General features: G+C 43.6%; 2 protein-coding genes, 1 long non-coding RNA gene and 1 pseudogene across 3 annotated transcripts; 2 read left to right on the top strand and 2 right to left on the bottom strand.

The window, feature by feature from the left end:
- The first annotated feature begins 3,202 nt into the window (after nucleotides 1–3,202).
- Nucleotides 3,203–10,200, top strand: LOC116354519 (uncharacterized). The gene is made up of 2 exons (XR_004203854.1): nucleotides 3,203–3,746; nucleotides 9,371–10,200. It is a non-coding gene; the product is annotated as an uncharacterized LOC116354519 (long non-coding RNA).
- A 62-nt stretch (nucleotides 10,201–10,262) lies between these two features.
- LOC109884583 (probable acyl-CoA dehydrogenase 6) lies at nucleotides 10,263–16,589 on the bottom strand. The gene is made up of 5 exons (XM_020476541.2): nucleotides 16,580–16,589; nucleotides 16,354–16,527; nucleotides 14,800–14,961; nucleotides 13,501–13,651; nucleotides 10,263–10,876 (listed from the first exon to the last, which is right to left on the bottom strand). Exons 1-5 carry the CDS (start codon nucleotides 16,587–16,589, stop codon nucleotides 10,786–10,788), a joined length of 588 nt encoding a protein of 195 aa, XP_020332130.2. The 3' UTR covers nucleotides 10,263–10,785.
- A 22,928-nt stretch (nucleotides 16,590–39,517) lies between these two features.
- On the bottom strand, nucleotides 39,518–40,856 carry LOC109884584 (guanine nucleotide-binding protein G(T) subunit gamma-T1-like). The gene is made up of 3 exons (XM_020476542.2): nucleotides 40,761–40,856; nucleotides 40,360–40,461; nucleotides 39,518–39,964 (listed from the first exon to the last, which is right to left on the bottom strand). Exons 2-3 carry the CDS (start codon nucleotides 40,456–40,458, stop codon nucleotides 39,836–39,838), a joined length of 228 nt encoding a protein of 75 aa, XP_020332131.1. The 5' UTR covers nucleotides 40,459–40,461; nucleotides 40,761–40,856; the 3' UTR covers nucleotides 39,518–39,835.
- A 7,823-nt stretch (nucleotides 40,857–48,679) lies between these two features.
- Nucleotides 48,680–54,586, top strand: LOC109908428 (tissue factor pathway inhibitor 2-like; annotated as a pseudogene).
- Nucleotides 54,587–72,089: the final 17,503 nt, after the last annotated feature.

The raw sequence follows: 72,089 nt of genomic DNA, 5'->3' as shown, positions 1-72,089 counted from the left end.
TTCACAAAAAATTACAGTTTTATATCTTTATGTTTGAAGCCTGAAATGTGGCAAAAGGTCGCAAAGTTCAAGGGGGCCGAATACTTTCGCAAGGCACTGTAAATAAATAATAATAGTCAGACAAACCATATCTCCCTGGTCTATAATGGCCAGACAAATTATATCTCACTGGTCTCTAATGGCCACACAAACCATATCTCCCTGGTCTCTAATGGTGAGACAAACCATATCTCCCTGGTCTCTAATGGCCAGACAAACCATATCTCACTGGTCTCTAATAGTCAGATGAACTATATCTCCCTGGTCTCTGATAGTCAGATTAACTATATCTCACTGGTCTATGATAGTCGGATGAACTATATCTCCCTGGTCTCTAATAGTCAGATGAACTATATCTCACTGGTCTATGATAGTCGGATGAACTATATCTCCCTGGTCTCTAATAGTCAGATGAACTAGTCTTGTCTTATCTTGATTATTGTCGTGTGGTAGAGTGCTGCGGGTAACAGAGCGGCACGTCTTGCTCTTCGTTGTAATCAGAGGGCTGATATAAATCCTATGCATGCCAGTCACTCTTGGCAAAGAGTTGAGGAGAGACTGACTGTATTACTTCTTATTTTTATAAGAAACATTAATGAGTTGTAAATTGCAAATTGTTTGCATTGTTAACTTACACACAGCTCTGACCAACAAACTTATCCCACCAGACATGCCCCCACAGGTCTATTCACAGTCCCCAAATCCAGAACAAAGTCAAGAAAGAGTACAGTATTATATAGAGCCATTTTTGCATGGAACTCCCTTCCATTTCATATCCCTCAAATGAACAGTACACCTGAGAAGCTGGTGAGAAAGCACCCTAGAAGTACGGAATAGCCGCGGGAAGAAGGGGTGCTGAAGGTGATGAAGCCCAAAACAAAACCCAAACAAGAAACAGGTGAAACTAATCAGACAAAACTAACTGAAACAGAAAAGGGGATCGGTGGCAGCTAGTAGGCCAGCGACAGGAAGAGGCACCATCTTCGGCAGGATTCGTGACAGTACCCCCTCCCCCGACGCGCGGCCTCGAGGGCGAGGCGCAGGGAGATGGTGATGGAACTCCCTTAGTTGCGATGGATCCAAAATATCCCCCACCGGTACCCAGCACCTCTCCTCCAGACCGTACCCCTCCCAGTCCACGAGGTACTGCAGGCCCCTCACCCGGCGTCTCGAGTCCAGAATAGCTCGTACCTTGTAAGCCGGGGACCCCTCGATGACCTCTGGCACCTCACCTTCTTGTAGGGGACCAGCTACCACCGGCCTGAGGAGAGACACATGAAACGAGGGGTTAATGCGATAGTAAGAGGGGAGTTGTAATCTATAACACACCTTGTTTATCCTCCTCAGGACTTTAAAGGGCCCCACACACTGCGGCCCCAGCTTCCGGCAGGGCAGGCAGAGGGGCAGGTTTCGGGTCGAGAGCCAGACCCTGTTCCTTGGTGCGAACACAGGGGCCTCACTGCGGTGGCAGTCAGCACTCTTCTTCTGCCGTCCACTGGCCTGCTTTGAGAGTGTCCTGGACTGCCCTCCAGGTCTCCCTAGAGCACTGCACCCACTCCTCCACCGCAGGAGCTTCGGTCTGACTCTGATGCCACGGAGCAAGAACCGGCTGGTAGCCCAGCACGCATTGGAATGGCGACATGTTCGTGGAGGAGTAACGGAGTGACGGAGTGAGTTCTGGGCCAACTCCACCCATGGGACGTACCTCGCCCATTCTCCTGGCCGGTCCTGGCAATTTGACCGCAGAAACCTACCCACTTCCTGGTTCACTCTCTCCACCTGCCCATTACTCTCGGGGTGATAACCAGAGGTCAGGCTGACCGAGACCCCCAGACGTTCCATAAACTCCCTCCAAACTCGGGACGTGAACAGGGGACCTCGATCAGATACGATGTCCTCCGGCACCCCGTAGCGCCGGAAGACGTGGGTAAATAGAGCCTCCGCAGTCTGCAGGGCCGTAGGGAGACCAGTCACCGGTCACACTCCATCACCACCCCCGAGGTGGAAATGCGATAACCCAGGAAGGAAACGGCTCATTTGGAGAACACACATTTCTCAGCCTTGACGTATAGGTCATGCTCCAGCAGTCGCCCAAGTACCTTGCGCACCAGGGAGACATGCGCGGCGCGTGTGGCGGAATAGATCAGGATGTCATCAATGTACACCACCACACCCTGCCCGTGCAGGTCCCTGAGAATCTCATCTACAAAGGATTGAAAGACGGCTGGAGCATTCTTTAACCCATACGGCATGACGAGGTACTCATAGTGGCCCGATGTGGTACTAAACGTGGTTTTCCACTCGTCTCCATTCCGAATACGCACCAGATTATACGCACTCTTGAGGTCCAGTTTTGTGAAAAAACGCGTTCGGTGGAATGATTCCACCGCTGTAGGGATGAGAGGTAGCGGATAACTAAACCCAACTGTGATCGAATTGAGACCTCGATAATCAATGCATGGACGCAGTCCTCCCTCCTTTTTTTTCACAAAAAAGAAACTCGAGGAGACGGGTGACATGGAGGGCCGAATGTACTCCTGCCTCAGAGATTCCGTGACATATGTCTCCATAGCCAACGTCTCCTCCTGTGACAATGGGTACACGTGACTCCTGGGAAGTGCAGCGTTCTCCTGGAGGTTTATCACGCAATCCCCCCATCGATGGGGTGGTAATTTGGTCGCCTTATTTTTACAGAAAGCGATAGCCAAATTGGCATATTCTGAGGGAATGCGCACAGTGGAAACCTGGTCTGGACCCTCCACCGACGTGGCACCGATGGAAACTCCTATATACCTACCTGAACACTCCTCTGACCACCCCTGAAGAGCCCCGTGTCTCCAGGAAATGAGGGGATTGTGAATAGCCAGCCAAGGAATCCCCAACACCACTGGAAACGCAGGTGAATCGATAAGGAAGAAACTGATCCGCTCCCTATGATCCCCCTGCGTTACCATGTCCAGCGGAACCATGGCCTCCCTGTGTTGTAACTTTAATGTGTTACAGAGTTCATGTTTAAGTTTATTCTTTGAGCTGTATCTAAAGATATTTCTTTAGATTTATTTGCATATGTAATTGTATTGGGTTGTGTTTAATTACGCTTTTTGACTGCAAGTCCCAGAATGCCTTGCGAGAGGAATGAGAGAGAACGCGCCAATTATGTGCAGGTGCTAGTGATTGTGGCTGACTTTCCGACAGCATTTTACCTGCATTGCTCTGTACCCAAACAAAGTTGTTAAATGTAACGTGAACAAGTATTCTTACTAAAATAAGCTTTCGTATCAAACCCGTCGTCCCGAGTAATTACTTTGACGTTAGTTAATCTACAATTTTGGTGCCGAAACCCGGGATATGAGCTGCGACGAAGAAGTGGCTGAAATGGAGGAGGAACGTCGGCATGAAGCAGAAAGAATGAGACGAAAGCGGGGTACCATTCAAGGCGCAACAACGCGGATTTTGAATCAGATTGACGTGGAAATATCCCAGTCAAATCCGGATACCGATCACTTGAGTACATTGTTGGAATTGTTATCAGCTAAGGAGGACAGTTTGTTTGAACTCGATCGTGGGATTGAACAGTTAACGCCAATGGACGGATTGGAGGCAGAGATTGCATGCACGGAGGATTATAAAGACGCATTATCATGCTGAAGAGCCGTGCACAAAGAGTGATAACGAAGAAACAGGACGTCAATCCACTACCAGCCCGGGTGAGTGACGCTAACTCAGTAAGGCTACCGAAGTTGATTATTGAGAAATTCTATGGAGATGTCAGTATGTGGCAGGAGTTTTGGAGCCAGTATGAGACTGCTATTCACAACAATGATTCACTGTGTAATAAGAAGTTTATCTCTTGGACCAGCTGCAAAGGCAGTAGCAGGACTGATGTTAACAGACAGTAACAGACAGCAACTATGCTAATGCAATCGCTCTACTCAAGAGCAGATTTGGAAGGAAAGATCTTGTGATTAGTGCTCATATGTCAAAGCTGCTGAATCTCACACCTGTGAAGAAATCCTCTGATCTAAATGCATTGAGGCAGCTATATGATGAATGTGAAATTCAGATTAGGAGCCTGGAATCACTGGGTGTAGTGTCAGAATCCTATGGAAGCCTACTCTTCCCAATTTTACTGCAGATGATTCCAGAGGACATAGCTCTTGACTATAGTCGTCAGAGGGGAGTAGATGATGAATGGAAAGTGTCTGAGATTATCAGTTTCCTACAGAAAAAGGTTCAGAGCAGGGAGAGAGCGCTACAAATGACAAGATCATACAACCAACAGAAAGAGGGCAAACCATGGAACCAGTCATGCTTCTCCAATGAAATGAAACCAAAAAGACCCAACATGCCCTCTGCTGCAGCACTGCATACAGCCAGCCAGAAGGAACAACAAACGTGTCTATTTTGTGACAGTGCAGACCACAAATCAGAAAACTGCCCTGACTACAATATTGCTACACGCAAAGAGAAACTAAAGAACATGGGAAGATGCTTTGTATGTTTAGGACAGAGACACATAGCAAAATTCTGTAAAGTCAAAGATGTGTCATGTGCAACATGTGGAAGCAGACATCACATTGCGGTGTGTACCAGTAAGAGGAGTGAGGTGCAACCCCCTACTGTTTCTGTAGATGCTGCTGTTTCCTCAGTTATTCCCCATTCAGTGAAGATGAAACCAGATGGACAGAACACTGTGTTGCTACAAACGGACAAGGCATGGGTAGAAGGCCCATCGGGCAGGAAGATAGCTTGTTGCTTACTAGATGGAGGCAGTCAGAGAAGCTTCATACATGAAAACCTTGTGAAGGCCTTGAAGCTATCAGTAATCAGACAAGAGGCACTCCCTCTTCACACGTTTGGCTCCTCTGCCCCAGCAACATCCCAACGCAACACAGTGAAAGTCATCTTGGAGAATGTCTGGGACAAACAGCAGAGAATAGAGATGGAGGCAATTGAAAACCCACAGGTGTGCACAGCTGTGATGAAGGTTCCTGGTGAACGGATTCAGCATGAGCTCAGTAAAAGGGGACTGCAGCTCGCAGACTTTCCAGGAGATGACAATGATCCTGAACTCTCTGTCCTGATAGGAGCAGACTACTACTGGCAGATAGTATCAGGCAGAGTGGAGCGACTGACGGAGACGCTAGTTGCTTTAGAGAGCACCTTTGGATGGTCGGTGCAGGGACCCGTGTCCATGTCAAGTGTCGCCAAGGCAACCTGCATGTTCATCCCACTTGATGAAGACCCATTAGTCTCCAAGCAACTGCATGAATTCTGGGAGCTTGAGTCTCTGGGTATTCTAAGCGAGAAAACACAGAACTCAGAGGAAAACGAGGCTCTACAAAGGTTTGAGGAAACAACCACCTTCAAAGATGGGCGATACCATGTGCAGTTGCCATGGAAATGAGAAATGCCAGAACTCCAAGACAACTATAGAATCGCCAAGAAACGGTTTGAAGGTCTGAAGAAAAGACTGAAGAAGGATGTGACGTTGTACAGCAGATACAATGAAGTAGTAGAAGACTACTTACAACAAGATATGGCAGAGGATGTGCCCAAGGACAACGCATCAAGTGCAGACAGCGTAAAATACTACTTACCTCACCATGCAGTACTCTCCGAGAAGATAAGGTGACAACAAAACTGAGAGTGGTGTTTGATGCCTCGTCCCATAAAGATGGCTGTCCATCTCTCAATGACTGTCTACTCACAGGACCGAACCTGAATCCGGATCTGCTCAGCGTTCTGATAAAGTTCAGACTACATGAGATCGCATTCATGGCAGACATCAAGAAAGCTTTCCTGCAGATATCCCTAGCAGAGAGAGACAGAGACACCGTGAGATTTCTATGGCTCACTGGCCCACCAAGGGGAGAAAATGAAGAGGAGCTGCGTGTGCTGAGGATGAAAAGAGTGGTATTTGGAGCTTCCCCAAGTCGATTTTTGCTGGCAGCTACAATCAGGAAGCACCTGAAACAATATGAAACAGAACAACCAGAAGTTGTAGAGATACTGAGAGAGTCACTCTACGTAGATGACTTCATTGCAAGTTCACGCAATGTTGAAGAGGCTTACCTTGTGACAACAACTGCAAAGCGAATGCTGTCGATTGCAGGCATGGACCTCTGCAAATGGATGACCAATTCTCCTGAATTGAAAACAAAATGGGAGGAGAGTACGACAACTGACCCCCCGTTGACGCTAGAAACACAAGGATTAGTGCGGAAGGTTTTAGGTTTAGTATGGAGGCCGGAAACTGATGACTTTGTTTGAACTCAGGCCGTTACTGAGCATTCTAAGGCAAAAGGAGAACACAAAGAGAAGTGTTTTGCAGTCGTCTGCACGTATCTTCGACCCTCTTGGTTTCTCAACTCCCTTCACCATCAGGATCAAGTGCATGTTCCAGGAAATGTGGGAGAGGGGACTCAGTTGGGACGAAGAATTACCACCTGATCTGACACGAGAATGGCAACAGTGGTGTTCAGAACTACCCCAGTTACACCAGCTCACCATACCAAGGTGGTACCGAACAGACATGCGGCCACAGAATAACCACACCCTGAAACTACACGTGTTCTGTGATGCAAGTGAAAGGGCTTACAGTGCAGTAGCTTAGTTGCAAGGTGAGTCACAAGACAGGGAAACAACAAGTCCAGGGTAGCCCCACTTAAGAAAATGACGCTGCCATGCCTGGAGCTCATGGGAGCTGTGATTGGAGCGAGACTAGCAAACAACTTGATGACCACACTGAAAATGGAAGAAAAACAGATCAAAATGTGGACAGACTCGATGATCGTGCTGCATTGGATTTGCAGCTCAGCTCAGAAATGGAAACAGTTTGTTGCGAACAGAGTGACGGATATCCAATCCTGAGTCATGGTCACATATTGAAGGGAAAACTAATCCAGCTGACCTCCCTACAAGAGGACAAACTGTTCGAAACTTGACACAGAGCGAGCTATGGTGGAATGGAACCAGAATTCTGACATCACCCAATCAGTCCGAAGAGACTGATGATAACAAGGTTCCAGAAGAGGTGAATACAGACCTCAAGTCCAGTTGCCAGGTTACTGTACAACTCGCAGCAAACAGCACAGACAACACTGAACCTGTGTTGGAGCTTGAAAGGTACAGCAAACTGAAAAGAGTGTTCAGAGTCACCGCCTGGATAAAGAGATTCATAGCCAATGCTCGTACAACCATAAAGATGCAAGGTGAACTGACTGCTGATGAACTGTTCGATGCAGAAAAGTACTGGATTAAGGTAACACAACAACAGAGTTTCGGACAGGAGATCAAACTACTGAAGGCAGGAAAAAGCCTAAACAATGACTGTAAAATCAGAGAACTGAAACCTTTCCTGGACGAACACGAACTGCTCAGTGTAGGAGGAAGACTGCAACAGTCCAACTTCACATTCAGAGAGCAGCACCCATGGGTTCTGCCCAATAAGTACAGATACTCAGAAATGCTGATACAGTACCACCATGAGAAGGTGATGCATTCTGGAGCAAGAGACACTCTAGTACAAATCAGAGAGTGATACTGGATCTTGAGTGCTAGGCAGTTAGTCAAGAGCACAGTGGCAAGATGTATAGTGTGCAAGAGATTCAAGGCAAGGGCCGGACAGCAGGTCACGGCGCCTTTTCCAAAAGACAGAATAACTGAATCCCCACCATTCGAAGTCACAGGTGTGGATTTTGCAGGACCGCTCTATGTGAAAGAAAATGGTTCTGTGAAGAAGTCATACATTGCACTGTTCACTTGTGCTGTAACCAGAGCAGTGCATTTGGAACTGGTCTCAGATCAGTCAACAGACATTCCTGTTAGCTCTAAAAAGATTCATCTCAAGGAGAGGATTATACAAGGTAATCTACTCAGACAATGCAAAAATGTTCAAGAGAGCTGATCAGGACTTGAAAGAGCTGTGGAAGGCAATCGAAGAGCCCCAACTCTTGGCGTTCTTCTCAGAAAGGGGCATCACCTGGAGGTTCATCGCAGAGCGAGCATCCTGGTGGGGCGGATTCTGGGAAAGACTCGTCAGGTCAGTAAAAACATGCCTGCGAAAGGTTCTTGGGAGAGCATCACTTAATTTTGAAGAGATGTGCACAGTCCTGACAGAGGTTGAAGCTATCCTAAATTCTAGGCCTCTGACCTACGTGCACAATGAGGTGGATGAACCACAACCCCTAACCCCAGCACACTTCCTGGTGGGTAAAAGACTAACCTCTTTGCCTCCAAAGCCATTTCCAGCTGGCACTCAGCACCCATTGTTAAACAAGGGGGAAATGACACGCAGATGGAAGTACAGGCAGAGACTTGTGACCAGTTTCTGGAACAGTTGGCGAAGAGACTACTTGCTGGATCTAAAGTCAGCACACCGCTGTGATACACCACAGCCCACCCCACTGAAAGCGGGTGACGTTGTACTCATTGGAGAAGATAACCTACACAGACAAACCTGGAAACTAGGAAAGATTGAGGAACTGTTTCCAGGCCGAGATGGCTTAGTTAGATCATGTTCGGTTCATACTGCTTCAGGGACTTTGTTGAGGAGACCTATTCAGTTGATATACTGCCTAGAGATCTAGATGAACACAATTGTTCATCGGGGGGGGGGGGATGTTGTAACTTTAATGTGTTACAGAGTTAATGTTTAAGTTTATTCTTTGAGCTGTATCTAAAGATATTTCTTTAGATTTATTTGCATATGTAATTGTATTGGGTTGTGTTGAATTACGCTTTTTGACTGCAAGTCCCAGAATGCCTTGCGAGAGGAATGAGAGAGAACGCGGCAACTATGTGCAGGTGCTAGTGATTGTGGCTGACTTTCCGACAGCACCTTACCTGCATTGCTCTGTACCCAAACAAAGTTGTTAAATGTAACGTGAACAAGTATTCTTACGAAAAGAAGCTTTCGTATCAAACCCGACATCCCGAGTCATTACTTTGAAGTTAGTTAATCTAAAACCCTGACCAGCCCTGACCCTAAAGTTTTATTTTCAGGAAATGTAAAAAATAGTTTGACAACCCTGTTTCTCAACCATTTATATTTTCCAGTGATGAAGACATGGCTGTTTCATGTTATGCAGAATATAACTTTTAGTACTGTTAGCGCTTGAATGTTTTGGCACTCAGGTCCAAAGTCACTTTCTGAGCACTTCTACAATGGACAAATATGTATTGAAGGGTTCGATTCGATTCATAAAGGGTGCTGTCAAAGTGATTGAATTCAAATGGATTTACCTCATTACACATTTCAGAGCAATTCAAATCAGGATGGAAAAACATGTCACTGGATGTATTGTTTTGTTATTTTTCCTACTAACAGGACTCAGACTTTGACTCAACGGGAGGTTTGCTGGGGGCCACCATAGGGAGAGTGAAGCAGCTTTCCAGGGGAAGCCAGACCAAGCTCCTGTGCTACATGCTGTTCTTCTGCTTCTTGGTCTTCACCATCCTTTACTGGTTTATAAAACTGAGGTGATGTGTTACAGGAGGCCCCGGCTTTTCCCTCCCTGCCTCGTGTTTCCTTTCCCAGTCTGTGCCATGCGTGCACCTCTGCATCAGAAGACCAGGATGATGACAATGAGACTGTAAGAATGTGCTTAATGTTTGAGAAGACTCCCACCAAATCATCAATGACAATGTGCAATAGGGAATAATAAAAAATGTCTTAATTTTAGACAACCCTGATGGAATGAGTAGACACTGCCATACGTTTGTAATGTGACACTTTCGTACAGAGTCCCTTAACGATGATGCATATAAGTTGATGTACAGGATGAGTGATCTATTGCATCAACAAATCTGGCAAGGCTAAGCAGTAACGTGTTACACAGGCAGCCCAATTCTGATCTTTTTCCCCCCAATCACATTTTTCAGAGCTGATTAGTGAAAAAAGATTGGAATTGGGTTCGCTGTCAGAGGTTGCTTGATCCAATGTGAGACTGATTTAACATTTGATCAATAGTGTCCAACAATTGAGTTCCACTATAAACAAACATCTTGTTTTTGTTTTGAGGAATAAATTAGGGTGTGCGCTCACTTCAAACATTTCCTGTCCCATCTACAGAGACTGTTCATCTCCACTGCACACTGTTCTCCCGTTAACTGATGTAAAATGTTTTATGTAAATAAACATGGATGTTTTGGATTTGACGCTCCAGAGAGTTTGATTCTTTTCTCAACAATTGTTTTTCAAGAAGTCACAAAAGATTGAGGCGCTTCATTTATTTTACACCACGGTACATACTATTCATTGTATTCCTAAGACTATCTACAAAAACTTGATCTTAGACATTGATTACAAATCCTCTCCACAATACACAAACAAATTCACAACTACTGTAGGACCGCAGTTTTCAATTGTCATAAAGAAATGAATGGAACGAAATCTTAGGCATGTTTCCCCAGAATTGAAACATGGAGGCACTATTTGAAAAACTTTCCTGACTGGCCCTGTAGTACAGTACATGCATTTTCATAAGGTAAGTGCAACACAGTGGTTAAATTGATTAACAAATTAAAATCTTAAACTGCAATTCTGATGTGTTCATTAAATTCCAGAAAATGGTTCTGTTCCTTCTGTAACTCCCCTTCATGGACTGGATAGGTGTAAGCAATATGGCATAAACTAAGAGGTATCACTTCTACCTATCCAGTCATTATAGAGAAGCATAGGAATGGGAACAATGTTCTGGATTGAGGTGCAGCACAAGGGAAAGCCATACTGGCACTGTGACATCACTTCTTGGGTAGGGTGTCCATGTACTTGCAGATGATCGACAGCATGACCTCATCAGCGCCTCCTCCAATGGACAGTAACCTGGCGTCTCTTAAGTATTTAAACAAGACAAAAAAGAAAAGCGCAAAATCGACAAATGAACACAGCTCATTCAATGACAGCTATTACCTCGGCCGCATTCTTAAAAAGCATGAAAGCCACATTAATTTTGTGCGACAATAGGGACTCGTTTCTGATTAGATGCTTGAATTAGGTTTAATTTCTTGAGCAAAATTACCAATCTGAATATCCAGAATGTTTGTGGAATTAACTAGTATTGAAAGTCAACTCTTTGCAGTGAAAAAACAGCACCGTTGCATAACTGTATTGACTCAAATGGAAGCTCAACTGGCTATGAACTTACCGTACATGAATATCCTCCTTAAACCATCCATCTGCATATACATAGTATTTGTATATAGTAAGGTTCTGTGGATGTGATGAAACAGAGACCTTTTAACTGACCCATAGTGGCATTACGACCTGCCCTTTGACCCCCAGATGCCAGATCATAATATGTCTCAAATAGCACCCTATTCCCTATATAGTTCACTACTTTTAACCAGGGCCCATCAGGCTCTGGCCAAAGTAGTGGACTAATAGGGAGCCATTTGGGATGCAGGCCATCTAACGTCTTCATTTGCCACGCCACTGGGTGTCACTGTAATTAGACTACAGTAGTATCAACCGTGGTTGATTAGTGTACTACTACTGTAAGAACCGCAGTTTTGGCATCATGGCATCATCTGATCAGTGAAAGCACAACATATATACCAGTGGGTTAAATAAACTCCTTTTGAGTTTGCTAATACTTTATTTGCACATCTGCTTATAATACACTAAACAAAACTATAAACGCAACATGTAAAGTGTTGGTCCGGTGTTTCATGAGCTGAAATAAAAGATCCCAGAAATGTTCCATACGCACAAAAAGCTTATTTCTTTCAAATTTTGTGCACAAATTTGTTTATCATTTAATGTTTATTTCTCTACCATAAGCCGCCTTCAATGTCGTTTTAGAGAATTTGGCAGTACGTTCAACAGGCCTCACAAATGCAGACCATGTGTATGGTGTTGTGTGGATGAGCAGTTTGCTGATGTCAACGTTGTAAACAGAATGCCCCATGGTGGCTGTGTGGTTATGGCATGGGAAGGCCTAAGCTAGGTAAAGCTCCGCCTTATCTCAGCTCACTGGTCACGATGGCAACACCCATCCGTAGCACGCGCTCCAGCAGGTGTATCTCACTGATCATCCCTAAAGCCAACACCTCATTTGTCCGCCTTTCGTTCCAGTACTCTGCTGCCTGTAACTGGAACGAATTGCAAAAATCGCTGAAGTTGGAGACTTTTATCTCCCTCACCAACTTCAAACATCAGCTATCTGAGCAGCTAACCGATCGCTGCAGCTGTACATAGTCTATTGGTAAATAGCCCACCCTTTTTCACCTACCTCATCCCCATACTGTTTTTATTTATTTACTTTTCTGCTCTTTTGCACACCAATATCTCTACCTGTACATGACCATCTGATCATTCATCACTCCAGTGTTAATCTGCAAAATTTTAATTATTTGCCTACCTCCTCATGCCTTTTGCACACATTGTATATAGACTCCCCCTTTGGTTTCTACTGTGTTATTGACTTGTTAATTGTTTACTCCATGTGTAACTCTTTGTTGTCTGCTCACACTGCTATGCTTTATCTTGGCCAGGTCGCAGTTGCAAATGAGAACTTGTTCTCAACTAGCCTACCTGGTTAAATAAAGGTGAAATAAAAAAAATTAATAAAAATAAGCTACGGACAACGAACACAATTGCATTTTATCAATGGCAATTTGAATGCACAGAGATACTGTGATGAGATCCTGAGGCCCGTTGTCATGCCATTCATCTGCCCCCATCACCTCATGTTTCAGCATGATAATGCACGTCCCCGTGTCGCAAGGATCTGTACACAATTATTGGAAGCTGAAAATGTCCCAGTTCTTCCATTGCCTGTATACTCACCAGACATGTCACTCATTAAGCATGTTTGGGATGCTCTGGAATGACGTGTACAATAGTGCGTTCCAGTTCCCACCAATATCCAGCAACTTCGCACAGCCATTTAAGAGGAGTGGGACAACATTCCACAATCAACAGCCTGATCAACTCTATGTGAAGGAGATGTGTCGCGCTGCATGAGGAAAACGGTGGTCACAGCAGATACTGACTGGTTTTCTGATCAACACCCCTACCTTTTTTTTTTAAAGGTATCTGTGACCAACAGATGCATATCTGTATTCCCAGTTATATGAAATCCATAGATTTGGGCCTAATGAATTTATTTCAATTGACTGATTTCATTATATGAACTGTAACTCAGGAAAATCTTTGAAATTGTTGCATGTTGCGTTTAGATTTTTTGTTAAGTATATTTTATACATTAATAAATATATGAATGAATGATAAAATATACATTATATAAAGTTCATGAATAGTTAGCAAACTAAATATTTAGTAATGTTTATGACAAGTTTATAAGCAGAACTTGTAACCTTCACAATGTGTCGCAGAGTTTATTCCGTGCTTTAACGAAGGAGCTTGCTCCAAAACACATCTGCAATAAACATCATTGAAAGGAACTAAGCTGCTGACCTGAACCTCCTTTTAGGAGTTTCTTCTTCTCCACTCACCTGTAAAACCTGCTGACCAGGACATCGCTGGTGAAGCCCATCCCTCCCCAGTACTGCAGGCAGCTGTCCCCCACCTCCCTGGATAGACGGCCTGCCTTCAGCTTAGCCATGGACGCCAGCTTAGTCACATCGTTGCCCTTGATGTACAGAGCTGGAAACGGGAGACAGGCAAGAGGTTGATGCCAAGATTTAGGATGTGTTTCACTCAAGTCCTAAACTGATATTACTTACTGATATTATTGTCATTGATCTTTAATGTCAGATCAGTTCAGAGGAGGGAATGCGAGAATTGGGACGTGGACAGTGTCTATTTGTGCCAAACAGATGCCTCTAGTCCCTATCTAATGAAGCAATTAACAGCTGCACTAGTGCATTGAAGCTACTGTCTGGTAAAGTGGTTGAGCATTAGTTAAAACCACTCAAAGGCCATGGAACCTGGCCAGATGTGTCCAGTCTCCTGACAATGACCATTATTAGATGATGTGTTGTGTTACTGGCCTAGATTTGAAAGTTTACAGCTTATTATTCTGAATCATACATAGGCTGCACTTAACTGATTGTATTTATCTGGCAGTGTTGGAGAGTAGTGAACTACATGTAGTTCAACTAGTAACTTAACTACATTTTGCAGTAGCTAGTTCTAAATTCTAATCTTCGTATTGTTTTTAGTGTTAGTTACTTTTAGCATTGCAGCTAACTACTGGAATTACACACTACTGTTTCTGCCAAAATAATAGAAAATATGGGAACAGTAGGCAAAAATGTCCTTTCTTTTTCTGGCATCAGACCTTCCCAATTCACACTTGAAACATTCTGTTAACATCTGACTCCAAAGTGACCTGTTCTTGCAATTTGTAGTAGATTATATTTCATATATATAAATGTATGATTATTTGTCACAAAGTATGTCGTGAACTACTTATTCTAAATACCTTAAGTTAAGTAAACTATATTTTTCTTAAGGGTAGTTTTAGTTTAGCTTTACTTCTTCCAGTGTGAAGTAATTGATAGCATGGTAAACTGTATTTTCAGAGTACCTTCCCTAACACATATCTGGTTGCTATCTGTCTTATTTCCAGTGTTTATGTTTGATGTCTTTAATGTATCCACAAGGCCAAGCTGCAAACAACATTTCCCCATAGAAATCAGTACAGGTGTTAGTACCAAATAGCACCATATTCCCTATGTAGTGCACTACATTGACCATTGCTCTTTGGGCCCTGGTGAAAAGTGATGCACCACATAGGGAATGGAGTGACATTTGGGATGCAGACATGATCTTATCTTGAGTAGACCCACCTGTGGAGCGATGGAGGAGGGAACGCAGCAGCTCGATCTCTGTCTCCAGCTCAGCCAGTCTGAAGTGTACTGACTGGTGGTAGAGAACAGGCATCTTGAAGATCCTACTCTGTCTGGTGTACTGAATGGTCTCCTGGATGATGTTGTCCATCATGGTTAGAACTGAAGGGGAAATAAACGGTAGTATAGAGAATTATTTTGTTTACAAGCAAACGTCAAGTTCGAGTTATGTGTAACTACGCAACCCCATACCAACAAGCTCTGTAGTAGCAGGATAGCTAACGCTAAAGTCTGGACCTTGACAAACTCAACAGTGATTGAGTGATGACCATGAAAACATGCAAGACTGATGGCTATACTTATGTTTAACAAGTATATTATTCTTCTGGCTTTATCTAGCTCTATTTGTGATATTTTACCTTGGCTGGCTGGCTGGCTTGCTAGGTAATCAATCTATGATAACATCTGAGATGACCATCTGAATATGTGTTTGTTTACTTGCATGAGCTGCATTTGAAGTTGTGTGTGATCGTATCCACTGCTACGTTAACAAAGAGCTTTCTGATTCCGAACTGCACGTGCAACTTTTCATGCCGTGGCAGAGAAATGTCTCTATATAGATGCTGTTTGTCGTTTGTGTTACAGAGGGTGAAATGGGCAGAGGCTGTGAACTATTTACTGTGTGGGGAAGTTCATGTCCTTTTTTTTGCACCTCAAAGGGTATCACTAGTTTAACTTGGAAGTGGATGGATGATACAAGTTGATGGAGTCATATAGTGATTCATCAGTGTGGGTATGTGTATCTGTGTGTGTGTTTGTGTGACGACCCCAGGAAGAGTAGCTGCTGCTTTTGCAACAGCTAATGGGGATCCTAATAAAATACAACAACTGTAACGGTTTTCTTGAGTTGATGGAGAGGCGGACCAATACGCAGCGTGGTTTCTATTCATGGTTCTTTAATAAAGACTCTACACATGAACAAACTAACAAAACAAGAACCGTGAAAACCCAAAACAGCCCTATCTGGTGCAAACACAGAGACAGGAACAATCACCCACAAATACCAACACCAAACAGGCTACCTAAATATGGTTCCCAATCAGAGACAATGACTAACACCTGCCTCTGATTGAGAACCATATCAGGCCAAACACAGAAACAGACAAACTAGACACACAACATAGAATGCCCATTCAGATCACACCCTGACCAAACAAAACATAGAAACATACAAAGCAAACTATGGTCAGGGTGTGACAACAAAAATACCAAAAAGTCTAACAACCTACTCAGACTGACTGTTATCAAGCCCAGACTAAATTAACTGGGATATAACAAGCATGAAGCTTTCAAGAACTTCCCGTCACCATCAATGAGATATTCCATCTTATTTATTTGCTAAAGACCTTTTATTTACACTGGCTGACATGCAGAAACCCCTTTGAATGACTCATGATAAAAACACAAAATGTGTTTCAAGTCTTTGAGCTACAGAAATTCTTTGGGCGAGGGAGAGAGGAAGGGAACAGGACGGAATAGGAGAGGTGTGCTTACTGTTGCCACACGCCCAAAGTCTCTCTTCCTGGAATTGAAGCATTTGATAAGTGAAGCCCATCCCCTCCTGACCAATGAGGTTCTTGCAAGGAACGCGCACGTCATCGAAGAAGACCTTTGCTGTGTCAGAAGACCTCATCCCCATCTTGTCGATCTTGCGGGCGATGTGAACCCCTGCGAGGGACAGCAGAGAGAGGCATCATCATGTGTGTCTTGGCTGGGATACCAGAGGCCATCCGGTAGCTCCCTAATGGAGTCTTAACAAATTATAACACTGTCTGGAGATTATAATAATCCCTTGATCTTGGACATTGGCTTCTGCACAGAACACTGAAAATGTTGTGAGTAATCAGAGGTATTACTAAAATGTGAATATAAATGTAATCATCTATACTTGATAGATCCCAACTTGAGATCGGCTTAATGCATGTATCGATGTGAGATGGAGAGCAGCAGGTAGCAAGAAGCCCAAACATATTTAATATTTGACTAAAACATTTCAAACCCTGCTTACATTTGTATATGATCACATATACACTATATATGCACAAAAGTATGTGGACACCCCTTAAAATTAGTGGATTTGGCTACTTCAGCCACACCTGTTGCTGACAGGGGTATAAAGTCAAGCACACAGCCATGCAATCTCCATAGACAAACATTGGCAGTAGAATGGCCTTACTGAGGAGCTCAGTGATTTGTAACGTGGCATTGTCATAGGATGCCACCTTTCCAACAAGTCAGTTTGTCAAATTTCTGCCCTGCTAGAGCTTCCCCTGACAACTTTAACTGCTGTTGCAATACTTACTACTGAGTTCCAAACGGCCTCTGGAGGCAATGTCAGCATAAGAACTGTTCGCCAGGAGTGTCATTAAATGGGTTTCCATGGTCGAGCAGCCGCACACAAGCCTAAGATCACCATGCGCAATGCCAAGCGTCGGCTGGAGCGGTGTAAAGCTCGCCGCCATTGGACTCTGGAGCAGTGGAAATGTGTTCTCTGGAGGGATGAATCATGCTTCCCCTATTTGGCAGTCCGACAGACAAATTTGGGTTTGACAGATTGCCAGGCTACCTGCCCCAATGCATAGTGCCAACTGTAAAGATTGGTGGAGGAGGAATAATGATCTGAGGCTGTTTTTCATGGTTCAGGCTAGGCCCCTTAATTCCAGTGAAGGGAAATGTTAACTCTATAGCATACAATGACATTCTAGATGATTCTGTGCTTCCAACTTTGTGGCAACAGTTTGGGGAAGGCAATTTCCTGTTTCAGCATGACAATTCCCCCAGGGTCCATACAGAAATGGTTTGTTGAGATCGTAGTTGAAGAACTTGACGGGCCTGAACAGAGCCCTGACCTCAACACCCATGGAATGAATTGGAACGCCGACCGCGAGTCAGGCCTAATCGCCCAACATCAGTCCCCAACATCAGTGCCCGACCTCACTAATGCTCTTGCAGCTGAATGGAAGCAAGTCCCCGCAGCAATGGTCCAACATCTAGTGGAAAGCCTTCCCAGAAGAGTGGAGGCTGTTACAGCAGCAAAGGGGGGACCAACTCCATATTAATGCCCATGATTTTGGAATGAGATATTTGACGAGCAGGTGTCCACATACACTACAATACTAAAAGTCTCTCTCTAATTTGCATGGCAATACTTTGGAACAGATTTCCAAAATTAATTGCACTTGGAACCAAATTGCTGGTCTTTCTTCTTTGTCCAACAATAAAAAAAATATATATATATATTTTTCATGCTCAATAAACTTGGGGGGACAAATGAAATCACACGCGTGCCCGCCAGTTGGGGAACTCTAGTATAGATTAACAATTGATTGGTGCCCGATTAGAGCCTGTGGTGATATTACTCTAAACAGAACAGAAATCATTCTTTATTCTCCAAATCAGTGTAGGTGCACAGATAAGCATGCTTTTTCTTCCTGCTTTGAACAAGATGAAACAAGTGAGAAAATATATGTATTTATATTTGTTATTTTCATGCTATCATTTGCCATTAACAGTGTTTTAATCATGCCGGTGCTCTGATGTCCTCCCGCATTAGAAATATATTGAGCCTCCTTTTCCGTCCCAGATTGGTTGAGTGTTTACTGAGAATCTGCTTTAAATCAAATCAAATCAAATCAAATGTATTTGTCACATACACATGGTTAGCAGATGTTAATGTGAGTGTAGCGAAATGCTTGTGCTTCTAGTTCCGACAATGCAGTAATAACCAACAAGTAATCTAGCTAACAATTCCAAAACTACTACCTTATAGACACAAGTGTAAGGGGATAAAGAATATGTACATAAAGATATATGAATGAGTGATGGTACAGAGCGGCATAGGCAAGATACAGTAGATGGTATCGAGTACAGTATATACATATGAGATGAGTATGTAAACAAAGTGGCATAGTTAAAGTGGCTAGTGATACATGTATTACATAAAGATGCAGTAGATGATATAGAGTACAGTATATACGTATACATATGAGATGAATGATGTAGGGTATGTAAACATTATATTAGGTAGCATTGTTTAAAGTGGCTAGTGATATATTTTACATAATTTCCCATCAATTCCCATTATTAAAGTGGCTGGAGTTGAGTCAGTGTGTTGGCAGCAGCCACTCAATGTTAGTGGTGGCTGTTTAACAGTCTGATGGCCTTGAGATAGAAGCTGTTTTTCAGTCTCTCGGTCCCAGCTTTGATGCACCTGTACTGACCTCGCCTTCTGGATGATAGCGGGGTGAACAGGCAGTGGCTCGGGTGGTTGTTGTCCTTGATGATCTTTATGGCCTTCCTGTGACATCGGGTGGTGTAGGTGTCCTGGAGGGCAGGTAGTTTGCCCCCGGTGATGCGTTGTGCAGACATCACTACCCTCTGGAGAGCCTTACGGTTGTGGGCGGAGCAGTTGCCGTACCAGGCGGTGATACAGCCCGCCAGGATGCTCTCGATTGTGCATCTGTAGAAGTTTGTGAGTGCTTTTGGTGACAAGCCGAATTTCTTCAGCCTCCTGAGGTTGAAGAGGCGCTGCTGCGCCTTCTTCACGATGCTGTCTGTGTGGGTGGACCAATTCAGTTTGTCTGTGATGTGTACGCCAAGGAACTTAAAACTTACTACCCTCTCCACTACTGTTCCATCGATGTGGATAGGGGGGTGTTACCTCTGCTGTTTCCTGAAGTCCACAATCATCTCCTTAGTTTTGTTGACGTTGAGTGTGAGGTTATTTTCCTGACACCACACTCCGAGGGCCCTCACCTCCTCCCTGTAGGCCATCTCATCGTTGTTGGTAATCAAGCCTACCACTGTTGTGTCGTCCGCAAACTTGATGATTGAGTTGCAGGCGTGCGTGGCCACGCAGTCGTGGGTGAACAGGGAGTACAGGAGAGGGCTCAGAACGCACCCTTGTGGGGCCCCAGTGTTGAGGATCAGCGGGGTGGAGATGTTGTTGCCTACCCTCACCACCTGGGGGCGGCCCGTCAGGAAGTCCAGTACCCAGTTGCACAGGGCGGGGTCGAGACCCAGGGTTGCGAGCTTGATGACGAGCTTGGAGGGTACTATGGTGTTAAATGCCGAGCTGTAGTCGATGAACAGCATTCTCACATAGGTATTCCTCTTGTCCAGATGGGTTAGGGCAGTGTGCAGTGTGGTTGAGATTGCATCGTCTGTGGACCTATTTGGGCGGTAAGCAAATTGGAGTGGGTCTAGGGTGTCAGGTAGGGTGGAGGTGATATGGTCCTTGACTAGTCTCTCAAAGCACTTCATGATGACGGAAGTGAGTGCTACGGGGCGGTATTCGTTTAGCTCAGTTACCTTAGCTTTCTTGGGAACAGGAACAATGGTGGCCCTCTTGAAGCATGTGGGAACAGCAGACTGGGATAGGGATTGATTGAATATGTCCGTAAACACACCAGCCAGCTAGTCTGCGCATGCTCTGAGGGTGCCGTCTGGGCCTGCAGCCTTGCGAGGGTTAACATGTTTAAATGTTTTCCTCAAGTCGGATGCAGTGAAGGAGAGTCCGCATGTTTTGGTTGCGGGCCGTGTCAGTGGCACTGTATTGTCCTCAAAGTGGGCAAAAAAGTCATTTAGTCTGCCTGGGAGCAAGACATCCTGGTCCGTGACAGGGCTGGTTTTCTTTTTGTAATCCGTGATTGACTGTAGACCCTGCCACATACCTCTTGTGTCTGAGCCGTTGAATTGAGATTCTACTTTGTCTCTATACTGACGCTTAGCTTGTTTGATTGCCTTGCGGAGGGAATAGCTACACTGTTTGTATTCGGTCATGTTTCCGGTCACCTTGCCCTGATTAAAAGCAGTGGTTCGCACTTTCAGTTTCACGCGAATGCTGCCATCAATCCACAGTTTCTGGTTTGGGAATGTTTTAATCGTTGCTATGGGAACGACATCTTCAACGCACGTTCTAATGAACTCGCACACCGAATCAGCGTATTCGTCAATGTTGTTGTTTGACGCAATACGAAACATATCCCAGTCCACGTGATGGAAGCAGTCTTGGAGTGTGGAATCAGATTGGGCAGACCAGCGTTGAACAGACCTCAGGGAGCAACAAAATGGAGTCGTGGTCAGCTTTTCCGAAAGGAGAGCGGGGCAGGGCCTTATATGCGTCACGGAAGTTAGAATAGCAATGATCCAAGGTTTTTCCAGCCCTGGTTGCGCAATCGATATGCTGATACAATTTAGAGAGTCTTGTTTTCAGATTAGCCTTGTTAAAATCCCCAGCTACAATGAATGCAGCCTCAGGATATATGGATTCCAGTTTGCAAAGAGTCAAATAAAGTTCGTTCAGAGCCATCGATGTGTCTGCTTGGGGGGGAATATATACGGCTGTGATTATAATCGAAGAGAATTCCCTTGGTAGATAATGCGGTCGACATATGATTGTGAGGAATTCTAAATCATGTGAACAGAAGGACTTGGGGGATGAGAAGAAGTTAGGCTACAATAAAATACTGGTGGGATACTAAATGAAGGCAACGTACTAGCAACATCTGAGCCGGCTCTGACTTCACTCACTCCCAGACAGGCCACTTTGTCTCCCATTATGGAGGGCAGCAGAAACTCCTTCTTCAGCTCTGTAGAGCCAAACCTACAGTATATACAAACAACACACAGAGACAATGTGGTTAAAGAGCTGATCAAGTAACTGCTCTGTTAGACTTCCAGTCAATGAGCTAACGCTAGTTAGCTTCTTTCAAACTGCACATAGAAACATAACAATGGAATTCATCTGACCCTGGGCAAGTAGAAAAAGGGCTTAGTTGCCAAAACCTTGCACTTATTTTGCTATGTATAATGAATAGCATACATACAGCTGCTTGACTCATCATCAACACGATATATTCTGAAGTATTTAAACATCTGTCAAGTATTACTTATAGAAGCCACTAAGTCCTAGTTTTGGTTTGTTGGTGTGCATATTGAAGCGGAGATGTCAGAAGAGTGACATTACAAATGTTTCTTGTGTGTGTGTGTGTGTCAGTGGGAATCAGAGACTAATTTATGCAGTTTAGATATAAAATTACATTGGGAAGGGTGGGGTGGGAGACAAAGGGGGGGGGGGTTCCAAAGGGAAAAAGCTATGTGATTGTGCAATTAGTTTGTGATTGTGCAATAACATGCACCAGCTGTTATTTACAAAAATACATGGTCCGACGCCCCTTGTCTTACCAGAAGCCGATGTTCTATCCTGCCAGTACAACGTATAACCAGCCAGCTGTATGTTGATGGTGTCGTCGTTCAGCCACGTCTCCGTGAAGCATAAGATATTACCTTAGCCAAATACATTTAATCTCAGTTTTTCACAATTCTTGACATTTAATCCTAGTAAAAATTCCCTGTTTTAGGTCTGTTAGGATCACCACTTTATTTTAAGAATGTGAAATGTCAGAATAATAGTAGAGAGAAATGTTTATTTCAGCTTTTATTTCTTTCGTCAAATTCCCAGTGGGTCAGAAGAATACATACACTCAATTAGTATTTGGTAGCATTGCCTTTAAATTGTTTAACTCGGGTCAAATGGTCCAGGTAGCCTTCCACAAGCTTCCCACAACAAGTTGGGTGAATTTTGGCCCATTCCTCCTGACAGAGCTGGTGTAACTGAGTCAGGTTTGTAGGCCTCCTTGCTCGCACACGCTTTTTCAGTTCTGCCCACAAATGATCTATAGGATTGAGGTCAGGGCTTTGTGATGGCCACTCCAATACCTTGACTTTGTTGTCCTTAAGCCATTTCGCCACAACTTTGGGAGTATGCTTGGGGTCATTGTCCATTAGGAAGAACAATTTGCAACCAAGCTTTAACTTCCTGACTGATGTCTTGAGATGTTGCTTCAATATATCCACATGTGCTTCACGGTTGGGATGGTGTTCTTCGGCTAGCAAGCACCCCCCTTTTTCTCCAAACATAACAATGGTCATTATGGCCAAACAGTTCTATTTTTGTTTCATCAGACCAGAGGACATTTCTCCAAAAAGTACAATCTTTGTCCCCATGTACAGTTGCAAACCGTAGTCTTGCATTTTTATGGTGGTTTTGGAGCAGTGGCTTCTTCCTTGCTTAGCGGCCTTTCAGGTTATGTCGATATAGGACTTGTTTTACTGTGGATATATATACTTTTGTACCTGTTTCCTCCAGCATCTTCACAAGGTCCTTTGCTGTTGTTCTGGGATTGTTTGCACTTTTTGCAGCAAAGTACGTTCATCTCTAGGACACAGAACGCGTCTCGTTCGTGAGCGGTATGACGGCTGCGTGGTCCCATGGAGTTTATACTTGCGTACTATTGTTTGTACAGATGTGTGGTACCTTCAGGCGTTTGGAAATTGCTACCAAGTATGAACCAGTCTTGAGGACGTCTATCATTTTTGGGCTGATTTATTTGGATTTTCCCATGATGTCAAGCAAAGAGGCACTGAGTTTGAAGGTAGGCTTAGAAATACATCCACAGGTACACCTCCAATTGACTCAAATTATGTCAATTAGCCTATCAGAAGCTTCTAAAGCCGTGACATAATTTCCTGCATTTTTCCAAGCTGTTTAAGGGCACAGTCAACTTAGTGTATGTAAACTTCTGACCCACTGGAATTGTCACACAGTGAATCATAAGTGAAATAATCTGTCTGTAAACAATCGTTGGAAAATTGTTTGTCATGCACAAAGTAGATATCTTAACCGACTTGCAAAAACTATAGTTAGTTAACAAGAAATTTGTGGAGTGGTTGAAAAACGAGTTTTAATGACTCCAACCTAAGTTGATGTAAACTTCCGACTTCAACTGTATATATGTGTATTTATGTATATATACACTGCTCAAAAAATAAAGGGAACACTAAAATAACACATCCTAGATCTGAATGAATTAAATGTTCTTATTCTTATTTCTTTACATAGTTGAATGTGCTGACAACAAAATCACACACAAATTATCAATGGAAATCAAATTTATCAACCCATGGAGGTCTGGATTTGGAGTCACACTCAAAATTAACGTGGAAAACCACACTACAGGCTGATCCAACTTTGATGTAATGTCCTTAAATCAAGTCAAAATGAGGCTCGGTAGTGTGTGTGGCCTCCATGTGCCTATATGACCTCCCTACAACGCCTGGGCATGCTCCTGATGAGGTGGCGGATGGTCTCCTGAGGGATCTCCTCCCAGACCTGGACTAAAGCATCCACCAACTCCTGGACAGTCTGTGGTGCAACGTGGCGTTGGTGGATGGAGTGAGACATGATGTCCCAGATGTGCTCAATTGGATTCAGGTCTGGGGAACGGGCGGGCCAGTCCATAGCATCAATGCCTTCCTCTTGCAGGAACTGCTGACACACACCAGCCACATGAGGTCTAGCATTGTCTTGCATTAGGAGGAACCCAGGGCCAACCGCACCAGCATATGTCTCACAAGGGGTCTGAGGATCTCATCTCGGTACCTAATGGCAGTCAGGCTAACTCTGGCGAGCACATGGAGGGCTGTTTCGGCCCCCCAAAGAAATGCCACCCCACACCATGACTGACCCACCGCCAAAACCGGTCATGCTGGAGGATGTTGCAGGCAGCAGAACGTTCTCCACAGCGTCTCCAGACTCTGTCACGTCTGTCACATGTGCTCAGTGTGAACCTGCTTTCATCTGTGAAGAGCACAGTGGTGAATTTGCCAATCTTGGTGTTCTCTGGCAAATGCCAAACGTCCTGCACGGCTGGGTTGCTGCCCTCCTACGGCCTCCTCCACGTCTCCTGGTGTACTGGCCTATCTCCTGGTAGCGCCTCCATGCTCTGGACGCTACGCTGACAGACACAGCAAACCTTCTTGCCACAGCTCGCATTGATGTGCCATCCTGGATGAGCTGCACTACCTGAGCCACTTGTGTGGGTTGTAGACTCCGTCTCATGCTACCACTAGAGTGAAAGCACCGCCAGCATTCAAAAGTGACCAAAACATCAGCCAGGAAGCATAGGAACTGAGAAGTTGTCTGTGGTCACCACCTGCAGAACAACTCCTTTATTGGGGGTGTCTTGCTAATTGCCTATAATTTCCACCTGTTGTCTATTCCATTTGCACAACAGCATGTGAAATGTATTGTCAATCAGTGTTGCTTCCTACGTGGACAGGTTGATTTCACAGAAGTGTGATTGACTTGGAGTTACATTGTGTTGTTTAAGTGTTCCCTTTAATTTTTTGAGCAGTATATATATAATGTTAAATTTCCTCATCTCCCACTCCTTCTTATGCAAATATACCCAATGCTTCTCCCTATTTTTCTCCTGCCCAGCTAGAGTCCAAGGTGCTAAAGGAGCTCCTTAAACTTGACCCCAAAAAAACATCTGGGTCAGATGGTTTATACCCTTTCTTCTTTAAGGTTGCTGCCCCTATCATCGCTAAGCCTATCTCCAACCTTTTTACCGTTTCTTCTTTCTGGGAGGGTTGCAATTGCTTGGAAGGCAGCCACTGTTCGTCCTTTATTTAAAGGGGAGATCAAGCCTAACTGTTATAGGCCTATTTCTATTTTGCCCTGTTACTCAAAAGTGTTGGTAACACTTGTCAATAATCAACTGACTGGCTTTCTTGATGTGTATAGTATTCTTTTGGGTATGCAATCTGGTTTCCACTCAGTTTATTGATGTGTCAGTGCAACCTTAAAGGTCCTCGATGATGTCACCATTGCCCTTGATACTAAGCAATGATGTGCTGCTATTGGTCATTGTGTGTCATTGTCATTGTAAATAACAATTTGTTCTTAACTGACCTGCCTAGTTAAATAAATGCCAGTCACATTCTGTTAAAGGTCCCCAAAGCACAAACATCCCTGGGTCACTCCTCTTTTCAGTTCGCTGCAGCTAGCGACTGGAATGAGCTGCAACAAACACTCAAACTGGACAGTTTTATCTCAGTCTCTTCATTCAAAGCCTCAATCATGGACACTGTTACTGACAGTTGTGGCTGCTTTGTGTGATGTATTGTTGTCTCTACCTTCTTGCCCTTTGTGCTGTTGTCTGTGCCCAATAATGTTTGTAGCATGCAATGTGCTGCTACCATGTTGTCATGTTGTGTTCCTACAATGCTGTGTTGTCATGTGTCGCTGCCTTGCTAATTTGTTGTCTTAGGTCTCTCTTTATGTAGTGTTGTTGTCTCTCTTGTCGTTATGTGTGTGTTGTCCTATATTTATTGTGGCAGACCAGGAGGTTGGGTGAAAACGTTTACACAGATCAGACACGGACAAAGTAGGATTTGCTCAGTTTCAAAGGTGTTTATTAACCTAATAGTTCAAAAGAAAAGAATAGGTCTCCCCCAAGAGACCCTCTCCGGGATACCGTCTTCTGGGCTTTGCGTCTTGCTGTATCCTGTGGAGAGCAAAAACTGAACTCTCTCCTGTTACGTCTGGAACCGTCCCCAGGAGTCCTTTCTTCCCCCAGTCTCTCTCCTGTGTGCTACCCTTCTGTCAGCTTTATGGGACTCATACAGCTGGTGAGCTGACAGGTATACAAAGATGACCAGTTTACAGAGTATAGAGGTATACTTGATTACGCACAAGCCCCAATTAGTCCTGGCTGGAGAGCTGGCCCCTCTTTGGATTTTGTGTTAAATGCTCTACAAAAAAGCTTTCTTAGTGTCCAGCAAGCTTTCTCTGCCCTTAACCTTGTTCTGAACACCTTGATTACGCACAAGCCCCAATTAGTCCTGGCTGGAGAGCTGGCCCCTCTTTGGATTTTGTGTTAAATGCTCTACAAAAAAGCTTTCTTAGTGTCCAGCAAGCTTTCTCTGCCCTTAACCTTGTTCTGAACACCTCCAAAACAAATGTAATGTAGTGTGGTAAGAAGAATGCCCTTCTCCCCACAGGTGTGATTACTACCACTGAGGGTTTAGAGCTTGAGGTAAGTCACCTCATACAAGTACTTGGGAGTATGGCTAGACAGTACACTGTCCTTCTCTCAGCACATGTCAAAGCTGCAGACTAAAGTTAAATCTAGACTTGGTTTCCACTATTGTAATCGGTCCTTTTTCACCCCAGCTGCCAAACTAACCGTGATTCAGATGACCATCCTACCCATGCTAGATTACGGAGACGTAATTTATAGATCGGCAGGTAAGGGTGCTCGAGCGGCTAGATGTTCTTTACCAATCGGCCATCAGATTTGCCACCAATGCTCCTTTATAGGACACATCACTGCACTCTATACTCTGTAAACTGGTCATCTTTGTATACCTGTCGGCAAGACCCACTGGTTGATGATTATTTGTAAAAACCCTCTCAGGCCTCACTCCCCCCTATCTGAGATATCTACTGCAGCCCTCATCCTCCACATACAACACCCGTCATTGTAAATAACAATTTGTTGTTAACTGACCTGCCTAGTTAAATAAATGCCGGTCACATTCTGTTAAAGGTCCCCAAAGCACAAACATCCCTGGGTCACGCCCCACTCTTCTCTGACCTAGCTAGATTTATGAGCCAATTTCCCCATAGGGCCCACCACGACCAACAACACCCACTGCATTGTTCTCTGTAGTAGTTCACTTCAAAATAAAAGTTTGTTAGATGTTTTGACATCTAGGGGGACTAATGTCGAGATGAGTTGTATTTTCTAGTCATTGGGTTGATATGCTGTATTTGGATCTAGATTGGTGTGTAGTGTGACTTGGACCCATCTCGACCTCTTGAGGTCTGAAAACATCTTGACAAAATTAGACTTAGGAATGAATCACCACTTTAAATTCTGAAACGTGTTATATATGATTAAAATACGACAATCAAAGTTGTTCTAAAAAGTCTATTTTTCCCCTCAGTGATGCTGCAGGTGGTAGAGGACAGCATTTGAAATGGAAATAGGACTGACAGCTTTTGTGGAACGTAACTCCACACATTCAGAGTGGGCAAATATCTACACTCACCACAATATGGCCGCTACTCACATCCACATATTCAGTGGAGTGGGCCAAAGCCAGAATGACACTCTAAACACTCCTTAGGCCTATATCATCTTGAGTCTGGTATGCAACAACATTTCTCTACTTAATTTTCTCACGCTAGCCCTTGAGAGGCTCTTCTGTTGAGTTTTGATGAAGATCAGTGCCTAGTTGGACACATTGGACACTCAGGGGTCTATGAGGAACTCATTACCACTTGCTGCTGCTTTATCTTTCGAGACCCTTTTACGAGGCTACACCATTTTCTTATTTTCAAGCTGCTCCTCATCTCACTCTGATTCAGGTGATTGTTCATGAAAACACTAGATTAATTAAACCATCTTTATCATCTGAAATTAGCTGCCCTCTTCAAAGGGAAGTACTTTCAACTGACACAATTTTATAGTGAAATATGTTAAGCATAATTTCCCACAAATGAATCAGAATCAGGCAAAGAAATATCTCAGAAAAAGTCATTAACCGGGTGATTTTTTTTTTGACAATTCAATTTCACAGAGGAAGAGACAGAAGGCTTGTTGACACCCAGAAAGCCAGCATTTCCCAAGAGCTTGAAGACTTTGTGGGCAGGAAATATCCCCTCTGCCTCCCATTGGTCCACATAGGGGTTGATATCCTGGTCGATGATCTACAACACATGCAAAGACAGAGGGAAAGATGACAAACACATAGACTTAGGTGTGGTACGAGCTACGTGGCCTGGGCGTAGGTTGTCTGTGTGAGAATGGATATGTATGCCAATGGTGTGGTTGTGTGAGACTAACTTTTACATTACATTTTATTCTAATCTATTGAACGTTAAGATAAATAGCTTACTTTCCCCCTGACAATTTACTTGGAAATTGACTCACCATCTTGACAGAACCACATTAAGAACGGTCCATAGTTGTAAATAAACGGGAAGTTGTCAACTGTATTTTCAGCAGTCCTGTTCTGCCTCTACTTCAGTCTAAGTAACCTATCACTGGCAGACTGCTAGACTAAGGTCTACATATCAATGAATACAAAAAGAACACAAAACATACTGAAAGAACATCTCATATGGATGAATACATGCTATGATAAGAGGGGGATGCTATTGTGTGTGCTACTTCCCACCTATCTATTACACTCACTGTCAACAAGCCTTTATTGCAGTTTCACCAGACTGCCGATAGAGATCGGATTAGTGTATTACCATGTAGCCTAGCTCCCCAAACCCAATCCAAATTCTTGTCATTAAGAGGGAAACAATTATAATATAGTTTGAGACTAACAAGCCTACATTTGCATCTAACAATGTTAGCCAAAAATCTAATCTAATTTCCCTATGGAGTCACCATAATACTAACTGTACCAGTTACAGTATACCAGCTCCAGCACATGGACATAGAGATGTGCAGGAATCTAGAAGCATGAAGATGAAGTGATTCAGATTAAGTGAAACATTAGATCCTCCATGTAAAGCTACAGTAATATATGATGGATTATGAAAATCTCTGTTAAATCCACCTGAGGGCATTCCCTTCATATAGCGGGGCCACAGCCAAACTCCCCTGCGTCATGCTTGAAAACTGTTAGGGAGTGAAGGGATGAGGAGCGGAACACTCCCGTTCTAGAGATATGGGAGTGTCAAGAGACCATTGTTACGTCCCAAATTCCATATGTAGTGCACTACTTTTGAGCAGTGCCCAATACATTGTGTACACAAAACATTAAGAAACCTGCTCTTTCCATGAACGACTGACCAGGTGTATCTAGGTGAAAGCTATGATCCCTTATTGATGTCACTTGTTAAATCCACTTCAATCAGTATAGATGAAGGGGAGGAGACCAGTAAAATAAGTATTTATTTATCCTTGAGACATTTGAGACATGGATTGTGTGTGTGTGCCATTCAGAGGGTGAACGGGCAAGAGAAAATATTTAAATGCCTTTGAATGGGGTATGGTATTAGGTGCCAGGTGCACCAGTTTGAGTGTGTCAAGAACTGCAATGCTGCTGGGTTATTCCACGCTCAACAGTTTCCCGTTTGTAACAACAATGGTCCACCACCCAAAGGACATCAAGCAAACATGACACACCTGTGGGAAGCATAGGAGTCAACATGGGTTAGCATCCCTGTGGAACGCTTTCGACACCTTGTAGAATCCATGCCCCAACGAACTGAGTCTGTTCTGAGGGAAGGTGTTCCTAGTGTGTGGTACACTCAGTGTATAGGGAACAGGGTGTCATTTGGGACGCAGCCCTTGACTCATATGATTTGTGCATCCAATAGGTCTTCAGCTGGAAAACTACTTAAAAAGACACTATCAACATCCCACATTTTCTCTGCGAACTCAACCACTTCTTAGGGGGAGATGATGCCTACATGTGTATGTGCTAACCTCATTCGCAAAGATAAACAGCATGATGAGATGGATGGTGTTCTTTTTTGAAGGAGCATAGAGTACAGTAGAAGAGCTTAAACGTACAAGTACTATCAGCTTTTTAGTGTTTAACATAGCCTATATGCATTTAATCTACGATGCATAATTGGTTTCAACAAGCCACCTGAAATTGTTTTGCTAAGTCTACATCCTCATAAAAATAGACCTGTTTTTAGGCGGAAATGTTCAAAACAGTTAATACTGCCTATGTAAAATAGTTCGATTTTAGGCAACGACGTGTGCTTCCTCCCAATTCCATTTCGGTAGTTAATGTAGAGACCCTTGACAAACCTGTCCATAAATCTGCATTCAAGCATTGCTGTTGAGCACAACAACTCTCCAATGGCAGGTAGAGAGAAAATTAAAAGCAATTAAAACCACCATAATTATGCAGTTAAGTGAGGAAAAGGACTAATTTAGTGTAATGCAGCATCCTTCAGTGCATAAGCCACAGTCAGGGGCCACGAGTCACTGTTCATTATGGAGTTTGTTCTAAAATCTTAAAATTCAGTCTTATTAAATATGACTGAGTTCATAACCAGAGAAAAGCACAAGTTCTGGCTTTCCATGGGGGTTTGAAGGCATTTCAAGACAAACGAACAATTGCCCAGAGGAAAATGCCTCCCCAAAATGCCTGTTTTCATATTCCAAAAGATTGTGCAAGGAGGGATAGCAACATACACAGAACTGGCTCCTCTACCAGCCAAGAATAACAAACAGACCTATAACCTAAGAGTACAGGACAGCTAGGCCTACTGTATAACGTACGAGTACAGGACAGGTAGGCCTACAACCTACGAGTACAGGACAGGTAGACCTACTGTATAACCTACGACTACAGGACAGGTAGGCCTACTGTATAACCTATGAGTACAGGACAGGTAGGCCTACTGTATAACCTACGAGGACAGGAAAGCTAGGCCTACTGTATAACCTACGAGTACAGGACAGGTAGACCTACTGTATAACCTACGAGTACAGGACAGGTAGACCATACTGTATAACCTACGAGTGCAGGACAGGTAGGCCTATAATCTATGAGTACAGGACAGGTAGGCCTATAACCTACGAGTACAGGACAGCTAGGCCTACTGTATAACCTACGAGTACAGGACAAGTAGGCCTATAACCTACGAGTACAGGACAGGTATAACCTACGAGTACAGAACAGGTAGGCCTACTGTATAACCTACGAGTACAGGACAGGTAGACCTACTGTATAACCTACGAGTACAGGACAGCTAGGCTTACTGCATAACCTATGAGTACAGGACAGGTAGACCTACTGTATAACCTACGAGTGCAGGACAGGTAGACCTACTGTATAACCTATGAGTACAGGACAGGTAGACCTACTGTATAACCTACGAGTGCAGGACAGCTAGGCCTACTGTATAACCTATGAGTACAGGACAGGTAGACCATACTGTATAACCTACGAGTGCAGGACAGGTAGGCCTATAATCTACGAGTACAGGACAGGTAGGCCTATAACCTACGAGTACAGGACAGCTAGGCCTACTGTATAACCTACAAGTACAGGACAAGTAGGCCTATAACCTACGAGTACAGGACAGGTATAACCTACGAGTACAGAACAGGTAGGCCTACTGTATAACCTACGAGTACAGGAAAGGTAGACCTACTGTATAACCTACGAGTACAGGACAGCTAGGCTTACTGCATAACCTATGAGTACAGGACAGGTAGACCTACTGTATAACCTACGAGTGCAGGACAGGTAGACCTACTGTATAACCTATGAGTACAGGACAGGTAGACCTACTGTATAACCTACGAGTGCAGGACAGCTAGGCCTACTGTATAACCTACGAGTACAGAACAGGTATAACCTACGAGTACAGGACAGGTATAACCTACGAGTACAGGACAGCTAGGCCTACTGTATAACCTACGAGTACAGAACAGCTAGGCCTACTGTATAACCTATGAGTACAGGACAGGTAGGTCTACTGTATAACCTACAAGTACAGAACAGCTAGGCCTACTGTATAACCTACGAGTACAGGACAGGTAGACCTATAACCTACGAGTACAGGACAGGTATAACCTACGAGTACAGGACAGGTAGGTCTATAGCATATGAGTTTCTTTCTGGGATTGTACAGAACAATAACACTATACACACACTACACTCACTCCAGGGGAAGGCATGAGTAACAAACCTGTGAGAAACAAAGCACAGTATAATCAAAATGACCAACAGACAGATATGAGCAGAGTACGGGTCCCGCTCCTCCTCTGCAATAAATGCACAATTTGACAAAGTTCAAATCCTGAGGAAGGGAACGGGGAGGATCTGCTAGGTCTTAGAAAGGGAAATGTCCATGTCTACTGGGACTATAAATCATACATAAAGGTTATTTTTGACTGGTAAAGTTACATACCAGAACAATTTCACAACACAGAGCTGTGAATTATAAGTTGGGGTCAAGAGCACTGTCAAGAACACTACTTTCCCCTGACATGGCTGTGTTTCACACCTAGCTGGGCACAGTGCAATAACATTCCAGTAACATCACTTAAACATGTTTTCAGGGCAGTCATCATTTCATAACTGAGCCAAGGATTTGAAATTAAGTAATCTCAGAAGTTCTACTTTACTCTAAAATGGAACATAGGTTAGAACAGGTTAGAATATTCTGATTGGATTTGCAATGTGATTATGAACTTCTGACCTTGTAGTAATTCAAGGATTTTTTTGTGTGCCACTACCAAGTTTACAATGCACGGAACCCTCAACTATATTCTTTTAATGAACTACAGGTCCTATTTGTCCCACTGGTGAGTTGTATTCATCTTGTTTCTCATTTCCTTTTAGATTTATATCCTTCCCATCTTCCGCATGTTCGTTTATTTTCAACCTCCCTGCATCCTTTGAGGTTTAAGTCACAATAGAAAACAATTTTATTTCCATTTACGTCCCTGTCTTGATTTCCTTCTGTTTATGGGCTCTCTGTATTTTTAGTTCTTTGTCCCCGGTGACTGTCTAGCAAAGCGGAAGGCAACCATAGTCTTATAGGGCTGCAGGTACTGTAGAGGTTAGCCTATGCCTAGTCCCAACCACAGCCATATATTTAGACAGGCCAACTTTTTGAATAATGTTCTAATTCTAGACATTCAGTTACATAGCATTGTTTAAATATTCCCCATATATTGTTAATGAGGAGCTAACTAGGCTGTCATAGAATGTTGTCGTGTTATGTAAATGCATCATAATGCAGAAACCACATTGGCCCAACTCTAAATACATGGCTCTGGTCCCATTTAGGCATCATACACCTGATGCAGTCACTCATGATAAACATTCAAGTGGAACGGACAGCGTTTTAGCAACATTAAATCTTATTCAAATATGTTCATATACACCCACAGGAAGAATAGGACACATTTTTTACATTGTCTAACAAGCGAGCACTAAGATATGGTTAATAAATTCTTAGAATGTTTGGGAATGACCTATCCACCTCATTTTCGAACGTTGCTATGGACACAGCCAAACAATGGAAGTGATGGATTAGACTTCCGCTTTATGTCCCTAGCACAGCACACTGGTGGCAAACTTGCAAGAGTAAATCATTTGAAAGAGTCTATTCATAGAGAATAAAATTCTAATTTGATATTTATTAAATTCAAGTTTGCTAACGTTAGCTATTTACTAGTAGGCTAGTTCTGTTGTAATAATAACGTTATTTGTGTTTTGTCAGAGTTAAGGCCCGGGCCATCCACCAAGCCAATAACTACAACGATAACTAATGATAAACAATAGGCTACATAACTATAAAATGTGGGTGAGCATCCACACTAGAGGAAAGTTTATAGTTTATTGATCTACAGTCCTACACCAGTTAATCAACACATCCTACGCGCTGCTATTAATTAGGTGGTAACAAGACCATTTATGAGGTCTCTAACACACAGATACTGGTTCAGACCATTCAGTGCTTTCAGGGTGTGTTCATTGTCATACTGACAATAGCAAATAATACATCAATGCACATGTAGGCCTAATTAAAAATAATATAGTAACTCATATTTAATTGTAGCAATTCGACAACAAACACTTTTTAGCCTACGCATATTTTTAGGTCTACAGTATGTCACTGCCTTGTTGATCAAGTGATTTCCATATTTCTTTTGGTTCTTCTTTTTCACTGTGCTCATCTCTGTCTGTCCTGTGCAACTATTTGCAAAGCATCAGAGCAACAATGTTATCATAACCGGCCAAAAGTGATCACACCAATGCACTACCTGTCCTACACTTTCCCAGCATGCATTTTCTATGCTGTTGGCCTGTTTTACATTCAGCAATTAAAAGAGCAAGCCTGATTCTTTTCACAAATAAGCTATTAGGCCTAGTATAAAAACATATTTAAAATGTCCTGTCGCTTTTGTAACTTATAGCTTTTCCTGGGATTTCAAGAGAAGAGAAACGGCCTATTGCGGAGAGGCTTGCGTAGCCTATTGCCTGTTGCGCACGGGAACAGCTGGAAAAGAGGTGCTAGTGATGTGTAGCCGAAGTAAGAAGCTAAATAAAGGCTAGATATTCGGCGATTCATTAGCTAAATATTAGGGCTATAGGCTACCTGTCAAAGTGCAAGAAAAACAAGTAACCAGATTATGAAATGGCAGATCTGTAGTGCATTCCTCCAGGCTGCGCTCTGTGTTTCCCGGCCATGCAAAGCTCCACTATTGATTAAATCCAGTGGCGACCCATCATTCAGGGAAGGTGGGGCAGAGCCTGTTAACGCCCCACCTATTTTGAGCACCACCTGTTTTGAGCTCCACATTTTTTGCAAAAAAATAATAAATAAATACAATGACAAAATTGGGCTTGCCTGTTTTGCATGTTATTTTGGCATTAATGTGTCACATATCAGTTTGTAAACAATGTTTAAAAAATATATATATATATATAATTGACTTAATAAAGCCGCAAACAAACACGGTCTCTTTTTTGTTTTCTTGAGTAAGGCAGCTCCAAAATGCAGGTGTTTCTGCCTGGCTCAGTGCTTTCTGTGGTGGTGGGGCAAGCAAGCAGAAAATATGGAGTGTTGTGCCGTGATTGGCTCAGTGTTCTGCCACTCATGGGGAAACTACGTCACCGCGAAGTGTAAGAGGAGACCTCTAAAATTCTCGCCCTTTGGCTGCTGACATAGCTTTACATTAAAAGTGGCCATCCAAGAAGGATCAAGGTCATTTGCCACAGATAAAATGACGTCAAATCACATTATATTTATAGTAGCTTTGATTGGACTGATCATGTCAACATCATACTTTCAGAATCTTAGCTAGCAGTCATCATAATGAATCACAAATTATAGACAAAACGTATCGGTGCTCATCGGCCATTGGACATAAACATTACACAAGTTGGAAATCACAAATTCAACAATGAGTGGTTTGGAAGGACGCGACCACAGCACAAGGTGAGTACAAAAATGTATTGTACGCTGCTGTATAAATGATGTGTAATGCCAGGGCAATATGCATACTGTAGCTAAGAAAGTAATAACGTTACTACAGTAAGTGTATGTTGTGTAGTAAGCTGTTAGTAGCCCATGTGCCTCACGCTAATAATTTGGTACCTTTTCACCTCTTAATTAGCCTATAGCCTGTTTTAGAGAAATGTCATCATCGACTATTGTAAGAGCTTTCATTGTCTGTTTATATGCCCCCGTTATTTATCCTACGGTTCTGACTTGGTGTACAGCGCGAATACTGTAGGAATGGCCCATGTTCTGAATTCTGCCACTAGACATTTCGAAAGTGCTGAACAAATAGTTAATCGAAATTACGGATTGCCTCTTGTCCACTCGTTGTTCCCTTATGCCATAGTTTGGTACATCAATTGTCAGTAGAAACCATATTTGTTTAAACAAGTCAGCCATATCAGCTATGTTTTCTAAAAAGGCAGTAAATGAGGCTGAATTAACTGTTTAACTGGCAGACAAGGCTCCGCTGACAGCCAGAAGGCAAGCATCCCGGAGTCACCTCTTCATTGTTGACATTGAGACTGGTGTTTTGCAGGTACTATTTAATGAAGCTGCCAGTTGAGGACTTGTGAGGCGTCTGTTTCTCAAACTAGACACTCTTAATGTACTTTGTCCTCTTGCTCAGTTGTGCACCGGGGCCTCCCACTCCTCTTTCTATTTTGGTTAGAGACAGTTTGCGCTGTTCTGTGAAGGGAGTAGTACACCGCGTTGTACCAGATCTACAGTTTCTTGGCAATTTCTCGCATGGAATAGCCTTCATTTTTCAGAACAAGAATAGACTGACGAGTTTCAGAAGAAAGTTCTTTGTTTCTGGCAATTTTGAGCATGTAATCGAACCCACAAATTGCTGATGCTCCAGATACTCAACTAGTCTAAAGAAGGCCAGTTTTATTGCTTCTTTAATCAGAACAACAGTTTTCAGCTGTGCTAACATAATTGCAAAAAGGATTTCTAATGATCAATTAGCCTTTTAAAATTATAAACTTGGATTAGCTAACACAACGTGCCATTGAAACACAGGAGTGATGGTTGCTGATAATGGGCCTCTGCACAACTAGATAGATATTTTAAAAAATCAGCCGTTTGCAGCTACAATAGTCCTTTACAACATTAACAATGTCTACACTGTATTTCTGATCAATTTGATGTTATTTTAATTTAATGGACAAAAAAAGGTGCCCTTAAAAAAAATGAAAGGGACATTTCTAAGTGACTCCAAACTTTTGAACAGTAAAACCTAGTTAAGGCCAAGGTTTTAGACTAGAACATTCTTCTACCTAGGCTACAACACCATGTAATGAGGAATATATTATTGTTATCAAGTCAATACACAATTATTGTCTAGGGCTGTAAACTGCAGTGATGTAGGCTAATTTGAATAACTGCTCATACCTCCTGTTTTGTTTCATGTCGAAATAACTGCATAGGCCTACAGCCTAGGCCTTATCATGCAACCATTTGGATCAGTTTGGGTCTATTCTCAACAGTTTAGAAGGTCCAGAAAGGTACATTAGCAGGCTACTCAGATGGTGTATTTTGTCAGGATGTAGCCCAGTGCTAAGATATGCCTAATATATGAAAATATGGGCTTCTCCTTTCCAACTCCCCGCCTGCTAATACTGTAGCCTATTTTACATTCAGCAAGCAAGCAAAAGCGCTCATCTCTCCTCCAATAGGCTATTAGTAGGCTAAAGAAAATAAGTGTCCAACAAGCTTTTGCATTCTGGTTTTTCCTGGGACTCAACAAGATTGAAAATGAATAGACATGGCAGCGGAGAGGCCAGGTGCGTAATACCATAACAGAACAATTAAGACAGACTGGCTCCAGATGTAGCCTATTATATTACTCATGTATTGAACTGCATCCATCTATTCTGCCAACAATGCCTTACTGTACATCATGGAATCTTTGGTCAAATAAAACCTATTTTTTAAAACCTCTTATGGTTTTGTGGTATAAACAGGGAATTTTATATTTTTGACTGATATTATGATTGTTTGTTTCATATCTGCAAAGTAGTTAAAACACTGTCAGTTCTACTTTAATGATTGGCTAAATTCCACCTACTGGTCAGTCAGGTTTAATGCAAAAAGTTAAGCTGACAGTGCAGTCGACTGCCAACTGACTAATCTACAAATCACCTTGCATCATAAATAATCATTTGTTCTTAACTGACTTGCCTAGTTAAATAACTACTTATTATTTGTAGACTAGTCAGTCAGTCACAATTTACCCAAGATACATTATGGTTTTGATGCTCTTGAACACAGCCTATAACTCAAAACACCTGACATACCTGTAGCACTCCAGGACCAGGGTTGCCTTCAATAAGCCTGATGAATATTCAAGTACAGGTTTATGAAGCACATTCTACTCAGAGATTAAACAACAGGCAAAAATCAGAGGTAGATTAATTTGACAAAATTCCAGTTATAAATGCATTGGGACAGTTGTGTGTGAATACGACATGTGCTTGATGCTTGGCAGGTTGAATGAATGACATTGAAATATTGATTGACAAAAAAATTCGCTGTCGCTGATTGTGACAGAAACACGGAGATGTTTGTTTCAACCACGCAGCAAAATGTTTCAACCATAACGAGGGTTACAATTGTAGTGCAATATTTCATAAATAACACTAATATTTGGTTGTCTATAAGTGGTATAAAACGAATCTGATTGATATAACTACAATAACAAAGTACTGTATCTATGTCAAATTCAGACAAACGTCACGTGAGTCAGTGGATGTTTGTTTTTTTCTCCCACAAGGCTGTATCCAACTAATGCAGCTTTTTCTGTTTTGTTCAGGTTGTGGTGCTTGTAATATTGCGAAATATTGTCGTAGGATAGAACTGAAACTTTATTCAGATAATACGACTAGAAAGAGTCGTTTGTGTCGAGTTAGCCTTTCTGCTAGTGACCTCTCACCTACTTTCTTGGTCCTTAAAGTGCGATTATCATTTGCAAGTTATACTACCAATATTCACATCCACGAAAGCTATATTATTATTAACTTTGTGTGAAATTGAATCATGATTTTATTATTATGTGGTTCATTGTTGTAATGGTACGCTAACTAACTGGCTACCAGTCTTGCATACCTTTTTAAGAGATTCCTTCAACGCAAAATGCTCTGGTGTGTAGAGTAAATGATCAGCCGTTATCTCTGAACCACTGGCCGTTTTGGGTTTAGATGACACATTTTCAGCCAGCTTCCTTGTACTGCTTAGCGAGGTTAATGTGGAGAAATTACGGCTTACTACCAAATTCAGTCGCTGAGCCATTTCTGTGCAAGTAACAGTTAATGTTGTGTGTGCGTCAATGAGCTGCACATGCGCAACTAGTAGTGTCACAGGCTATTGCCACGTTCAAAACAATTGGGAACTCTGAAATCTCCGATTTCTGTGCGGGCCTTTTTCTAGAGATCCGTCTTTCCGACCTGAAGATCACTGACGTCATGATGTGATTTCGTATTTCTTTCGAGTTCCCAGTTGTTTTCAACGCGGCATAAATGCAGTAGTAGGCCATGCCAGTCAAAGTAGAAAGCTTTAGGCTAGAAAGGGGGATTTCATGATGTTCAGGTGAGCTACCCATAACATACATGTTCCTTACCTTCATAACTACTTTTTCCCCCATTGATGGCAGATTTGTCAATACCATCTTGTGTCTATAAGCATGTGTCTATAAGCCTGTAAAAGTACTCTGTCTTTCACACAACATTCGGTGTGACTTGTAGTTGTAAACAAGCTCATTTAATTACTGTGGTTTTGTCCAATAATGAAACAGATGGTGCACACTCAGACTATAGACAGTCTCATGGGAGACAAGCTCTTTACTGACAATATAAACCATCCAACAAACCTCTGACAATCATTCCAAAAACAACTCTTATTTCCTGCATCACTCCAAGGAGGGATCACAATCTAGAAGGATTCATTTACATGGTTTCATGAGATTTAGATGTATTTACATCTGTTTGTTTTTTTACCATCTCCTCTCGGTTAGCTATTGGTGATCCAGCTATGTTTCCTAGGAAGGGGGCATGTCCTTGGGCACTAGAGAGGGTCTAATCAGTGAAAGAAAAGCTCCACTGTCTGTTCTGACTCCTGTCCTCTTCAGCAGATGACACATCCACCTTTCAACTCCTTGAATGGGTTCTTGTCTTCTGCGATGCCTTTGACCAGAGTGTCCTCTTCTACACCGGCCTGAACCGCCTCCATAAACTCAGTACAGCACTTAGACGTCTGTCATACAAAAGAAGGGTTAACATGTAACACACACAACTGTAATATCAAGAATGCATTTACATTTGAGTCATTTGGAAGACGCTCTTATCCAGAGCGACTTACTGGAGCAATTATGGTTATATGCTTTGCTCAAGGGCACATGGACAGATTGGTTTGAATCCCCGAGCCAACTACATGAACAGCGACTTTTCAGTTACTGTCTCCTGACCGCTAGGTTACCTGTCATTACAGTCTCTTTTGATGACCAATCCATTCCACTTTGGAACATTTCATGGCTTTTATCCATGTTTAAAATACAGTACAAATGTATTACTATCCCGCTTATTATTATTACATAGATATTACTTTTACAATTGGAAAAATTATCAATCAAAGTAAGGTGTCAAATTTACCATCCATCTCTCAAGCTTGACTTCAATCTTCTTTTGGTCTCTTTCCATTTTAGCCTTATCCACGTCTGTCAACTCATCCATATTTATCACCCCCGGCATTGTCTGTCAAATAATAAAAATACAATGTTGCCAAAGGGAAGGTAAACATATTCTTAAAGAAGAGCCACACTCACAAAAACTATTTTAGAATGTGTCTCGTAGAACCATGACAATCATCATTGTATGCATTAGGTTGTGTATCTTTTGTTATTTTGTTGATTAGGGTTGTGGATATTATTTTATTTTATAGAAATTGCCCCCAATACTACACTCAGATGATCCATTCCCTATGCTTGCTAGATTAATGAATGTAATAACATTAATTATCAAATATTTATATTAATTGAAAAAAAAATACTCACTGCGTTTTATGGGTAACTGTCTTCCACCTCTGAATACTGCCAGAGAAATCTCTCTCCTCTCCCTCACTCCGGGTTATAAAGTAATCTGCATAAACATCCTAATCTCTTAATCTGATTAAAACTATGCCCTTTAATCCAACACTGCAGCATCATAGTAGAGGCCATAGGGCCACTCTCCAGGTGTCTGTTATGAGTCTCTTTTTTAAACCACATGGCTGTTGTGTTGTTATGATGTCTAAGAATTGCAATGAGAGTGGAAGAATATGAACAGGATGTGGATACCAACAATATTTTGCCTGTGATTCTCTTCACTGTTCCAATGCAGATATGGGTCAAGGGGAATGACACGGCAGTTCAGGTTAGCATGACAAGAAGGCTAATCTGGATTTACCCTCAACCTGTCATGTTGAAGGATACATAATCTTTACGAATATGACAATGACAGCAGTTCTCCAGGAAGTAAAGTACATGGCATGGATGAGCTTCAACTGAAATCATAGAGAGATATGGCAGCAGCTGCCTCCATGAGATGCGAAGGCTAGTAATCTAAGTAACTATTAGTCTACATGTTCTATGCCTTTGGGATGAAGCAAGGTTACATGAGTTTTCAGTGCAGATAAAAAAGCATAGACTTAGGAATCCATTTTAGACATTTTATCAGATACTATTATCCAGAGCAATTTACAGTAGTGAGTTCATACATGTTGATACTGAGTCCCCATGGGAATCGAACCCACAACCCTGGCATTGTAAGTGCTACCAACTGAGCCACATGGAACCATCATGTGTAGAGATGTGTAGCCTATGGATCTATTAGCCTACATTTTCTATGGCTTTTAGATGTAGCAAGGTTACATGTCAGTGCAGAGGGAAAATGCAGACAGAAAAAATGTGTGGGAGTATGGAGCTTGCCAGCTTGTAGTCCTACATTTTTTTTTATTAATGGGGGGGAAATGGGTTTTGGAGGTTAACACAGGCTTATGAGATCATATATGTTTTGTTCTATGTGTTAATATCAGTCAGTTAACATGACCTTTATGAATTATGAAGATTTTATGTGCATGATCTTTTTTTATGTTATTACATCAACTCAAATTGAATTAGTCGCATTCACATATAGCAGATGTTATTGCAGATGTAGCGAAGTGCTTGTGTTCCTAGCTCCAACAGTGCAGTAGTATTCTAACAATTCACAACAATACAAACAAATCTAAAAGTGAAAGAATGGAATTAAGAAATGTATAAATATTAGGATGAGAAATTTCGGCGACTACAGCCTCGAGTCTTCTTGGGTTTGACACTACAAGCTTGCACACCGGTACTTGGGGAGTTTCTCCCATTCTTCTCTGCAGATCCTTTCCATCTTCCGTCAACCGATTATGATTTTTCAACACCGATACCGATTAATCGGCCAATTTTTTTAAATATATTTTTTTATTTTATATATATATTTGTAATAATAATAATAATAATGACAATTACAACAATACTGAATGAACACTTTTATTTTAACTTAATATAATACATAAATAAAATAAATGTAGTCTCTGAAAAATAATGAAACATGTTCAATTTGGTTTAAATAATGCAAAAACACAGTGTTGGAGAAGAAAGTGAAAGCTTTTTTACATGGCACATATTGCACTAACGTTTTAAGTTCCTTGCTCAGAACATGAGAACATATGAAAGCTGGTGGTTCCTTTTAACATGAGTCTTCAATATTCCCAGTTAAGAAGTTTTAGTTTGTAGTCATTATAAGAATTACAGGACTATTTCTCTCTTTACCATTTGTATTTCATTTACCTTTGACTATTGGATGTTCTTATAGGCACTATAGTATTGCCAACCTAATCTCGGGAGTTGATAGGCTTGAAGTCATAAACAGCACCATGCTTCAAGCATTGCGAAGAGCTGCTGGCAAACGCAGGAAAGTGCTGTTTGAATGAATGCTTACGAGCCTGCTGCTGCCTACCACCGCTTAGTCAGACTGCTCTATCAAATATCAAATCATAGACTTAATTATAATATAATAAACACACAGAAATACAAGTCTTGGGTCATTAATATGGTCAAACCCGAACCTATAATTTCGAAACAAAATGTTTACTCTTTGAGTGAAATACAGAACCAGTCCGTATTTTATCAAACGGGTGGCATCCCTAAGACTAAATATTGCTGTTACATTGCACAACCTTCAATGTTATGTCATAATTTGTTAGAATTTTACATAATTAATTACGGTCTTTGTTAGGAAGAAATTGTCTTCACACAGTTCGTAACGAGACAGGTGTCCCAAACTGCTGCATATACCCTGATTCTGCTTGCACAAAAGAGAAGTGACACAATTTCCCTAGTTAATAGTGCCTGCTAACATTAATTTCTTTTCACTAAATATGCAGGTTTAAAAAAATATACTTGTGTATTGAATTTAATATGAAAGGCATTGATGTTTATGGTTAGGTACGTTGGTGCAACGACAGTGCTTTTTTCGCGGATGTGCTTTGTTAAATCATCACCCGTTTGGCAAAGTTGGCTGTGATTCGATGATAAATTAACAGGCACCACAATGATTATATGCAACGAAGGACAAGCTAGTTAAACTAGTAATATCATAAACCATGTGTAGTTAACTAGTGATTATATTAAGATTCATTGTTTTTTATAAGATAAGTTTAATGCTAGCTAGCAACTTACCTTGGTTCCTTGCTGCACTCGTGTAACAAGAGTGGCTTCTGTCTGCCATGCAGTCTCCTTGTGGAGTTTTTTATTTATTTTATTTCACCTTTATTTAACCAGGTAGGCTAGTTGAGAACAAGTTCTAATTTACAACTGCGACCTGGCCAAGATAAAGCATAGCAGTGTGAACAGACAGCAACACAGATTTACACATGGAGTAAACCATAAACAAGTCAATAACACAGTATAAAAATTTAATAATAATAATTTTTAAAAAGAGTCTATATACATTAGTGCAATGTAATCGGCCATAATCGGCATCCAAAAATGCCGATTACCGATTGTTATGAAACTTGAAATCGACCCTAATTTATCGGCCATGCCAATTAATAAGGTCGACCTCTACTCTCTAGAGACATTCGATCGGGTTCAAGTCCGGGCTCTGGCTGGGCCACTCAAGGACATTCAAAGACTTGTCCCGAAGCCACTCCTGCGTTGTCTTGGCTGTGTGCTTAGGGTCGTTGTGGTGTTAAAAGGTGAACCTTCGCCCCAGTCTGAGGTCCTACGCGCTCTGGAGAAGGTTTTCATAAATGATCTCTGTATTTTGCTACGTTCATCTATCCCTCGATCCTGACTAGTCTCCAAGTCCCTGCCGCTGAAAAACATCATCACAGCATGATGACGCCACCACCATGCTTCACCATAGGGATGGTGCCATGTCCTCCAGATATGACGCTTGGAATTCAGGCAAGGTGATCAATCTTGGTTTCATCAGACCAGAGAATCTTGTTTCTCATGGTCTGAGAGTCCTTTAGGTGCCTTTTGGCAAACTCCAAGCAGGCTGTCATGTGCCTTTTGCTGTAGAGTGGCTTCTGTCTGGCCACTCTACCATAAAGGTCTGATTGGTGGAATGCTGCAGAGATGGTTGTCCTTCTGAAAGGTTCTCCCATTTCCACAGAGGCACACTGGAGCTCTGTCAAAGTGACCACCAGGTTCTTGGTCACCTCCTTGACGAAGGCCCTTCTCCCCCGGTTGCTCAGTTTGGCCTGGGCGGCCAGCTCTAGTAAGAGTCTTGGTGGTTCCAAACTTCTTCCATTTAAGAATGATGGAGGTCACTGTGATCTTGTGGACCTTCAATGGTGCCTTGACACAATCCTGTCTCGGAGCTCTACGGACAATTCCTTCGACCTTATGGTTTGGTCTTTGCTCTGACGTGCACTATCAACTGTGGGACCTTATATAGACAGGGGTGGGCCTTTCCAAATCATGTCCAATCAATTTAATTTACCACAGGTGGACTCCAATCAAGTTCTAGAAAAATCTCAAGGATAATCAATGGAAATAGGATGCATCTGAGCTCAATTTCGAGTCTCATAGCAAAGGGTCTGAATACTTATGTAAATAAGCAAATTTTTCTTCATTTTTAATACATTTGCAAAATTGTTTAAAAATACAGTTTTTGCTTTGTAATTATGGGATATAGTTCTCTACTTATGTAATTGATATGTATTAGGAAATAGGCCTTTCTTCTTTGACCAAGACTCTAATTCAATATTCTATCAAATACAGGTCAGGTACAGATGTAGGATCTTAACTTAAGACAGTTTGCTACAGCAGGAAAAGAATACTGCAGCAACAATGTATTTGAATTATTATGTGGATTACAGTGGAGGCTGCCGAGGGGAGGCCAGCTCATAATAATGGCTGAAATGGAGTCAATGGAGTGTTATCAACCACATGGAAACCACATCTTTGACGTGTTTGATACCATTGCATTTACTCCATTCCAGCCATTATTATGAGCCGTCCTCCCCTCAGCAGCCTCCACTGGTGGATTATAATTCATGGACATTTAGTAGGGGTCTATCAAAGGACAAAATCTCAATGAGGGGGAGAGTGTTGTTGTTTTTATGCATCCAGGGAACCAGTTGTCTGTTAGGACAGAAATAGGACACATTATAAAGCAGCTCATATGACATTTTCTCACTCCACTCTCCTTGTTGAAAGCTAAGTAGCCTTGCACAAGCCTTGGCATGTGCAAGCCGGAACGGCTCATAGCGTTGAGGCAGCTTGAGAGGAATTGGGCCATATTTGTACAGTCTTCCGATCTCAGGGTGGACACTAACTACAAGGCCACTGAGTTGGTCCTTTTTTAAACATGTATCTTCATACCTTTTAGAGTTCCCACCGGTTTACATTTCTACTGATGTAAAGAGAAAAGCTAATCAAGTTCACCAAGGCAGATCCTGCATGGATGCCCAGATTTGTGATTGTTTTTTTTTATTGGCCAACATCCAGATGTGATGGGGACTATGACACAATAAAGAATGACATAAGTTCAATGTGTTAATGTTTTATACTGTATACTGTATCACTTCCTTAGAGACAAGGCAATATTTTGTAGTGAGTGTGTGGACTATTTACACACACAACTTACCCTTTTAATCAGGGCAAGGTGACCGGAAACATGACCGAATACAAACAGTGTAGCTATTCCGGCTGCAAGGCAATCAAACAAGCTAAGCTTCAGTATAGAGACAAAGTAGAATCTCAATTCAACAGCTCAGACACAAGAGGTATGTGGCAGGGTCTACAGTCAATCACGGATTACAAAAAGAAAACCAGCCCCGTCACGGACCAGGATGTCTTGCTCCCAGGCAGACTAAATAACTTTTTTGCCCGCTTTGAGGACAATACAGTGCCACTGACACGCCCTCAACCAAAACATGCAGACTCTCCTTCACTGCAGCTGACTTGAGGAAAACATTTAAACGTGTTAACCCTCGCAAGGCTGCAGGCCCAGACGGCATCCCCAGCCGCGCCCTCAGAGCATGCGCAGACCAGCTGGCTGGTGTGTTTACGGACATATTCAATCAATCCCTATCCCAGTCTGTTGTTTCCACATGCTTGAAGAGGGCCACCATTGTTCCTGTTCCCAAGAAAGCTAAGGTAACTGAGCTAAACGACTACCGCCCAGTAGCAAAACGACTACCGCCCCGTAGCACTCACTTCCGTCATCATGAAGTGCTTTGAGAGACTAGTCAAGGACCATATCACCTCCACCCTACCTGACACCCTAGACCCACTCCAATTTGCTTACCGCCCAAATAGGTCCACAGACGATGCAATCTCAACCACACTGCACACTCCCCTAACCCATCTGGACAAGAGGAATACCTATGTGAGAATGCTGTTCATCGACTACAGCTCGGTATTTAACACCATAGTACCCTCCAAGCTCGTCATCAAGCTCGAGACCCTGGGTCTCGACCCCGCCCTGTGCAACTGGGTTCTGGACTTCCTGACGGCCCCCCCCCCCAGGTGGTGAGGGTAGGCAACAACATCTCCACCCCGCTGATCCTCCACACTGGGGCCCCACAAGGGTGTGTTCTGAGCCGTCTCCTGTACTCCCTGTTCACCCACGACTGCGTGGCCACGCACGCCTCCAACTCAATCATCAAGTTTGCGGACGACACAACAGTGGTAGGCTTGATTACCAACAACGACGAGACGGCCTACAGGGAGGAGGTGAGGGCCCTCGGAGTGTGGTGTCAGGAAAATAACCTCACACTCAACGTCAACAAAACTAAGGAGATGATTGTGGACTTCAGGAAACAGCAGAGGGAACACCCCCCTATCCACATCGATGGAACAGTAGTGGAGAGGGTAGTAAGTTTTAAGTTCCTCGGCGTACACATCACAGACAAACTGAATTGGTCCACACACACAGACAGCATCGTGAAGAAGGCGCAGCAGCGCCTCTTCAACCACAGGAGGCTGAAGAAATTTGGCTTGTCACCAAAAGCACTCACAAACTTCTACAGATACACAATCGAGGGCATCCTGGCGGGCTGTATCAACTGCTCCGCCCACAACCGTAAGGCTCTCCAGAGGGTAGTGATGTCTGCACAACGCATCACCGGGGGCAAACTACCTGCCCTCCAGGACACCTACACCACCCGATGTCATAGGAAGGCCATAAAGATCATCAAGGACAACAACCACCCGAGCCACTGCCTGTTCACCCCGCTATCATCCAGAAGGCGAGGTCAGTACAGGTGCATCAAAGCTGGGACCGAGAGACTGAAAAACAGCTTCTATCTCAAGGCCATCAGACTGTTAAACAGCCAACACTAACATTGAGTGGCTGCTGCCAACACACTGACTCAACTCCAGCGCACTTTAATAATGGGAATTGATGGGAAATGATGTAAAATATATCACTAGCCACTTTAAACAATGCTACCTAATATAATGTTTACATACCCTACATTATTCATCTCATATGTATACGTATATACTGTACTCTATATCATCTACTGCATCTTTATGTAATACATGTATCACTAGCCACTTTAACTATGCCACTTTGTTTACATACTCATCTCATATGTATATACTGTACTCGATACCATCTACTGTATCTTGCCTATGCCGCTCTGTACCATCACTCATTCATATATCTTTATGTACATATTCTTTATCCCCTTACACTTGTGTCTATAAGGTAGTAGTTTTGGAATTGTTAGCTAGATTATTTGTTGGTTATTACTGCATTGTCGGAACTAGAAGCACAAGCATTTCGCTACACTCGCATTAACATCTGCTAACCATGTGTATGTGACAAATAAAATTTGATTTGATTTGAATTTCATTCATCTGAATTAGATTTAGGGCTTAAACATGAACCGAATAGAACGTTAAAAGCCTGTCGCCCACATTAATAAATAAACTCTCAAATTCTAGATCTAATCATTTGTTATAATTAATTACTAGAAACCACTTTGCAAAGTGAGTGGTGCAGTGGTCTAAGGCACTGCATCTCAGTGCAAGAGGCGTCACTATAGTCCCTGGTTCGAATCCAGGCTGAATCATATCTGGCTGTGATTGGGCTGTGCCATAGGGCAGCGCACAATTGGCCCAGCCCAGCGGTTTGATCGGGGTAGGCCGTCATTGTAAATGAGAATTAGTTCTTAACTGACTTCACAAGTTAAATAAACTAGAAGAAAAACAATCATTAACATTGTCATATGTTATGACACATATGGTCATAAATCTGTTAACAAATCCTTCTTCTCATGATACTCCCATAATAGTTTCATTCCCAGACTAGCCTACATTTATTGTAGTCTCTTTCCACATCAATGTTTGGACCGTATCTATTGCGCACGATGAAGGACGGTTGACATATTGCGTTATTAGTTCAACAGTGTATGAACGTGACGTTGTCTATGATGCAGATCAAAACATTAATCAGGTCGTTCCTACTTCGGGTTTGTATGGAAATTAGCCATTATAGCCCGCCCCTCGAGCCGCTTGGGAAAGTGTTTACAAGAGTATAAATGGCTGTACTGATGGTGCGAAGAGTTAGAAAAGTTAGGAGAATTGAACTTGGGAAAAATCTACAACAATGGAGCTCAGTTCATTGATTTTTCTGATCCTTTCATGCTCTTTTTGTTACGTTGTTGCATTTTCACCGAAACAAGGTAAAGAAAAATGATTGTATGTATTTTTAATACCGTAACTGGTAATAGCCACATTAATATTTTATTCGTTTTTCTCGACGACAAAATACTTTGCAATCATAATCAATCGATGGGCGTTGGCTCATGACTTTTCAGTAGTGATAAAGTTGTTGTCGACATGAATCTGTACTTCAGAGATTCCTTGACCAAATTTTGCAGCCAGCAATATTGTTGATGTTGTGTGTTTCTGCTCATTTCAGAGGTGTGTCTACTTCAAGTAGATCAGGGACCTTGCAAACTATATCTCCAACGTTACTACTACAATACTTTCACTGAACAATGCGAAGAGTTTATCTATGGAGGGTGCCTAGGGAATGCAAACAACTTCAAGAGTTTTCTGGCGTGTGAGATAGCATGCTTTGGAATCCAAGTACGTTTTTATTTGTTTATACAAGTCTGGTATTCTCAGTAGTTTTTCTTTGCATTTAAATATTCATCAAGTTCAGTTTTATTTTTTTATTTAGACTATAGGCCATTTATTTTATGTCATCAAAACAATTCTAAGTCATGAATTGTATGAACATATAGCCGACAGCACTTTTGAAAAGTTTTGTGGTTTTGAAATGGAAATCCAAACCAATTCAGGATAAAAGACGATACAATGTGACCCATTTCATTTTTCAATAGTTCCCATAAGAATGTGTTTCTTTTCACCTTATCCACCCCACCAGAGGTCCCCCAGATCTGCAGGCTCCAGAAAGAGGCGGTCCCTGTGAGGCCTATATCCCGAGCTACTTCTTCATCTACGGAGGCTGCCAGGGCAACGCTAACCGCTTTCAGGACCAGTTGTCTTGCATGGAGTACTGTAGACCACAATAGGGAAAACATTTCCACATCCAGTGTTGAGCATGGGTTATAGGGCGGTGCACAATTGGCCCAGCATCGTCGGGGTTTGGCCAGAGTAGGCCATCATTGCAAATAAGAATTGTTTGTAACTGACTTGCCTAGTTAAATAAAGGTGTTCACTCTATTGTGTTATTAATGCTGTATTACTTTGGAATGATGTAGAAACAAGATTAGAGGAAGCTTTTTCATGAAATTTGGCAATTTGATTGCAACCAGCCACATCCTCATCAAAATTCTGGCCATGATGACATGCAATATGAAATGAAAATGAAACTGGATATAAGGACCAGTACAAAAGGACCAACCGTGAAGCTCTAACGGTCACCTCTATCAATACCACAGGAGGTTGGTTGCACCTTAATTGGGGAGGACGGGCTCTTGGTAATGGCTGGAGCAGAATAGGTGGAATGGTACCAAATACATTGAACACGTGTTTGATGCCATTCCATTTCCTCCATTCCAGCCATTATTATGAGCTGTCCTACCCTCAGCAGCCTCCACGGATCAATACTAGAGGTCGACCGATTATGATTTTTCAATACCGATACCGATTTATTGGAGGACCAAAAAAGTTGATACCGATTAATTGGGCGATTTAAAAAATATATATATATATACTGAATGAACACTTATTTTAACTTAATATAATACATCAATAAAATCAATTTAGCCTCAAATAAATAATGAAATATGTTCAATTTGGTTTAAATAATGCAAAAACAAAGTGTTGGAGAAGAAAGTAAAAGTGCAATATGTGCTATGTAAGAAAGCTAACGTTTAAGTTCCTTGCTCAGAACATGAGAACATATGAAAGCTGGTGGTTCATTTTAACATGAGTCTTCAATATTCCCAAGTAAGAAGTTTTAGGTTGTAGTTATTATAGGAATTATAGGACTATTTCTCTCTATACCATTTGTATTTCATTTACCTTTGACTATTGGATGTTCTTATAGGCACTTTAGTATTGCCAGTGTAACAGTATAGCTTCCGTCCCTCTTCTCGCTCCTCCCTGGGCTCGAACCAGGAACACAATGACAACAGCCACCCTCGAAGCAGCGTTACCCATGCAGAGCAAGGGGAACAACCACTCCAAGTCTCAGAGCGAGTGAAGTTTGAAACGCTATTAGAGTGCACACCGCTAACTAGCTAGCCATTTCACATCGGTTACACCAGCCTAATCTATGGAGTTGATAGGCTTGAAGTCATAAACAGCGCAATGCTTGACACACAACGAAGAGCTGCTGGCAAAACGCACGAGAGTGCTGTTTGAATGAATACTTACGAGCCTGCTGCTGCCTACCACCGCTCAGTCAGACTGCTCAATCAAATCATAGACTTAGTTATAACATAATAACACACAGAAATACGAGCCTTAGGTCATTAATATGTTCGAATCCGGAAACTATCATCTCGAAAACAAAAAGTTTATTCTTTCAGTGAAATACGGAACCGTTCCGTATTTTATCTAAGGGGTGGCATCCATTAGTCTAAATGTTCCTGTTACATTGCACAACCTTCAATGTTATGTCATAATTATGTATAATTCTGGCAGATTAGGCGGCCCAAACTGTTGCATGTACACTGACTCTGCGTGCAATGAACCCAAGAGAAGTGACACAATTTCACCCAGTTAATATTGCCTGCTAACCTGGATTTCTTTTAGCTAAATATGCAAGTTAAAAAATATATACTTCTCTATATTGACTTTAAGAAAGGCATTGATGTTCATGGTTAGGTAAACATTGGAGCAATGATACGCACCGCATCGATTATATGCAACGCAGGACACGCTAGATAAACTAGTTGTATCATCAACCATGTGTAGTTAACTAGTGAATGTGATTGATTGATTGATTTTTATAAGATAAGTTTAATGCTAGCTAGCAACTTACCTTGGCTTACTGCATTCGCATATCAGGCAGGCTCTGCGTGAGGCAGGTGGTTAAAGCGTTGGACTAGTTAACTGTAAGGTTGCAAGATCGAATCCCCCGAGCTGTTAAGGTGAAAATCTGTCGTTCTGCCCCTGAACGAGGCAGTTAACCCACAATTCCTAGGCTGTCATTGAAAATAGGAATGTGTTCTTAACTGACTTGCCTAGTTAAATAAAAAAATGTAATCGGCCGAATCGGTGTCCAAAAATACAGATTTCCGATTGTTATAAAAACTTGAAATCGGCCCTAATTAATCAGCCATTCCAATGAATCGGTCGACCTCTAATCAATACTATACACAAACTAGATAGAAGGACCAGTACCAGCCTCCCAAGTGGCGCAGCAATCTAAGGCACTACAGCCTGGGATTCGATCCCAGGTTCGATCCCAGGTTCATCGCGCTCTAGCAACTCCTTGTGGTGGGCCGGGCACCAGCAGGCTGACTTCGGTCGTCAGTTGAACAGTGTTTCCTCCGACACATTGGTGCGGCTGGCTTACAAGTTAAGTGTTAAGAAGCGAGGTTGGGCGGGTCATGTTTCAGAGGACGCATGACTCGACCTTCGCCTCTCCCGAGCCCGTTGGGGAGTTCCAGTGATGAGACGAGATTGTGATTGGATATCACGAAATTGGGGAGAAAAGGGGATACAAAACAAAAAGGACCAATCCTGACACTCTAACAGTCTCTTCTATCAATACTATACTCAAGAGTCACACAGTATCTGAGTGCCTTAATTCTCTCAGGCATTGTCCTGAAATTATTCCATACATTTCTCTCAGTTGTGCATCTGTTTATGTTCAGAAGCCGGGGATGAGCCTCTCGGTCGAAAATGAGACAAAGCAAGCTGAAGAGTAGCCTACTCTCTGCCTATTGTCCTGTTTTTCTATAACAATATTATTCTGAAATGATTCCATCCAGTATCCTCTTTCAATTTTATATCTACTTACGTTATTAAGAAACTAGAGATGTAGCCTGGTTACCCATCTATTTAGCTGTTCAACTCCTGGCCACTCCTTGTCATGTTTGGCATGAGAGTTCCATAAGGAGTTGGCGACAGATCAGAAACAGGCTGGCACCCAGGCTAGGTTACATTACTAAACAGGCTGGCACCCAGGCTAGGTTACATTACCAAACAGACTGGCACCCAGGCTAGGTTACAGACTACCACAGATGAGCGTCTTGGTTAATGTTAGCTGAAGAGTAGCCTACTCTCTCCCAGAGTAGTTATAGTTGTTTTATGTGCTTGACAGCTACTCCTGTGCTCTGCCTGGATCCCCTGGATAAAGGAGGATGTGCTGCATCTATACCGCGCTACTACTACAACTCAGCCTCCAGGATGTGTGAGCAGTTCATCTATTCAGGTTGTGGAGGAAGCAGCAACAACTTTATATCCAGACAAAGCTGCATGGACATCTGTGCTAAAGGTATGATAGTGGTCATCACACACACACACACACACACACACACACACACACACACACACACACACACACACACACACACACACACACACACACACACACACACACACACACACACACACACACACACACACACACACAGTGTTCTCTGTTTATCTGAAGATATAACTGGGGGGAAGGGAGGGGGTGTTTTTGAATATAATGACCAATAGACTTATTACATCTTCCAGCTCAACAACCTTTTGCATGTTCCCCATAATTGCAGTAATGGCTACAGGCCTTTTCGTTAGCGCCAGCTAGTGTCAGAGTAACAGGTTGTGTTTGAGGTCATTGTGTGACTGGAGGACTGGCTAACTTTGGATCACATTATAAGTAACATGCTTTTTGACTTTTCTAACTGGGGATTAAGCGCGGCCAGCTTTCAATGAAGTACAGTGCCCAAAAACAGCTGAATTACATCTCAATCTCTCAATATTGGCCACATTAATTGGATATTTGAGTAAAATAAAAGTGTATTATAACTGACAGGTATGTATGGTTTAGGTTAATCTGCACATAGTTTTCAATAGTTTTAGATGGTTTTAGCAGAGCTGAGGGTCTCCCTGCCCACCAGCATGCAAACGGAACGTTCTGCACCTTAATGGGATGTAATAATGACCTGTATGATGATATGTCATTTTCTTTGTTTCAGCTGGGAAACCATGGATAAGCAGAAAAACAGGCAGAAGAGCAGGCATGATGAGAACAACTTCCAAAAACCGTATTAGAATAAAGCCTAATAACAATATTAAATGGTCAACAATTTGATTCAGTGATTTTATTCAAAGGGGCACATGAATTGACTATAATTGAACTATCATTGACATGTTGAATTGTATTTTTTTTACTGCACCATAATTGACTTGCTACTTGCACTGCCTTGTCTGTAATGGTTCATTGTGATGCATAGTTGAAAATAGCAAACCAATCAATCAAATGTGAATCGACCTACACCAGCAGTATTTTTGCTGAGTACGTTTCTCAAGACAGTTTGTATAGTTGCCATGGTAAATGTATACAACAATCATTCAATAAAAAATATATATTTTTGTAGAATTTGTTTAATGTTTAAATATTTAATGTTTAAATACTTTAACAGTTTACAGTTTTCCACCATTTATGATGAAGTTATACTGAGGCACTGTTAAAATTGTTAAGCAATATTAGCAAAATAATTTATGTATTGTTTTGTGTTTTCAACATAGTACATTTTAACAAAAACCTTTGCTTAACTTTACATTAAGTTTTCACACCATGACATAATGGATATAATAAAATAACTCAAGACATTTTTGTCTGTACACTACTCAGTTGCTTTTCTCCCATTTGTCCTGAAATTCCACTTTGCCTCTAAATATAATCCTGTTACTAAACAGGAATAAGAACTGAATGTGTGTCCTCTTTTTTCATGTATGCTTGCATTGTCACCATGCCCCTTCTCATCCAAGAGCTTGATACCTGTTTCTCTCCCTATCCCACTTCCTTTCCACCCTAAATCTTTAACTTTCTCTTATCTTGCTTTGACTGGGTTATTTTCAGCCCCTTCAGAACAGCCGGACTAGAGGAGGGTAGCAACCATTACATTTTACATATGCTCTTATCCAATGCAACTTACAGGCGCAATTAGGGTTAAGTGCCTTGCTCGGATTTTTCACCAGCATGGCTCAGGGATTCGAACCAGCGACCTTTCGTTACTGTCCCAATGCTCTTAACAACTAGTGTACCTGCTGCCCCCTTTAATAGATGGAGAGAGTTATGGCAGCACATTCATTACTTTGCTGGCCTTAGAAGGAAGTCAACAAACTATATTTACATTAACCTCTTTACCAGAGTCTGTATATACAGTATCGGAAAGTCAACACAACAATGTAATCTGTGATACAGAATACTGACACAACTGCAGGTACATTCCCACCCAATATACAATAACATGACATTTCCAATCTATTTTGATGTTTTGACATGAACCCTAACTTGCAAGTTTCTGTTGAGAAACCAACTCAATAGAAAAGTAACAACGTGTTCTGTTCACGCTCATGCATTTTTATTTAATGTGTAAATATTAGTTTTGGCAGCAGAATCAGTGTCACGCCCTGGTCTTAGTATTTTCTGTTTTCTTTATTTGGTCAGGCCAGGGTGTGACATGGGTTTATTTTGTGTTGTGTTTATGTATGGGGGTTTTTCGTAGGTTTTGGGATTGTGGTTTAGTGGGGTTTTCTAGCATAGTCTATGGTTGCCTGAGGCGGTTCTCAATCAGAGGCAGGTGATTCTCGTTGCCTCTGATTGGGAACCATATTTAGGCAGCCATATTCTTTGAGTGTTTTGTGGGTGATTGTTCCTGTCTCTGTGTAGTTTCACCAGATAGGCTCAGTCACTTTGGATTTTCTTTTTTCATTGTTTTGGAAGAGAAGAGAACGAGCGCCATTCTCCTTGCGGAGATGGTGCTAAATACATCAACACGGTCGGTCCCTGGGATTGGGCTGGCCAACACGATTCGGTTTGCTTGGAAGGAAAAGGAGTTGGAGCCTTTAGGACGGGAAACTTTTGGAAGGATAATAAAGATGGGGATTCTAAAGCTGACGGTGAAGGACGTGTTTTGTTTCCAAGGCAACTCGTTGGAGGGAGCATACGACGTGGCACTATATGCAGAGGAGAAACACGATGATATCCTGAGAAGGGCAAGAGCAGTGGGAGGCGAGAGGCCGATGAGCCACTATGAAATAACAAGCCTGGCGAAGAATAACTTTAGGGTTGTAACTGTCAACATTTACAACCCATACGTTAAGGATGAAGAGGTGAGGGCCTTTCTGGGGAGATACATGGATAACGTCTCCTCAGCAAGGCACCTCAAAGGCTCCCTTGGGTTTTGGAATGGGAGGAGAGGCTTCCAGGCCCTCCTCAGAGAGGACCCAAAGGGACATGGTGGCTACCTCCATCCTCCTGCTATGTTCTCCCTAGGGGCTGACAGGGGGACGTTGTTTTATGCACGTCAGCCCCCATTTTGCAGGCGCTGTATGGCCTACGGCCACATATTCGCCTCGTGCAGCACAAGAAAATGCAGATTTTGTGGATCTGAGGAACACGAGGCGAAGGATTGTGACAAGCCTAAGGCGTGCCACGGGTGTGGCTCGTCAGCACACCTGTGGCGGGGGTGCCCGGCTCGTCAGAGGTCATATGCGTCTGCGGCTGGGGGGGGAGCAGGAGCGGGGGATGGGGGAAGAAGAGGAGGGGAAGGAAGCAAGCCTCATGACCAGAGTACAGGTCCAGAGGGGAAGGCCGCAAGGAAGGAGGAGGAGCAAGAAGCGGCAGATGGAAGAGAGAAGGAAACGGAAGACACGGGAGTAGGAGAACCAGGAAAAGCGGCGGAAGAAGGCAACCGAGTGGAGGAGCATGAGAGAGAAGAAAGCGAGGGAGGAGTGTTGGAGAAGGAGACGGTGGAAGAGCAAGTGGACTGGGGGGAAAGTGCCCTGGTGGAAGAGATGAGGGGTATGGTGGAGGAGCTGGTGGGGGGGGAGGGTTGTATCTCTCCACTGCCGCCATCACCAAAGAAGAGAATAAAGAGGAGGGTGCGATTGGCCGACAGTGAGAGGGAGGGGATGGCCAAGAGAGTGATGGGGGTGGGAGAAACCTCTGGGTTGCTGCTGGTTTCCCCAGGCCCTCAACTTCTGTTGGGTGGGGACACACCTAACAAGACTCAGGACTGGGTACAGGAGGAGGTGGGGAGTTTTTTGTTTGGGGACTCAGCCTCCCCGATTTTTTTCCAATCCAGCTGCAGCACTGGGGAGGGGGAGGATTGTGGGGGTAGACCCAGGGTGCAGGGCACCCCGGAGCCAAACACTATTCCTGCATCCTGGGTTGGTGAGATGGAGGAAGAGGGGGGGATGTCGGGAGTACGGATGGTGTTCTCACGGGTAGATATGGAGCAGGGGAGCATCGGGTGAGTCTCCTGTTTTTGATTTTTTTTCTGTCTGGGTTTAGAATTTGAGTGTATTACATGTTTTTATTTGATTCTTTCATGGGGTCTAATTTTACTTTTGTTACTTTAAATGTAAGGGGTTTAAGGGATTTTGTTAAGAGGAGGGCGGTTTTTAGTTATTTGGAGGGTGTGGGGTTTGATTTTTGTTTTTTTACAGGAGGTTCACCTGAGGGATGGAGGGGATGTTAGTAGGTTTAAGAGGGAGTGGGACAAGGGGGAGTCGGTTTGGGGTATTGGGGGGGTGCACTCATCGGGGGTAGGGATTTTGTGTGGGCACAGGGAGGTAAAAGTGGAGGATTCTTTTGTGGTAATGCAGAGGAGGGTTATAGGGGTGGATGTCACGATAAGGGATTGTAAATTTAGATTAGTGGTGGTGTATGGGCCACAGGTGGTGGCAGACAGGAGGGAGATGGTGGACTGTCTGACACCCCTGTGTGTCACAAATAGGAAATTAGTGATAGGGGGGGATTTTAATACACATTTAGGAATAGGGGGGGATAGCAGTGCAGGCGCCATTACCAGGCTAATGGCTTGCCATGGTCTGGTTGATGGTGGTCTGCACACTACTCCGAAAATGGCCGGTCCTACATGGCGCAACTCCAGGGGGGTTGAGCGGAGGCTCGACTATATTTTTGTACCCAGGTCTTTGGGTAAGTTGTCTGGGCGGCTGTTGCCTGTTTTCTTTTCGGATCACGACGGGGTGCTCCTGCAGGTGGGGTCGCCAGTCTGCCTCTTTGGTAGGGGGTACTGGAAGTTAGATCGGGATGTGCTGGAGGAGCAGGCTTTTGTTGACGGGTTTTATGATTTCTTTTGGAGGCTTGAAGGCCTCCGGTCCATGTGCGAGGGGGTGTTAGAGTGGTGGGAATTAGTTAAGGTGAGGATTAGGGCTTTTATAATAGGGTATTGCAAGAGGAAAAAAAGGGAGGAGAGGAGGGAGGTGGATCGTATCCAAAGGTTAATTGAACTCGAGTATGAGGCAGGCAACCTCGGCGGGTCGTTTGACTGGGAAAGATCCGCTACCCTAAAGGCGCAGCTCAGGGAGTTGCAGGAGCGGAAGGCTCGAGCTTTCCTGGAGCGTGCGCATAGTGGCTTTCTAGAACACAATGAGACTTGTTCCGCTATGTTCTTTAAGTCGGTTAGGGCCAGACAGAGTAGGAAGGTAATGCATGGCGTTAGGGAAGAAAATGGTAGTATAGTTAGAGAACCAGAGGATATGGTCAGGGTGACAACTGATCATTTCCAAGGTTTATTTAAGGAAAGGGAAATAGATGTAGAGCAGGGAAATGTGTTTTTAGAACACTTGTCCAGGCGGTTGCCGGAGGACATTAGAGAAGTGATGGAGGCCCAGATTTCACTAGAAGAGGTTGAGAGCGCTCTTAGGAGGATGGGAAAAGGGAAGGTGCCTGGGATGGATGGGCTGCCGGCTGAGTTTTATCTCAAGTTTTGGGGTATACTTGGACCAGTGGTCCTCGAAGTCTTGAAGGCCATCCTTGAGACGGGGGTCCCGGGGGGATCAATGGCTGTTGGTGTGCTGTCACTTTTATATAAGAAGGGGGAAGTAACAGACCTTGGCAACTGGCGGCCATTGACCATGCTGTGCGTAGATTACAAGCTACTTGCAAAGGTTTTAGCAGACCGGTTGCGCACAGCCCTTCCCTACGTCGTTCATGAGGATCAGACGTGCGGGGTAGAGGGCCGCTCTATTAGATGGAACCTACAGTTAATCAGGGACTCCATCGCTTGGGTTGAAGATAGAGGACTGCCTTTAATGGTAGCAGCGCTAGATCAGGCGAAAGCCTTTGATCGCGTGAATAGATCCTTTTTTATTCAGAGTGTTAGGTCGATTAGGATTTGGGGAGAAGTTCATAGGATGGATTCGTACATTATATGTCGGAGCGGGGTGCCGAGTTAGTGTAAATAGTCACTTGGGTGACGTTTTTGACCTCTCGTCTGGGGTCAGGCAGGGGTGCCCACTCTCGGCTCTCCTCTTCGTTCTGTACATGGAGCCTCTGGGGGCTGCCATTAGGGCAGACACAGGGGTGGAAGGCTTGTTGATCCCTGGAAGTGGTGGGCTGCGTGTTAAGATGACGCAGTACGCCGACGACACTTCCTTGTTGCTGTGCAAGGACTCGTGCCTGACAAGGTCCCTTGCCATCTTTGGGGATTTCACCCGAGCGTCGGGAGCGGTTCTGAACCATGCAAAGTCTTCCGTCAAGTTTTTCGGTAGATGGCGCGGTAGAACGGATGTGCCTGGGGGGTTATCTCTCTGTGAGGGGGCCCTGAGGATTCTCCGGATCCATTTTGAGACCTCCGGCTCAGCGACGCTAAACTGGAACATGCGTATCGTAGTGGTACAGAGGAAGCTAGCAATGTGGAAGGCTAGGTATTTGTCTTTTATGGGCAAAGTCCTGGTCCTAAAGGTGGATGTGTTGCCGTCTCTTTTGTATTTGGCGTACATCTACCCATTGCCGGCTTGTCTGAGGAGGCCTCTAGTGAGGCTTGTGTTTCAGTTCATGTGGAGTGGCAGGTGCGAGTGGGTCGCCAGGGCACGCATGCTCTGTCCCATCGGGGAGGGAGGTAGGGGGGGTACCACATTTCCCCCTCAAGCTGGACGCAATTTTTGTTTCTTTCTTGTTAACGGAGCTTGCTCATCCAGTGATACACCCGTCCGGTTACCTCCTGCGGGTGTTCTTCTCGTATCAGGCGAGAAGCGTAATGGTGTGGTCTAACACGGGTCCTCGGGCGGAACAGCTGCCGTGGCACTTTGGTCATGTGGCCAAGTGGCTGCGTGCACACCCTGAGGTTGAAGTTGCCCGAGTAGGTTTAGATCACAGGCACCTGTACGAGGAGGTCAGAAAGGCAGGGAGTCCGGCGCCTGTAGTGGGCATCTCGGAAGTGGTCTGGGAGGGAGTGCAGGCGCGGGGTCTGGACAACAGGCTCAAGGACCTGAATTGGTTGAGCCTCCATAAGTGCTTGCCGGTACGTTCCATCATGTACCGGTATAGTTTGGTGCAATCCCCCACCTGTCCAAGATCCTCTTGTGGTAGGGAGGAGACTGTGCACCATGTCTTTTGGGACTGTGCCTTTGCCGGAGTAGTATGGGCTAGGGCACAGGTGTTGTTAGGTTTGGTAAGGGGGGATTTTGTATTGACGTGGGCCAGGTTAGAGAGAGGTGTAGGGAGAGCGAGTGGGACGGATAGGGACAGGTTTCTGCTCTGGCTTCTCATGAGTCTCTTTAAACGGGGGCTGTGGGAAGCCAGGCAGAACATGGTGAAGACAGGGAGAGACTGGGGGGTGGAAGGGATAGTGAGGAGGGTGGAAAGGGATTTGAGGGGGAGGATGAAGAGGGAGGAGAGGAAGTGGGGGCAGCATGCTGCTCGGGAGAGGTGGAAGGAGGGTTTAGGGCTGGGTGTCATTTAGATTTGTAAGGGGATAGATTAGGGACAGGGAGATAGGGAAAGGTAGTTTGTAGGGTGACGGGGAGGGAAGATGCTCCCCTGAGGTTTTGTTTGGGGTTTTTGTTTTGTTTAGTTAAATTAAAATACCATTGTTGGAGTATGTATGAAAATTATGAGTTGTAAAGAATGAATGGTATTGAAGGTAATAAAAAAAAATATATATATATTTTTTAAATAGGCTGTATAGGTTTTCACGGTCCGTTTGTTGTTTTGTATTGTTCGTGTTTCATCGTCATTAAAGATGTATCGATTTAACCACGCTGCATTTTGGTCCGACTCTCCTTCGACGGAAGAAAACCGTAACAATCAGTACACATGCATATTTTTCTTGTTTTCAGTGTTGCTCTGTACCATCTAAGACATGACAAAAGTTTAATAAATCTTCTCATGTGGAGTTTCATAAAACAACCTTTTAGCCTTTCTTTCACCCCCACCATTGTACCTGCCCTGTGCTTTTCCCCCTTATTCAATCATCCCATTAAAGAAAAGCTGTAGCTCTGTGGAGGCTATACATATTTATGAAGTCATCAAAAGGTAACTGCCAGCCCATTCAGCTTGGATATAAATAGTAAACGTGCAATATGTCTGGCTGGTACTCTATTAGGACTTCAGGGTAAATCATCCATTACCGAGGATGTGGTATCAGAGAGGATGTCATAAATGTGACTCACCACCTGGATTCAGCTCGTAATTTAACAATTTTATTCGTATTTACAGATGGCATACAAGTTTGTTATTAAGGCACATGGAAGTTCACATGTTCTAGAAGGCATTTCTGCCAAATAACTCATGTTGATAAAAATATATTTTTTACGTGAAGTCGTGACTTGCCACATATGCCCAGTTTCCTGAATCGGGTCCCAAATATACCTATCTATATCCCTGTCCTTAGATGAGGTGACGGAATGCTAGCGTTGGAAAGTAGGCGAACAGTGACACAATTCTTCCAATCCAATTGAACACCCATGGACCAGAAATGGAGGAAACATTAAGAAGGATTTAGAGGGAATGAAAATGTTCCCATAGTTGTATGTAAATTGTTACTTTGAAGTTTCCACTCCTCGCTTTTGTCAACAACAAAAAAATACGCATTTCAGAAAAGACCGTTCCTAAGTTTAATCACATAAAAAAATGTATCCCTGTTTTTTGTCACTTTGTCATGAGATAAAACCACCAGCAAATGCCGTGAAAATGTTCCTTCTGGAATAGACTTAGTGATTTATTTTCTATTACAAAAAAAACCTCTGAGTTCGAACTCAGAGTGCTCGAGCTGTGCGATGAGTTTCTAGTCAGGCCACTGTATTAGTGGCAGAACAATGGGTTAGGCAATTTACTGGTAATTCACTGTTTTATTTAATTACTTTTATGTAGAGAACCATGGATCCCATGTGCAAATCAGTCCATTTCATGAGTTATCAGACCCTTTACCTCATATGCTGCATAAGCCTGTTGTTCTAAGGCAATATTCAGTCACCATAATATTGGTTGGAAGTCTATAGAAATCAAACATTTTACACTTTTACATTTTAGTAATTTAGCAGATGCTCTTATTAGTGCGTTCATCTTAAGATAGCTAGGTGGGACAACAACATTTCACAATGGTATCAAGTACATTTATCCTCAAAGTACTTATCAGCAGTCAGTGCTAGTAAGAAAAGTATTTTTTCATAAAAGCGATTGCATGTAGTATACCAAATAATCATGTATTCATTTAATAATACAATTGAACGTGCTGGAAGCTCAAAGACACAGAGCAGTAACCAAAGTTTGAGGAGAACTTGGAGTAACAGAACTTTAGGCGCCTCCTGGTGGCAGCATTACACCCCTTACAGCTGCCCTTGGGAAAAAGAAATAGGATGGACATTCCAAATGGAACCCTATTCCGTGTATAGTGCACAACTTTTGACCAGGACCCATAGGACACTGGTAAAAAGCAGTGCACTAAATCAGGAATGTGGTGCCATTTGGGATACAAACACTGTATTTTGAGAAAGTAAATGTACATATTTATTTTGTGCAGAAAAGATTATGCTCCGTATGAATCTTATGACCATCTAAAAATGAAAAAGAAGAATGATCTGTAATACTTTGACACATCTCCAATGCATTGCTTTCTTTTCTTATTCTTTGTGTTGCTATGTAGGCAACTACATCAGGGGTAGGCAACCCTGGTCCTGGAGGGCCGCAAGCACTTCATACATTCTGATTTAACTGACCTGGAAGACCAGGTGTGTTGAATTCAGGCAGTCACTGAACTGATCAATTAGCTCAGTTGGTCAGGTGTGGTGCCTAGTTGGGATAAAATCCTGCAGTACCTGCAGCACTCCAGGAACAGAGTTGCCTACCCCTGAATTACATAATTCAGTAGGCCTATTAGCAATTTGAAATCAAATCAAATCCAAATATTTATAAAGCCCTTCTTACATCAGCTGATATCTCAAAGTGCTGTTCAGAAACCCAGCCTAAAACCCCAAACAGCAAGCAATGCAGGTGTAGAAGCAAGGTGGAGAGGAACCAGGCTATGAGGGGTGGCCAGTCCTCTTCTGGATGTCCCGGGTGGAGATTATAACAGAACATGGCCAAGATGTTCAAATGTTCATAGATGACCAGCAGGGTCAAATAATAATAATCACAGTGGTTGTCGAGGGTGCAACAGGTCAGCACCTCAGGAGTAAATGTCAGTTGGCTTTTCATAGCTGATCATTCAGAGTATCTCTACCGCTCCTGCTGTCTCTAGAGAGTTGAAAACAGCAGGTCTGGGACAGGCAGCACGTCCGGTAAACAGGTCAGGGTTCCATAGCCACAGGCAGAACAGTTGAAACTGGAGCAGCAGCACGGCCAGGTGGACTGGGGATAGCAAGGAGTCATCAGGCCAGGTAGTCCTGAGGCATGGTCCTACGGCTCAGGTCCTCCGAGAGAGGGAGAGAGAAAGAAAGAAAGAATTAGAATTCACACAGGACACCGGATAAGACAGGAGAAATACTCCAGATATAACAAACTGACCCTAGCCCTCCGATTTAATAGACTTCAGGCCAGAGTTATTCAACTCTTAACCTGCTGGTTTTCTGTTCTATCTGACAATTAATTGCACCCACATGGTGTCCCAGGTGTAAATCAGTCCTGATTAAAGGGGATCAATGAAAAAATGCAGTGGAACTGGCTTGGAGGTTCAGAGTTGATTTTGAGGGCTTTATGCTATAGGCCTGCCTACCTCTGGAGGGGAGAGGATGGAGTAGGGACAGGAAGGTCATGTTGATGTTAGGCTGTTTATGTCTGTGTGTATGTATCTTGTTTATTTATAAAAATATAAAACAATAAAAAGTGGAAAGCTGCATCACAGGATAACCACCCAGGCTCAATGTAGACTGTGTTTCTAGTATCCATAATAAACCGAGTGGGCATGTGGGATTTACCAGTCTATTCCTTCTAACCCCTCTATCTGTGGGTGGATCCGGTCCTCCATCTGTAAGGACCTTTCTTCAGCATGACCTCACAGCTTGGCAGCAGGACCTGGAGCATAAACAGCCACTGGGTGGGGATCCAAGGCAACGTTTTACAAACTTCCACCCACATTTACTTCTGGATTGCGTAAGCAGCAGCACCCCTCCCACTGGGCACAGATCAACATCTAGGTTTGATTTACATTTGGTTCAGTTTTCAACTAATGTGAATTCAACGTGAAATCAACAAAACAATTCACCATGTTATTGGATTTAGGTTTAAAGTTAGGTCTAAAAAACACTAAATGCTCTTATGTTGATGACGCCCACATTGAGTCAACGTTATCACATTGCATTTGCGTTGAAATGACATGGAAATATTGATTCAACCAGTTTTTGCCCAGTGGACTCTTCTTCCTTTCATCCTTTCATCATGCGTAGGGCGGCGCACAACTGGCCCAGCCTCACCTTGTTTAGGGTTTGGCAGTCATTGTAAATAAGAAATTGTTCTTAACTGACTTCCCTAGTTAAATAAAGGTTAAATAAAAATGTAATTAAATGTATTTCACTCATACATCCCTTTGAATTATTCCCCCAAAAGGGAATCAAGAAGTTTGGTCATGTTGAGGTGACTGATATAATAATTAAATCGTCCTATAGGAGAAGTACATTTTCTGACCATTGCCCACAAGCTGTGGCTGTCGTGTGTCAGTACAAAATGTGTCCCAAATGCCACCCTATTTCCTACTACATATAGTGCACTACAGAGCCCTTTGGGCCCTTGTCAAACTAGAGCACAACAAAGGAGATTGGTGGCCATTTGGGATGCAGGCTAAACCTAACATCTTGTGACTGAGTGCCCTGGCTGTTTCCGTACCAATACATGGCATCACACTTTCCCCAGAGTCCATCATCCAGTGTTGGATTGAAATGAGTGGAGTCTCTCTCTCTCTTTGTGAAAGCCTACTGGTCTAAGCCTGTCTGCCTCTAAAGCATGGCATACACTGCCCTCCACATAGTCTCTACGGTAGTGACAGATCAAGAATTGGTCTGGAAACTAGACCACCACTACATAACTGAGGGTTTAGCTTTCACATTCGAAGAGCTTGGTATCTTAAGATCCTAGTGCATAAAATAGTTCATGTGATTTGAATGTTCAAAGGATGTAATCAAAAGGTTTTATAATTTCATCTGAATGCCTATGAAAAAAGTGAAACTCCCCTAAATTACATGGTCTGCATTCACTGAACACTGAGTTTGATGATTAATCTTTTATTTCAAATAATATGTGCTTATTCAGAGACTTTTGTATTATGATTGGCAGAAGCATATACCTTTAGTCTGTAGGTAGAATCTTCCTTCTCCCTCTGTAGATACAGTCAAGCTGCACACGTGCCTGAGTTGTTTTCTAAGTAAAAAAATACAAAAAAATCCCAAAAATGACTCCAACAAATCCCCTGAACACAGACACACACCAACACATTTCTTTAACCTAATGCATTTTCCGAAACATTCACAAAGTGAAATAATACTTCCATCTCAGCTCGTACCGTCTTCTGTGCACTCCACATGGCAGCTTCCAAAGGTTAATGAATTTATATCAGAAAGGAAGTTCAGCCATTCTCAGCAGACAGACTTGGCAGGTAAACACCTTGGAACTATTGGATTAGTGCATCTTAATAAAGTGATATTCCATACTGACTTTGTGGAGGGAGGCCGCTGTATTGCGCTCCACATCCTGAGAGCTGAACTTAGAACCCCTCTCAATAAGCAAGGTGTATGCAGGTGAGAGGTGTGGAACCATCCTTCTGTGATTACCTCTGTAAATCAAACACAAGGTTATTCTGCCTCTGTAGCCAAGCTCAGAGGAATGGTCACAAAATGCTGGCCTGACATCATGGAAGAGTGCCTCCAGCCTATGGGCATATACAGATGTAGGATCTTAATTTGATCACCCTACTGCAAGAGAACATTCAATTTCTGTAGTTGAGTTGTAGTGGGTCCACAGCAAATAGAAGGCAGCCCACAATATCGCCTCTCCAAAATGTGAGATTCATTGTGTACACACGATAATTTAATTTCTTATATGACAGTGACATGCGATGTGTGGCACAGTACTTACCCGGCTGTGAGTACACCTGTGACTTTGTGCCATTTCAGAATCAAGTACCTGTAAATTCAACACAATCAACAGTTATTTGTCATTATAAATGCAAAATTGCACCGATTTAACTATTCACATCAACCACAACAAAAGTTTTTTGAGTTGGGGAACTCTCCAGATATTGCCATAAGGATCCTCTCTGTGGAGATGTGATACCCATGACATTATCTACCGCCTGCTGTCATTACGTGCCTATATTTTCACCCCTAGAGCCTGAAATGTAGCATCGCCTCATGAAACAGGTGTCTGACTGGCTCCCTTTCCTCTCTACCTGGCTCAAACAATGGAAATGATGGGCTTAAGCTGGCTGAAGATCTCTTCCCTGCTTGTGAAGGGCACTGGCCTCTCAGTGGCACTCTCATATCTTTTAGAACATGGAAACCAGTGGGCGGGTTTGGCTTTCTAAGAGGATGCTGTCTGATGAGGGGTCTAGTGAGGACAGCTTTGCTCTGTGTTTCACGCTGGGTCTAACCTTTATCCAGGTGCGATTGCCCTTTTAAAAACACCAACTCTCCCTGGACTCTAATAGCCAGATGAACTATATCTCCCTGGACTCTAATAGCCAGATGAACTATATCTCCCTGCTATCTAATGGCCAAACAAACTATATCTCCCTTGTCTCTAATAGTTAGATGAACTATATCTCCCTGTTCTCTAATTGGGGTGGCAGGTAGCCTAGTGGTTATAGCATTGGATTACTAACCGAAAGGTTGCAAGATCAAATCCCCAAACTGACAAGGTAAAAATCTGTCATTCTGCCCCTGAACAGGCAGTTAACCCACTGTTCCTAGGCCGTCATTGAAAATGAGAATTTGTTCTTAACTGACTTGCCTTGTTAAATAAAGGTTAAATAAATAAAGAATAATAGTCAGACAAACCATATCTCCCTGATCTATAATGGCCAGACAAACCATATCTCCCTGGTCTTTAATGGCCAGACAAACTATATCTCACTGGTCTTTAATGGCCAGACAAACCATATCTCCCTGGTCTTTAATGGCCAGACAAACCATATCTCCCTGGTCTCTAATGGCCAGACAAACTATATCTCCCTGGTCTTTAATGGCCAGACAAACCATATCTCCCTGGTCTCTAATGGCCAGACAAACTATATCTCCCTGGTCTTTAATGGCCAGACAAACCATATCTCACTGGTCTTTAATGGCCAGACAAACCATATCTCCCTGGTCTTTAATGGCCAGACAAACCATATCTCCCTGGTCTTTAATGGCCAGACAAACCATATCTCCCTGGTCTCTAATGGCCAGACAAACCATATCTCCCTGGTCTCTAATGGCCAGACAAACCATATCTCCCTGGTCTTTAATGGCCAGACAAACCATATCTCTAATGGCCAGACAAACCATATCTCCCTGGTCTTTAATGGCCAGACAAACTATATCTCCCTGGTCTCTAATGGCCAGACAAACCTGGCCTTTAATAGTCAGATGAACTATATCTCCCTGGTCTCTGATAGTCAGATGAACTATATCTCACTTGTCTATGATAGTCAGATGAACTATATCTCCCTGGTCTCTGATAGGTAGATGAACTATATCTCCCTGGTCGCAGATAGTTAGATGAACTATATCTCCCTGGTCTCTAATAGTTATATGAACTATATCTCCCTGGTCTCTAATAGTCAGATGAACTATATCTCCCTGGTCTCTGATAGTCAGATGAACTATATCTCACTGGTCTATGATAGTTGGATGAACTATATCTCCCTGGTCTCTAATAGTCAGATGAACTAGTCTTGTCTTATCTTGATTATTGTCGTGTGGTAGAGTGCTGCGGGGAACAGAGCAGCACGTCTTGCTCTTCGTTGTAATCAGAGGGCTGATATAAATCCTATGCATGCCAGTCTCTCTTGGCTAAGAGTTGAGGAGAGACGGACAGCATCACTTCTTCTTTTTATAAGAAACATTAATGTGTTGTAAATTCCAAATTGTTTGCATTGTCAACTTACACACAGCTCTGACCAACACACTTACCCCACCAGACATGCCCCCACAGGTCTTTTCACAGTCCCCAAATCCAGAACAAAATCAAGAAAGAGTACAGTATTATATAGAGCCATTATTGCATGGAACTCCCTTCCATTTCATTTCGCTCAAATGAACAGTAAACCTGAGAAGCTGGTAAGAAAGCACCCTAGTAGTATGGAATAGCCGCGGGAAGAAGGGGTGCTGAAGGTGATGCAGCACCCCCTGAAAAATCAAAATGACTGTAAAGGCTTCTAGGAGTAGTGGGTGGAGGAGTCAGGCGCAGAGAGCAGGGTAGTTCAAAACATGGATCTTTATTCCAAGAACAGAGTAACGGTCACGCCACACATGAGGGCGCATAAATACCAAGTCCAACAACCAGGACAAAACTGTCAGGAAAAACGGAATCCACAATAATCCACACACCATGAACAGAAAAACAAGCCCGCACAAAAGCCGGCGGGCCTACCGGGTTTAAATAGCCCAAAACAAAACCCAAACAAGAAACAAGAAACTAATCAGACAAAACTAACTGAAACAGAAAAGGGGATCGGTGGCAGCTAATAGGCCGGTGACGACAACCGCAGAGCCCCGCCCGAACAGGAAGAGGCACCATCTTCGGCGGGATTCGTGACAGTACCCCCCCCCCCCCCCCCCCCCCCGACGCGCGGCCTCGGGGGCGACCTGGAGGAAGAGGCGCAGGGCGATCCGGATGGAGGCGATGGAACTCCCTTAGTAGCGATTGATCCAAAATATCCCCCACCGGTACCCAGCACCTCTCCTTCAGACCGTACCCCTCCCAGTCCACGAGGTACTGCAGGCCCCTCACCCGGCGTCTCGAGTCCAGAATAGCTCGTACCGTGTAAGCCGGGGACCTCTCGATGTCCAGAAGGGGTGGAGGGACCTCCGGCACCTCACCTTCTTGTAGGGGACCAGCTACCACCGGCCTGAGGAGAGACACATGAAACTAGGGGTTAATGCGCTAGTAAGAGGGGAGTTGTAATCTATAACACACCTCATTTATCCTCCTCAGGACATTAAAGGGCCCCACACACTGCGGCCCCAGCTTCCGGCAGGGCAGGCGGAGAGGCAGGTTTCCTGTTCGGTCCTGGCAATACGACCGCAGAAACCTACCCACTTCCTAGTTCACTCTCTCCACCTGCCCATTACTCTCGGGGTGATAACCAGAGGTCAGGCTGACCGAGACCCCCAGATGTTCCATAAACGCCCTCCAAACTCGGGACGTGAACTGGGGACCTCGATAAGATACGATGTCCTCCGGCACCCCGTAGCGCAGGAAGACGTGGGTAAATTGAGCCTCCGCAGTCTGTAGGGCCGTAGGGAGACCAGGCAATGGGAGGAGACGGCAGGACTTAGAGAACCGATCCACAACGACCAGAATAGTAGTGTTCCCCTGAGACGGGGGAAGATCAGTAAGAAAGTCCACCGACAGATGAGACCAGGGCCGTTGTGGAACCGGGAGGGAATGTAGTTTCCCTCTAGGCAGGTGCCTAGGAGCCTTACTCTGGGCGCACACCGAACAGGAGGAGACATAGAGCCTCACGTCCTTGGCTAAGGTGGGCCACCAGTATTTCCCCCTAAGACCCCGCACTGTCCTCGCAAGCCCCAGATGACCTGAAGAGGGTAGTGTGTGAGCCCACCGAATCAATTGATCACTGACACCAAGCGGCACGTACCTGAGACCGGAAGGACACTGTGAAGGCGCAGGTTCTTACCGCAACGCCCGCTCGATGTCCACGTCCACCTCCCATACCACCGGTGCCACCAGCCTAGAAGCTGGACGGATGGGAGTTGGATCGATGGACCAGTCCTCAGTGTCATAGAGACGGGACAGCGCGTCTGCCTTAGTGTTGAGGAAACCTGGTCTATAAGAGATCGTGAATCTGAATCTGGTAAAGAACATGGCCCACCTAGCTTGACGAGGATTCAGTCTCCACTATTACCTCCACTATGAACGCTAACGAGGGGTCCGGATGCGCCAACACGGGCGCGTCAGTACACAGCGCCTTCAACCGGTTGAAAGCTCCGCTCGCCTCGGCCGACCACCGTAAACGCACCGGCTCCCCCTTCAGCAGTGAGGTAATAGGAGCTGCCACTTGGCCAAAACCCAGGATAAACCTCCGGTAGTAATTGGCAAACCCTAAAATCCGCTGCACCTCCTTTACCGTGGTCGGAGTCGGCCAATTACGCACAGCGTTAACACGGTCACACTCCATCACCACCCCCGAGGTGGAAATGCGATAACCCAGGAAGGAAACGGCTCGTTTGGAGAACACACATTTCTCAGCCTTGACGTATAGGTCATGCTCCAGCAGTCGCCCAAGTACCGTGTGGCGGAATAGATCAGGATGTCATCAATGTACACCACCACACCCTGTCCGTGCAGGTCCCTGAGAATCTCATCTACAAAGTATTGAAAGACGGCTGGAGCATTCTTTAACCCATTCGGCATGACGAGGTACTCATAGTGGCCCAATGTGGTACTAAACGTGGTTTTCCACTTGTCTCCATTCCGAATACGTACCAGATTATACGCGCTCCTGAGGTCCAGTTTTGTGAAAAAACGCGTTCCGTGGAATGATTCCACCGCCGTAGCGATGGGAGGTAGTGGATAACTAAGCCCCACTGTGATCGAATTGAGACCTCGATAATCAATGCATGGACGCAGTCCTCCCTCCTTTTTTTTCACAAGAAAGAAACTTGAGGAGACGGGTGACATGGAGGGCCAAATGTACCCCTGTCTCAGAGATTCCGTGACATAACCTACGTCTCCTCCTGTGACAATGGGTACACGTGACTCCTGGGAAGTGCAGCGTTCTCCTGGAGGTTTATCACGCAATCCCCCCGTCGATGGGGTGGTAATTTGGTCACCTTTTTTTTTAAACATAAAGCGATAGCCAAAACTCCATCGGAGTTGGAGCAGGAGGGCTGGGAGGTGGAACAGACAGGACCCCTTCTGAACGCCCGCGGGCAGCTAGCAGGTTGTCCAGCCGGATCGACAAGTCTATGAGCTGGTCGAGGGAGAGTGTGGTGTCCCGACAAGCTAGCTCTCTGCGGACGTCCTCCCGGAGGCTGCACCAATAGTGGTCCATCAGGGCCCTGTCATTCCACCCCGCACCAGTGGCCATGGTCCGGAATTCCAAGGCAAAGTCTTGCGCGCTCCTCGTCTCCTGTCTGAGGTGAAACAGTCGCTCACCCGCCGCTCGGCCCTCAGGAGGGTGGTCAAACACGGCCCGAAAACGGGTAGCGGTCCCGAGCAGAGTCTGGGCCGTTCCAGACAGCGTTGGCCCATTCCAGGGCTCTACCCGTCAAGCAGGAGACGAGGAGGCTCACGCTCTCTTCACCCAAGGGAGTCGGACGAACGGTAGCCAGGTAGAGCTCAAGCTGGAGTAAAAATCCCTGGCAACCAGCTGCCGCTCCATCTTACTCCCTCGGGGGCGCGAGACGCAATGCGCTAGGACGGACGCCGCCGGAGGAGGAGTGGGTTGCGTCATCTGTGGGGGTATGCACTCACTACTGTAGGTTGCTCTGTATAAGAGCATCTACTGAAAAGGAATGAATAGACCAGTTCAGTTTTCATATAGAAATAAGTTACATTTGCAAAGTATTTGAAGAAACTGGCACACACATAGTGCACTACATACCTCCATGGCTCTGGTCAAATGAAGGGCACTATGTAGGGAACAGATTGCCATTTCAAGCGCATCCCAGAACATGATTTTCTTTACCGTGTTAAATGAACATTGTGGCATCACTAATGAGCAGTGTGTATTAAAATAATCACTGGGAGATGATGTGCGCTAGTTAAGGTTAATCTAATGATCTCTCAAAGACGTGAACCAACACTCC

Source organism: Oncorhynchus kisutch, linkage group LG17 (genome assembly GCF_002021735.2).
Source record: "Oncorhynchus kisutch isolate 150728-3 linkage group LG17, Okis_V2, whole genome shotgun sequence".
NCBI lineage: Eukaryota > Metazoa > Chordata > Actinopteri > Salmoniformes > Salmonidae > Oncorhynchus > Oncorhynchus kisutch.
Note: the sequence above shows the minus strand (reverse complement) of the source record. Positions and strands in the feature narration are given on the sequence as shown.

Excerpts from the sequence above, each read along its gene's own strand:
- LOC109884583 (XM_020476541.2), bottom strand. Across the intron at positions 14,962-16,353 it reads ACTTTGGGCGTGTGGCAACA|TTCTAACCATGATGGACAAC; the intron begins GTAAGCACACCT and ends TTTCCCCTTCAG. Across the intron at positions 10,877-13,500 it reads CTGGTCAGCAGGTTTTACAG|AGACGCCAGGTTACTGTCCA; the intron begins GTGAGTGGAGAA and ends TAAATACTTAAG.
- LOC109884584 (XM_020476542.2), bottom strand. The coding sequence starts at position 40,458 with ATGCCGGGGGTGATAAATATGGATGAGTTGACAGACGTGGATAAGGCT. Across the intron at positions 39,965-40,359 it reads TCAAGCTTGAGAGATGGATG|ACGTCTAAGTGCTGTACTGA; the intron begins GTAAATTTGACA and ends TTTGTATGACAG.